Source organism: Thamnophis elegans, chromosome 4 (assembly GCF_009769535.1).
Source record: "Thamnophis elegans isolate rThaEle1 chromosome 4, rThaEle1.pri, whole genome shotgun sequence".
In the NCBI taxonomy this organism is placed as follows: domain Eukaryota; kingdom Metazoa; phylum Chordata; class Lepidosauria; order Squamata; family Colubridae; genus Thamnophis; species Thamnophis elegans.
The window spans coordinates 85,632,523-85,694,951 of NC_045544.1; the positions used below are offsets into that span (position 1 = coordinate 85,632,523).

General features: G+C 36.9%; 1 protein-coding gene and 1 long non-coding RNA gene across 11 annotated transcripts; one reads left to right on the top strand and one right to left on the bottom strand.

Annotated features, from left to right (window-relative positions):
• The first annotated feature begins 6,021 nt into the window (after positions 1 to 6,021).
• Positions 6,022 to 56,478, top strand: TMEM63A (transmembrane protein 63A). 6 transcript variants are annotated; one of them, XM_032217050.1, is made up of 23 exons: positions 6,027 to 6,688; positions 9,194 to 9,385; positions 9,971 to 10,044; positions 12,828 to 12,885; positions 15,232 to 15,269; positions 16,553 to 16,695; positions 21,344 to 21,395; positions 22,858 to 22,966; positions 25,622 to 25,692; positions 25,906 to 25,986; positions 27,541 to 27,664; positions 28,816 to 28,949; positions 29,648 to 29,785; positions 30,961 to 31,114; positions 31,806 to 31,912; positions 41,556 to 41,642; positions 42,878 to 42,937; positions 44,142 to 44,304; positions 45,589 to 45,694; positions 48,415 to 48,582; positions 53,075 to 53,190; positions 53,388 to 53,450; positions 55,503 to 56,478. In XM_032217050.1, the coding sequence occupies exons 1-23, from the start codon at positions 6,608 to 6,610 to the stop codon at positions 55,656 to 55,658; spliced, it is 2,475 nt and encodes an 824-aa protein (XP_032072941.1). In that variant the 5' UTR covers positions 6,027 to 6,607; the 3' UTR covers positions 55,659 to 56,478. The 6 variants fall into 6 exon arrangements, 5 of the variants coding, with proteins under 5 accessions (XP_032072941.1, XP_032072945.1, XP_032072943.1 ...); XM_032217052.1 differs by having other exon boundaries at positions 6,621 to 6,688; positions 9,191 to 9,385; XM_032217053.1 differs by lacking the exon at positions 6,027 to 6,688 and adding an exon at positions 6,699 to 7,417 and having other exon boundaries at positions 9,191 to 9,385.
• Positions 17,483 to 48,561, bottom strand: LOC116508429. Of its 5 annotated transcripts, none has more exons than XR_004255337.1 (5): positions 45,121 to 45,593; positions 44,805 to 44,890; positions 44,463 to 44,572; positions 40,235 to 40,413; positions 17,483 to 18,933 (listed from the first exon to the last, which is right to left on the bottom strand). It is a non-coding gene; the product is annotated as an uncharacterized LOC116508429 (long non-coding RNA). The 5 variants fall into 5 exon arrangements; XR_004255334.1 differs by lacking the exon at positions 44,805 to 44,890 and adding an exon at positions 48,474 to 48,561 and having other exon boundaries at positions 17,487 to 18,933; positions 45,121 to 45,314; XR_004255333.1 differs by lacking the exon at positions 44,805 to 44,890 and having other exon boundaries at positions 17,485 to 18,933.
• Positions 56,479 to 62,429: the final 5,951 nt, after the last annotated feature.

A 62,429-nucleotide genomic window follows, 5' to 3' on the forward strand; every position in this document is an offset into this window, starting at 1 on the left:
CACTCATAGCTGGGGTTCAGCTGAAGTCTATTGTTTCCCATCCAGGCCTTCACAGCCTCCAAGCACAGCAAAAATCTTATGTATTATTAAGATTAAGCCATATTTAACTTCAAACAGAAAAAAAATCCTTTGATTTCATCACCTCATTCTATAGCGTGTACAGATTGGCTGTGCTTTGGAACAATATAACTCTGTCAAGATCTCTATGAATGCTAGAACTCCTGGATGCCAATGAAAGGTTGGAAATATAGTTCAATTCCTTAAAAATCAAACTAGTTTGTTTTTTACTTCCTTTGAATATTGTTTGGCTCATGTCAGGAGCAGTTTGGTCTAGTGGTTAAGGGACCAGGGTAGAAAGCAGGAAACCAGGAGTTCTGGTCCACTTTAGCCATGAAAAATTAGTTGGGTAACCTTGGGCCAGTAATTCTCTCTCAGCCCAATTCATCTCACAAGGTTATTCTCATGAGGAAAATAGGAGGAGGAAGATTTGTTGGATACATTTGCTGCCTTGAGCTATTTGTAAAAATAATGAAGATGGGACATAAATAAATGTACACATACATATCAAAACTTGAATTTTATGACTCAGAACTTGTACTGCACAATTAAACTACATAAGAATATAGGAGGGCAAATATACAAACTACAATGTGGAATTTGAACACATTATTAAAACAATACTATGAGACAATATTAAAAGAGTTAAAATAATTAACATTAAAGCAATGAAGGCGCTTGAGTAAATCCCCTCCTAAACTGTAGCAAAGAACAGTTTCAGCTCCAATGGTGCTTTTCTTCATAACATGCAAAATTAATGGCAGATATCAATTAATTTGAAGTGAGATTCACAAAAGGTGTCCACCAGTGATCTAATTATGTGGAGTGGCGTACATGAGAGCTGTCAGTCTTGCAAGTAGGAAGAAACAGCAGTAGGAACCACAATAACTGAAATATTTGTATCTCTTTCATAGATCTGCCTCTTATCTCTCTATAACAGCAGGCTCTATCTCCACAACAGGAACTGAAATGCGATTATGCATTTATGCTAATGTATTTTAGAATTTCTAGCTCAATCATAGGCCTAATGACCCACTGAAATATTTAAAAAGTGAATAACACAACAAAATAAAACACACATCAGGAAAAGACAAAATAGTTTTACTTAAATACCAGTACATTAGAAACATAACAAACAAAGGAGGTTTGTTAAGCTCTTAATGATCTGCACTCCAATCTTTAATGGAAGCCAAGAAGTTTGTACCAATCTGACTTTCTTGGTTTCTCACTGCATTTTGCAGCTTAAGTTTGCACAATTAATTATGCAGTGTTCTGAAAACAACAGCTTTTCCCTATAATTCCAACTCTGTTGACATTTAATTCCCCACCCAATTTTTCTTAATTTAACCATGGGACAGTAGGGGCAGCTATACTTTAAAGCTCCTGCAAATAGAACAGAAGGTTCTACAAGGTGTTATATGAATGCATTAATAAAGACCTTCAAAGGAAAGTGCTACAAGCTGCATGCAAATAAAAGACAAGCAATTTGCAATCTCTAGAAGGTGTCTTCTCAGTCAGCCTTGAGAAAAAATTCAGTCAGAAGAAGTATGGTAGAAAATGTTCCCTGCTAAAGATCTGTGAAGTATTATTGCAGCTTAGCTTCCCTTTGAAGTCTGCAAATTAGAGAAGGGGTAATATTTGTAGTGATCTGGGTGAAAATCAATGGCAGAAGAATATCTACAACAAAAATAACAGTAGTATTTATACTATATCATGTACAATTAGCAGTAATATCTGTTTATATATCAAAAAATAAACTTATTGAGTCGCTGAAAGCAAATAAAACCAATGGATTCAATGAACTACCGGTAATTATAAACTCCTACCCTATGACATGAAGACACATACGTATATCAGGAGGCCATGTTGCCAACAACACAACCTATATAGCCGCCAGCTATCACAATGCAAATACTAAGCTGTATCCTTTGCATAGCAATGTAACGATGACCAGTTATTATCTTGACACCATTGAGGTTGGTTACAAGGATCAATGTACTTACTCCCCATATCAAGAACACTGTTATCAGATTTTCCTGTTTCTTAATGGCTACACTAGCCACTTACATACTGATGGGGAGGGGGGAGGGGGAGAGGAGAAAGGAGGAAAATCTACATGAAACATGTGCTATTTGACGCGCTCTACATGGGGCTGCCCCTGAAGAGTGTTCGAAGACTGCAGTTGGTCCAGAATGCAGCCGCGCGAGCGATAATGGGTGTACCCAGATACACCCATGTTACACCTATCCTCCGCGAGCTGCACTGGCTCCCCATTGGTCTCCGGACCCGCTTCAAGGTGCTAGTCGTTACTTTTAAAGCCCTACATGGTACTGGACCTGTCTACCTGAGAGACCGCCTCCTGCCATTTACCTCCCAACGACCAATAAGATCACACAGGTTGGGCCTCCTCCGGGTGCCGTCGACCGGACAATGCCGGCTGGCGGCCCCCCGAGGGAGGGCCTTTTCTGTAGCTGCGCCGGCCTTATGGAACGAGCTACCCGCGGAGATCCGGACCCTTACCACTCTCCTGGCCTTCCATAAAGCGACCAAGACCTGGCTGTTCCGGCAGGCCTGGGGCTGTTGAGTAACAATCCAGCCCCACGTGATTGAATGGTGATTTTATTTTAAATAATTGTACTTTGAATATGCTATGTCTTTGCTTTGTTGTGAGCCGCCCAGAGTCCCTAGGGAGTGGGCTGCATACAAATTTTATTAAAGTTACAAGGTTACAAAGATATAATGAATGCAATGTTAAGATAATGCTAGAACTTTAAAAAAACAATAATAGGAAAGATAATCAATTTATCTTATCATTCTTAATCACACTCATAAAATGGCTAAAAGGGCACTTTTCTCTATAATATGGGACACATGGCCATCTTATTTAGATTGGAGGCAGATTCTGGATGCAGGAACATCTATTCAATTAAAAAAACATTAAGTATGCATCTTTGAGGGTCATTGCCTATAGATTCCACGTTTTAAAAAAATACATACAAAAACACTGCACTCTGCAATGGAACTCAGTGCAATATGCCAACATTTATGTCAATAAAACTTGGCTACAAAGCAAATACTCAGAATAGTGAGTATTTGTTTAAACTATTTAAATAAAAAGGTTTTATACCATAAAAATAGTTACTGTTATTAATTTATTGGAAAATGTAGTTCAAGAATCTGAATATGTATTAAGGCATAAATTGCGGATTGCAAAATATTTTTCTTCCCTTCCTTCTGGCTAAAGTCTGAACACAGATTACTCAACGCAACCAATCTATTTAACCAAGTTATGATTAAAGATATGAAGCAATTGTAAGAATTAAGGGCTTGGAAACACCACACAAAAAGGAAAACAAGAACGAAGGAGTCATTTGAAAGACGTGGAGAAAGTAATAGCAAAAAAAGGGAATTGTTCTATACTTTATCAATATAATTCATGTATTAACTTTTGAAAAAGTATAAGCATATTGAACATACAGATGAATAAAACTTCCTTATTTATTTCAAATCTTCCTCTCCCTTCTTTTTGCACATGAAAATCTAGAACTAGATGAGTTCCTATTAGGTGATCTGGGCAGCATAGATAATTAATATCTATCTTACTTTAGAATATAGAAGGAATTCTGTAGATAAATGACAGTTTAAAAAAGTTTAACATTTTTGAAAAGAAAAATTAAAAAATTAAAACAGACCCTGTAAAAAATTGTACAGATTATTTAATTCTAAAAGGCATAACATGTGAAATAATTTCCAGAGGAGAAACAGTTAAAAGGCAGGCAGTGTTAGGAAAGTGAATTAATCGTAATAACTAGAATTTTTAACAAAGAGGCATTTAACAGATAATCTAATCTTTATTTCACTTTCACCACTGGAAGAAAATCTGTAATGGAAATAATACAACCACCAATAGATGTTATGGGACAACACCTCATACCACCTGCTGTCTAAAATCTAAGGATATATGTGTTTCTCAGGGGAAGATTATCCATAAAGGAAAATCCTGCTGGGAGGTATAATAAGAAGCTGAGTTTACTCTGAAGTAGGAGTGTACTGTGGCTCACTAATTGAAGTCATGTGGATACAATCACACATGTAAATGTAAGTAATTGTGTACAGCCCTTGGGTGTTAAGATTACTCAAGTGATAAATGGATTATCCAAAATATAATGAAAGATTTGAATAATTTATCTGTATAATTAGATTTTGCCTTTAGGTTTCCATTTATCACTAGGACTGAAAAATAAATGTTTGGTACCTACTGAACCATCTATATGGCACCACCAAACTGACTTTGGCCAATTCTAAAAAGGTAAACATGGCCAGATCTAGTTATACTTGGATGGCAGACATAGATACTTGAGCTATTCTATGCATGTAGTGTATACTGAGGAATTGAAGCAATGGGAATATATCAAACCATTTACAAATTATGCTTACAGGACTGCAGGGACATGAAGTCACCAAGAATTGATTCAGATTTGAGGGATATTTTATCTTTTCACTATAGATACTGAATTTGCCAATAGTATAACAAGTCATTCAGTTCAATGTATAAGGTCAGAAATGGAGCATTACAGATGTACTGGTAGAATTCTTTCATATAAAAGTGCTTTATGCACATTAGTGAGAAAAATCCAAAACCAACTCTAACCAAACTTTACTTCACCTTAATAGATAGTAAATTAATGCAACATTACAATAGCCAGGTAGATCTCTAAGTTCTCTTAGAATAACCATGCTGAGCTTATATTTCTATGTGCTGCCAAGCTTTGAGCTAATACATTAGCATATTCAGTGTTCACTATGGTTTTTGAAGCTACAGTGGTGCTTAAAAATGTATAAACCCTTCTGAATTTTCAATATTTCTGCATAAACATGACCTAAAATGTGATCTATTTTCCACACAAGTGATAGAGAAGCCCTTTAAAGAAATGAAAGGAGTATACTTGTTCATTAAAGAAAATGTGGGGGAAAACAAATTAGTTAGCATTACAATCAGAACATATCAGCTGACCCACAATCCTAGTTCCCCCCCCACTGTAACATTCTGCAAATAAATTAGACAGGTAATAGTCAGGTAAAAAGGTTATTACCATATGTTGCCTGTTAGCAATACCTTTTAAAAACTCTAATGTAAAAAGATAGACCAGTTTTTGTAGACCCTTGGTATTGTGGTAAATACCAGTATTGTTAATATCTATAGGAAGAGAGCAGCAAATTAGATGGTGTCTCTAGATATCATTAGTTTCTGCACTTGTGATTTATAGCATCACTTTGCCATCCTGGTTTAAAACAGGCTTTATGTTGCCACGGAAATGGCTGTGTAATACAATAAATCATTGTGTACAGCTCAAAATGAGTGGGCAAATGAGAAAAATTAAAAAGCTCTAATATGCAAATACAATACACAAAAAATACCTCTAGCTATTTTTAAAGGATGGCTCACTTGAGAAAAAACTAATACTCTATGTTAATCTCTTACCAAACTTGATAAATTGCCCATGTTATGAGAAAAATGCTTTTTGAAGGTAATTCTTGATGCATCAGGTGGTGTTTTTATAAAAATCTAGATCAGAGAAAATGATTAATCTTAGGTATGGGATAAATTTCTTTAAATATTTTATTTCTTAAAGTTGTATATTGCCATCTCACGGAGTCTTTATCCCTCTAATATCTCTAATCTATTTGTGCTGTCTCTGGTCATTTACAACTTTTAGGAAAAACACAATTACATTATTGTAACATCACAGCCTTTTATTTTAAGCCTTACCACAAGGAGAGATTGTGGGAAGGAACCTCTCCAGTCTTTGCTTAACAGTGTTTCTCAACCCAAGGTTGTTTTTCAAAAGTCAACTGGCTTTTCTTGTTTTTCTTTGAAGACTTTTAGCTTCTCCTCCAAGAAGCTGAAGAAAGTCCTCTTCCAACAGCACCTTTGGGACAACCATGACCTGGATGACAGAGAAGCTCAATAGGCTTTCTCAACTTTAATCTTTTAAGCCCTATAGACTTCAATTCCTCTCCCCTTTGACTGGGGACTTCTGGGGAGTTGATGTCCACAGGTTTTTAAAGTAGCCAAAGTTTAGAGTCCCTAGCGAAACAATTTACAAATCCAACCAAGGATAGCCAAATAGGTAAACTGGGAATTTAGAGAAACTCGTGTCCTTTGCCCTAGTAAATCGCCATCTGTCCACTGCCTGCCCCTCATCGCTACAGATAGTACCCCGCTGATCTGTGCTGTATTAAAAGAAGCTGTCTTAAACTGGGCTTCTCACGCCGCAACAGAACTCGAGTCGACCAAAGTTTTGCCATCCTCTTGGTCGGCTCTGAATATTTTAGCATTCAAAGAAAGTTAACGCCTCCTCCTCTGAAGACTGCATTCACATTGAAGAGCGTTAACTTTATGGATTAATCTCCCAAATACGTCTGGAGGAGGAGAAGAGAATATTTCCCACGTGGCAAGCAGGCTGCACAGCTGTGGAAAATCCGTCCGACCCACCTAATCTTAAAAGGCAGTTCCATCTACTAGGTTTCCCCTCCGGAGCGGGGGCGCATGCGCGGCTTTCCGAGTCGCCTCCTGTTTTCTTCAAGAGCGAAGCGGCTGCGATGTTCCCTATTGGTTTTCCGTAGAACGGTAGGTAGTGGGGTTGTGTTGCTGGTGGCCAAAGTAGGCATGGGGGGAGGGTGGGGCGGCGAGAAATACTCTCGTTAAGGCTCTGGTTGGCCGCACTGGCCAACCGTGGGAAGCGGGAAAGCCAAGAGTACCCAGCAATTAGGAGTACGGGAGGAAAAGCGGGAGCTGAGCGTCTTTGAAAAAACAGAGAGAGAACGGCAGCAGCTGTTATCTTGGCTGCCGCATCTCTCCGCCGACCAGCTGCCTCGAGAGAAGGGAGCCGACGGAAGGAGCGACTGGCTTGCGACTGGGTCTTCGAGACCTCCCCGCCTCCTTAAGCGACTCCCGTAGTCTTCCCAACCTTCCACCTGTTGTCGTTATTTTGTTCCGAGGGGATTTGTCGTGTATCATTTTGCTTCGCCCTCCTGACTGTCATCTTGCCCTGGTCCAAGGGTTAAAAGCTTAATTTATAGTGTGCTCCCCGATCGGGGCAGCAAAATCCGGATGACTATTAGATGGCAGCAAAAAAGAAAATCCTGCCTCTTCTCTGTCGCCTTAATTGTCTGCCGGATTTTTGCACCCTAGTTCTGATAGGTCCCTGCAGCTTCTTCTGCTGCTCCCTGTTCTCCAAGTTCAGTTTTGACAGTTGCTTGAAGTTCAGAAAGGAGAATTATTGATGCAGAAGATCACATTGCTTGAACTTCTGTTTAGTAAAAAATGATATTGAGGAAAGAGGAAGTGCAAAGCAAGGTTAGGCCTCTATTACTTTTATATATAACATTCTATTCAATATTCAGATATTTTATGCCGTGATCTTGAGGGGTTTTTTAAGCTGTCCAAATGAGGACAGGCATTTTGAAAACTTTAGTAAGTTATCTATAAATACATATATATTCTAAGACTGAAAATATTTCAGTTTCAATTATTGGTGGGAAGTGAAAATGATTCCATTATGCCATCTGCAGGAATTTTTGAAATTGTTTTTGAGAAACAATTTGAAAGTTCAGAAAGGAGAAGTATTAAGCTATGTTTTTTATCTCTTATGCAATTGTGATTACTAAATTATTTTGCTTTATGGATTCTGATTTCCTGATGGAGCAGTTGGAATCTTATATTTCTATGGCAGGGAAGAAATGCATTTTCTAATCAAATCACTATCATATCACATCTATTTGCCTATAATTTATTTTGGGCGAATAGCCTTGTTCTAGCCTGATTTCTTCCACTCTTTCAGAATTCACTGCATAAATATCTGGAAAAATAAATGACTGAATCAGAGATAAATAAATTGTAATTGCAACTGTAAAATTGAGTTAAAGGAATGATAGTTTGTACCTCTTAGAAATATTTATTAATTTATTTAACTGGGTTTATAGACCAGTCTAATTATAATGTACATCTGCAACGGTATACATCCCAGTTGGTCTAAAAATACACATTAAAAAATATCTGTATATCTCTATCTTCAACAGCAAACAATAAAACAAAAAAATGGGTGAGAGGACATTGACAAATCTTAAATGGATTGACAGAAGCTATTGGGAATAAGTCCTCCAGATATTCTGGTCCTGAGCCATAAAGGAACTTAAATGTGACAAACAGGACCTTCCATTGTATCAAAGAGCAAATAGGAAATCAGTATAGCATTTGTAATAATGTATTCTATAAGCAGACCAAAGCATACCTTTCAGATCCCGGCATTCTGGACCAGATGTACATTCTGACTCTCTGCAAGAGTAGTCCCACATAGATTATATTGTAGTAATCCAGTCAGATGATGTTAAAGACATAAATGACTGGAAGTAAACACTTCTGTTCCAAGAGGGGTCATAACTGGCATACAAAATGGACCTGCGTAAAGGCTCCCCTGGGTACAGCTGCCCCTGCTTATCAAGCATAATTTTGAAAATTTTAAGTGAATGAATCTTTCTGGAAGTGGTCTTTTATAGCTTTAAAGACAGTTAATACTTGTAGATGGTTGGAAATGAGCATTCTTCCATGCTTGAACAGCTATGAAAACATAAATAGACAAAAAGTATTATGTTAAGATTTTTAGTCCTTCACTTAAATAGATTAGGTCATCACCTAGATGTCAAAAAGTACACTGGATTAAAGCTGTAGGGTTAATGGTATAACCAAAATATAGAGACCCACTTACCTAGTCTGAATGTTATATATCTTTGAAAATATTAAAAGTAAAATAAGAGATTCTGTACCTGTGCCTTCTTCCAGTCATAATTCTTATTAACCCTTATGCAGAAATATTATTAAAATGTTGACATGCTAAAGGATGTTTATTTGAATCTGCTAAATGTTTTTTTTTTTTGAAATACTTAATGAAAACTGGTATTTGTAAGTATTGCTTAAAGTTGAATAGTTTTTGTTTAAAGTTTTTCCCCTCTGAACTATATAATATAAGATTTGCTTATATTGAGATGAGTGGCAAATAAATTTAATCAAATAAAACAAAAATAAATAATCTGTAAAAGTGTATTTTTCCTGCTATACAATTTCTTTTTCAAGTAGGACAACATGATTCCATTCCTGACTTTTGATGCTGGTCATTCACATCTGGTTCACTTGTTAAGTAGAAGAAATAATACTGAGTCTCCAAATGAGACCTACTGTTACAGTTCTGCAAAAGGAAGTACTGTACTTCAAGGAGTAACCTTTGGTGGGGTTCCTACTGTCCTGCTGCTTGATGTAATCTGCTTTTTGGTAGGCTTGATTCATTTTTTTATAGCTAGCTAATATTTTTTCTTTCACATTGTTGACTCATGGCAATTTGAAGAGTGAATAAATAGTTTGTTTCATTTTGCTGAAATATATATAGCTTTGAAAAGAAGGGCTTCAGTATTCCCTTCTTCCTGCTCCACTAGGGAGAACTGTGCTGGAAAATAAGGCTTGCCATGCTGATAGCAATTCTACTTCATTGTCTTGAATTTGAAAAAATTTGTACTGTCTGCCAAGCTAAAGGTAGCATTTGTTTGTTTGAGTGTTTTCCTAATGCAATTTAATATTATTCATTACATTTTTATAATATAATAATATAATCTACGCAACTATAATATTATGTAAAAAGAGCATTCTTTTAATTATTGCATCTTCATTACCAAATATTAGATTACTTTGTGTTGGTGTTCTACTTGATTTTGAAGCTTTTATATTGTCTTATATATTATATTTTCTAAGCTTATATATTATATTTTATATTGTCTAAAGTAAAAGCAAAAATGAAGTGGAAGAAACATATAATTAAACATGAATATTGAACCTTTAATTGATCCCCTTTTTATTTTCTAGATGTTGCTGGCGATATTTTCCTTTATTAGAAGAAGATTTTGGGATTATGGTCGCATTGCATTAGTATCAGAAAGGTAAATATAAGAAGTTGGTGCTCTGTATCCTAGTGTCATGATGGCGAACCTTCAGGTATTATATTACCGTATTTTCACGACCATAAGGCGCACTGAAAATCCTAAAATTTGATCAAAAACCGGCAGTGCGGCTTATAACCCGGTGCGCTTTATATATGGAAAAAGTATGAAAATTTACCGTTTATATGAACCTTGAGTATTGAAGGGATCTCAAAACAATTTCTGTTTCACATTGCGCAGCAACAAACTTGAAGCTCGCAATCGAATGACCGCGAGCAGGCACGCACACGTCCCTCGGGTCTGTCCCTCCCGATTTTACGCTATATGACCTTTACCCCCTTTTCCCGCCGTAAGGACAAGCAAGATGGTAGTGTTTCAGTTGAATTCCACCCTTCACCTTCCTAAAAGGTTTCACATTCCCCTTCCATTCGGGAAATTCTTATCTCATTGCTTCCGAGTACGCGCGAATACGGCGTTATTGAGGGGGGTGTTAACAGGGAGACGCTGTAAATCCTGTAAATCCAAAGTGACTTCGAAATGGCTCCACAAAGGAGACTTGCTTACGAGGCAGATTTTAAATTGAAAGCAATCAACCATGCAAAAGAACATGGAAATAGATCTGCAGCTAGAGAATTCAACATTAATGAGTCCATGGTGCACAAGTGGAGAAAGCAAGAAGATGACCTACGTCTTGCAAAGAAGACGAAGAAAAGTTTCCGCGGCAATAAAGCAAGGTGGCCGCAACTAGAAGACAGACTTGACCGATGGATTTCGAAACAAAGAGCAGGTGGCAGAAGCATCTCAACTGTCGCCATTCGGTTAAAAGCCAAAGCGATGGCAAATGAAATGGATATCAATGACTTTAAAGGAGGGCCTTCTTGGTGCTTCTGTTTCATGAAACGACGGTGTCTCAGCAGTTGCCGGCGGATTACGAGGAAAAGTTGGCCAACTTCCGGAGTTACTGCAAAAGCAAGATCTCTGAAAAAAATATACAGGCCGACCACATCATCAACATGGACGAAGTCCCCCTCACCTTTGATATTCCGGTGAACCAAACTGTAGAGAGAACTGGAACATCAACGGTATCAATTCGCACCACAGGAAACGAAAAGGTATCGTTTACTGTAGTTCTTGGTGTTTTGTCAAATGGGCAGAAATTACCCCCAATGGTAGTTTTTAAAAGAAAAACGTTGCCTAAAGAAACATTTCCAGCTGGAATAATTGTTGAAGTGAATCCTAAAGGCTGGATGGATGAGGAGATAATGAAGAATTGGCTATCAGAAGTTTACATTCGGAGACCGGATGGATTTTTTCGTGCGTCGCCGGCATTGTTGGTGTACGACTCCATGCGTGCCCACAAAACAGAAAATGTGAAAGCCCTGGTGAAAAAGACCAACTCGGAGCTTGCTGTAATACCGGGTGGTCTGACCAAAGAAGTGCAACCACTGGACATAAGTGTCAATCGTTCCTTCAAGGCGAAACTGCGAATCACGTGGGAAAACTGGATGATGGAAGGAGAGCACTCCTTCACGAAGACCGGGAGGCAACGCCGGGCCAGTTATGCCACTGTGTGCCAGTGGATAGTGGATGCTGGCATAAAGTATCCGCCAGAACTGTCATCCGAGGGTTCGCGAAGGCCGACTTCATTCCTGGACTGACCAGCGACGGCATCGAGAGTATCATAACTGATAACTCTGACGATGAAGATACGGGCCATACGGATTCGGGTTTGCTGGATGCCGCCATCGCCCAATTGATGATCTCCGATACGGAGGACGAAGAGTTCGAAGGTTTCATGGAAGATGAATAGAGCCAACTATAAAATAAAGCTGTTTAAAAGTTAAAAAGTTTAAAAAGTTTAAAAAGTTTAATAAAAGTGACTGATTGTTCTCTGTATTTTTTTAGTGTTTAATGTATTTAATTTAATGTATTTAAATTAATAAAGAATGTATTTAAGTAACATTGTAGACTTCAAAAGTAATTTTCAAAACAATAGAAAAGAGCCGTGCAACCGTCACTAGGATCCTTACTGAAAACCCACGCCCTGCTTTTATTTAGTTCTTTGCAATTTAAATGCAGTCGGATTATATTAATGCTTATCATCTTGTTCGAAAAGCTTCCCAAGGACTCAACAGACTCTGCATTTCGCTCCTTTCTTTTCGCTGGAGTAAGGGCAGAATACGGGCAAAAGCCTCAGAGGCTACCGAGCATGCTCAGCAGAAGACATTTCCGTCCGGGGCAACGGCGCAGAGACCATGGATTGCTCGAGATGTAACCGAGGGCGCCTCCTTTGCGAAGAGAGGCAAGATTAGGGCCCTTAATGGGAGAAGGATTAATAGTTTCTCGGGTTCAAGCTGTGGATTCTAACTTTCACAAAGGGAACTAAAGCTGAGCAGGTAATTGCTTTATTAAAGCCGATTCAGTTCGCGGGAGATATTTGGTGCGCTTCTTTGAAAATCTCCCTCCCAATTCTGCCCAATGCCTCCCTGACCTTACTGGACGAACGGTGCAGGGGGGGTGTATCATGTAGTGCGGAGTCCGAGGAGTGGCAGATGTTGCAATTTCGTTAGTAATTTGTTTGTTTGCGAAAGTTGCGCGCGGATGAATGTTGCAAAAAAAATGTGCGCCTTATAATCCGGTGCGCTTTATATATGAAAAAAGTTTGAAAAATTAACGTTAACTGATACTGCACCTTATAATTCGGTGCGCCTTATGGTCGTGAAAATACGGTAGTATAAAATTCTAACACTGAAGTCTGTTGTTTTGTTTTCGACTGAATCTAGGTATTATGAAGTAATTGAGTCCACTTCTGTTATTGAAGAACCTCAACAACCTGAAGAGGTCAGTTGTCTATTGGATTAAACATATGACATTTTGCTATTCATAAAATATTGCCACTTAATATTTTAAGAAATATTTTAAAATGTAATATTTTATGGCTCCCATTTTATTCCAATACTTTCCGAACTAATTTGTGGAAATACGGAAATTTTCTTTAAACGTTAATATTTTGCACTTAAAGAATCAGTGTTCTAAAGAAATGTCACTGTGCAGTTATGTTAACACTTTTAAACTAGGTAAATGTAGACCTCATTATTTGAGGAATGGAATCCTCAGACTGTCCTGTTTGTTTTTATTGTATATCTTTGAGTGTTTGTTTATCTCCAAGACAACTGTATACTCATTCCCAGAGTAACCTATTACTTTTCTGGAATCAAATCTTCTAAACTGGAGGCAATATTAAATGTTCCACAATGGTCTGTCCCCACAGTAGACTATTGTGTCTGCAATAGCACAAATTACTTCCAGCCTACAGGATTCACTTCTGAAAAATTGCCAGTATTTCTCTCCTTGAAATGGTTAGATCATTGGTATCGAAAGAAGATTTAATGTGATCCACAAAAGGAATTGCACGTTCAGGAAGTGGAGAGATCCACATATTTTAAATCATAAAATGGTTGAAATATTAAGTAAAATGAATACCATTTTATGATTTTCCTCTAAAATAATATAAACATTGTAAGTATATTTATCCAATAATGATTGTGACTGTTTCACATCATAATTGTTGCATTTGCAATTAATCTCTCCCTCAGATCCTGTTGACTCTGAGGAATATGTATTAAAATATGGAATAAACAGCACTCTCTTTGCAGTTAGAGAAATGGGAGACACCATTATAGACTATATCAAGCCAATTATTTTATTAGATTTACTGTGTAATTACTGGGGCAATCCCATCTTTTTGGTGTTTTCCATTTCACTAAAGATTTTAAATTCAGGAAGTGTCAAACTTCCATTTGACAACTCTTAAATATTGGACAGGTAAGAATGATCCAAGAATATTACTTCGCTTATTCCTAAATGGTCATAAAAGACAATTTACAGGGATCTTTGGTACCACCAATTCATAAAGTTTGTTTTTTTAAAATTTCCTGATGCCAGTTTGGGTCACTTCAATTCCCTTGTTTGAGAAGTGCAGAATTTAAATTGCCTCAAACGGGTGTGAAACCTGCGTCGTCATGTTGTCACATGACGTATTGTGACTTTTCCCCCTTCGCTAAAATGGGGGTGAGCGTGATCAGGCGATGCATCTAGCCTACGGGCCATGAGTTTGACACCTCTGGCCTAGAGCATACTACAATTGTAGCTGGAAAGAGCAAGTGAGAGTCACATTTTGCAACAGGATTACTGCTAATAATTATTTTTATTTTATTTGTAAAATTTATCGGCCACCCATCTTACCATCGAGTAATTCTTGGCAACTTACAATATTAAAAAGATAAAACTGAGCCCTAACTAAAAGATGGGGAGGGAGGGAGTAGGATGAGAAGGGAGTGAAGTGGGATCTATTATTAATATATCAATCTCTGCCAATGTGAAACCCCTCCATTGGAGCCTCAAGTCAACTGGCAGAGCCAGATCTTTAAGTTTTTGTGGAAGGCCAGGAGGGTTGGAGCCAACCTCACTCTGGGGGCCAAGATGTTCCAAAATGCAGTAGCAGAGAAGGATTTTCTGGACCCCAACAGAATACCCCAGCTGATGGAGAATGCAGCATGCCTCCTCTTCTGGCATCGAGGGGGAAGGCAGGGCAATCCCAGTGGGGTGAGGCGATCCCTCAAGTAGCCTGGACGGATGCCAGGAAGGTTTTAAAGGTGATTACCATCACCTTGAATTATATCAGAAACAAACCAGTAGCCAATGCAAGTCACACTCTGCACCAGCTGTATCTTCTGAATGCTCTTCAATGATAGCCCCATGTAGACCGTTTGCAATAGTCCAACTGTGAGATGACTAGGGCTTGAATGATTGAGCACAGGGATTTGGTGCAGCAAAGGCTGTCCTAGCTGTGATCGCAAGTCCAGGAGAACCCACAAATTTCAAACTGGATCTATCTGGGGTAGTGCCACCCCATCCAGAACTAAAGATGACAAAGTCTCAGACCTTGAGGCTCCATATGCTCAGAGCCATTTGGTCTGTTTTTCTCCCATCCAGTCCTGCACAGTCTCCAGGCACTGTGAGAAGGCAGCAACAGCATATCTTGGGGTAGAAATATAGAGTTGGATATTGTCAGCATACTGCAGATACCTCAGCCCATTGTGATGAATGATCTCACCCCGAGGCTTTGTGTTGTATCTAAGACTGGTTTATTTTCAAAATAACAATTTTGTAAATATTTATTTCTAGGGATTTTGTTCTTGGATGTTTTCTGCATTTCTCATGCAGTAAGTATGCACAAAAGTTGTGATCTGAATATTTTGTTTAATATTTTAAAGAAAATAAAAAAATATTTGTATTTTTCTCAATTTCATTGCCCTGTTTGCTGACCATTTTATGCATTAGTTTTATGCATTCAGTAAATAAGAACCGTAATTATTAAATAAACCATATTGCTCTTCATACTATCAACTCATAGTTTTGATGTTAATTTTAAATTATTGTATTTTAGACTTAGGTTTTTCCTAATATGAATCTGCTATGATTCCTCTCAGATTAAAACATTATAATAATTTTTCGAGGAATGAATAATTAAAGATCTAGTAATATACATACACTTGAATACTTGATTAGTATAAAACCTATGTGCGACATTGGATTTTGTAACAAGAAGTGCTGTTTTATGGTTAAGTACTTTGGTTAATTTTGTTCTATAGAAATGCAATAACTGACCTGAATCAGCTTCAAATTTCATTGAAAATTCTATGATCAGTATTGCTACATTTTTCATTAAGGAAAAACAACTATTAAAATGCTATATTTTAAATTTTGATTGACATTTCTGTTTTATAGCATTCAATCAGTTCTCTGAATTTACAGGATTAAGCCTAATTGTTCTATTAGGTAGTTCAGTTTTAAATTGGAATTTTATTTTACTTCAGTATGTAAGACTACTTTAACCTAGAACAGCATTTTAAGAAGACTTTCATTTACTATGGAACAATGGTTGACAAGTTTAATTTTTTTAAAAAGCAGGAGCAGAATGGCTCAAATTTTTTATAAAGATGCACTTTTACTTGCATCTGAATTATTAATTTATATGTTATGTAGTAGCATTACTACTCTCTAAAATGATTTATATTTACAGTGACAACCCTGCAATTTTAAATAAGGATCACTGAGAAATAAAAACCAAAATATTTAAAACTCTTGGTACATAGGAGAAAAGTCTATTAAAATAAAATAGTATTTAGAGAATAATAGGAGGAGGCAGAATCTATTGCATTCACAGGACAAACCATTCCATAAAACGAATACAGCTGTTAAGAATACTTGTCAAACATACTTCTAAGTAGCTGGAATACAGAAGGCATGTAAAATAGAAGATTGTTAAAATAACATCAGAAGCAATAATTTGAACAGTATTTACTGATCATTTTTATGTTTCCATTATTTTTATAGTATTTTATTAGCTATCACAAGCACTTTTGATTTGTTCATATGTAGTAATTTCCTTATGGTTACACAACTTTCAAATTTGGTGATAGACTTCTCTTTATTTATGGTGCAGTGATGATGAGATTTACGATCAAAGTGGGCATGATGCCATTACTTATCTCTCCTTTCAACGCCATCTCATCGGTCTCTTGATCGTGGTCAGCATGTTGTCTTTGTGTATTATACTTCCTGCAAACCTATCAGGTGACTTGCTTGGTAAGAAACTTTTTTATGATTTGAATTGCATATGTGCAAAACAGAGCAATCTGATTTAACTGTAGCATTTGAAGTGTTCTGTACTACCTGAATTGCCTTGAAGATTAGCGCTATGATTCATATAAGACTACTGAAATAGCTAATGAGAATTACCATATTTTTCACTCCATAAGATGCACTTTCTCCCCCCCAAACTTGGGTGGAAATGTCTGTGTAGCTTTGGTGAATAGCAGCTGGCTGAAGCTGCTGAACTCTGCCTCTTCTGTCTTTGTCATTGCCTGCTTCTTTTGTCTCTTTTCTGCAGTTCAGGAATCACTAGGCAGAGATGGCACATGAGAGGAAACCTATCTATAATCCTCTCAGGCTCTGCCTGAAAGCTTTTTGTCTTGTTTTCCTCCTCTAAACCTATGTATGTCTTATGATCAGGTGCATCTTATGGAGCGAAAAATATGGTATATCTTTTATAATCAAAATACCCTATTCTGTAATTTAATTTACTAGATTTTCATCTCCTGAAATAATATACAGTTATTTAAGTATAAAGCATACTTATAGTATATTCTTTATTGAATGATACATTTGTTTTGGTAATGACATGTTAGTTTTCTTTCAAGTTGTGCTTAGAGGCATGTACTTGGACATGTACATTGACATTCAGTAACTGGAATGTTCTCCTGTATTTCAGAAGTTAGTTGCTTGAAATGCTCAATTCACCATCATTACAACCTAGGCTGTAGGCTGATTATTGATAATTGAAAATAAGTGAATTCTGTCAATTTGTCCATTCCAAATACAGAAACTGTAGCAGACTTTTTATTTTAAGACAATATTAAAATGGAAAAACTTTGAATTTAGAACAGCCCATCTTTAGCTTTTTTCAGTATATAGACAGGTCTGGGATTAAAGGATTATATTTTCCTGAAAAATATTATTCTTGCCTTTTTCTAATAGTTCAGGAAACTGAAACTGCCAAAGTTAAAATATATGTTTCTTTTTTTCTGCAACGCATAACGATTGTCAAGGTTGTAACAAATCAGTAAGTATAACAAGATAGTTTGTTATTAACAATAGAATGTTTTAGATCAGGTTTTGTGAAATTGTTTGTGAAATTGTCCCCCCCCCCCCAGTATTTCTGCATAAAGTTGCTTAGATAGCATCATAGGAATTGAGATATTTGCAGAATGTTATATTGTAATATGTCTAGGTGGATTGTCGATGTAATTCTTAATGGAGAGAGACTTTATCCACAATTTCTGCTCTTCAAAGAAAGCTATAAAACTATTAGAGACCTCGTGTTCCATTTATTCTTGATCCTTTGGGAACAGAGTGGCAGAATAAAGAGAGAAAAAAATGTTTCTCTTTCACAACGTTGTTTCCAAGTTTCAAAAAGTATTATATAGCTGTTGCAAAATTATTCAGTTGCAGAATAATTTTCACAATTGTTCAATTGCCATATAATTTTGCCAAAGTAAGAAGCACAACACTAAGAAAGAGATCCATATTTATTGCAATGATAATTAGATACCTACTTTACAAGAAAGACAGACCCTGAACAAAAGAAAAGCAAAGTTTTTTTTTAAATTGAAGTTGAGGGCCACAAAGCAGGGTTTCTGGCCAGTTTGGAGAAGCTGGACAGGTCTTTGTCTCTGTAATTGGAGTGAGTTCTCTTGGTAGGTAAAGTGGACCTTTCAAATGGACAGCAGAGATGCGGAAGTTCGTTGTAAGGAAATGGAATATTGAGGTCATCAGCTGATCAGAATATAAAGGCTGGGATTTCTCTAGGTTGCAGCTTCTTATTTGCTGTTGAGCCATGCTGTGAGCTGATAGACAGGCTTCGACTCTTTGGTCTAGATGGGGCTGCGCAGGAGCTTTTTCTGGGACAGAGAGAGTCAGTTTGAATCTGATAGGATTAGGCAAAAAAGACATCCTGGGTTTGACCTTGGTCATATCCAAAAGAAGAGGGGAGATGGGATGAGAAGGAGGATAGTCACCATTTAATGTGCTGGGTTTATCTTTTCCACTACACAGATATGATTCTTTCCAGTATAGGGAGGAGACAGCTGGTATAAATTCAGTTATTTGTACTTTTTCCAAGGAAAGAACACAGAAATGTAGGGCTAATGACATCTATAAATCTTAAGGGGAAAAATGGGTACCAAGAAACTCCCTTCTATTTAATTCAGTGTTCTCTTCAACATGACGTTCCATGATAGTGCTGCTGTTAGAAGAATCCTGAAACTTTAAAATGCACATATTAATTGCCAGAAGGACAATTTAGATCAGTGGTTCTCAACCTGTGGGTCGGGATCCCTTTGGAGGTCGAACAACCCTTTCACAGGGGTTGCCTAAGACCATCGGAAAACACATATTTTTGAAAAAATATAGAAAACATAAAATAATTTTATAGTTGGGTCACCACAGCATGAGGAACTGTATTAAAGGGTTGCAGCATTAGGAAGGTTGAGACCCACTGATTTAGATGGAGTTGATCCCCTATATTATAATTTAGTTCCATTTTGTTTTCTAGATTTTTACTCATTGTAGAACATTGGGTTGGTTACTGTATTTGTCACTAGCACTTTTCTACTGTATAATATCAATACTTACAATTAACCAGTTTCCTTTCCCATTGCGAAGCACTTTTTTTGCCCCTTTGAGTCAGCAAAAACTATACTGGCATGATATTTCCTGTCTGCATTGTTATCTCTATTCTGTCTAGATTATCTCTATATAAAGTTACTAAATTCATCTCTCTACAAAATAATGGGTGTCAAAGTTTAGCATGTTTTCAATAACTTATGGCTGCCCTTTCACAGGACAGAAATAAGGAGAAAATGCTATTTTAATGCTGATATTGCTAAGGATTACATGACTGGGTCTTGATCTTGAGCTGAAGATGAGATGAAAGTTAATGTAACAGTCATGTATTAGAAAAAGTAGGTAAAAATGGAAAACCAAAGAAAAAATAAACATGCAGAAGAACTAGTATTGCTGAAGGAAAGTCAGCATGGATGCTGCAAAGGTTATCCTGCTTTATCAATTTTCTATTTTTTTCTTTTACAATGTCAACAGGCACCTGAATGGAGATCATCCTGTTAACATAGTATACTGCATTTGAATTTTGTAAAAGCTGTTAACAAAATCTTGTCAGAAGGTTGACTAACCTAGTGATCATAGGCTAATAGGGCCTGCCCTTTTATTGATTGCTTACTTGTTAGGGACCAGAAAGAGAAGCATACACAGTTTTATCTCTGGAGGTTAGTAACAAGTAGAGTACTTCAATTATTTGTTTAAGGACCCAGGCTTAATTCTGATCATAAATAGGCATAAACAATGAGCTATCCGAGTGAGTGAATGATACCAGGCTACTCAGAGTATTTGAAAGAAAAAAATGATTTTGAAGATCTTGTGAAATATCACTTTAATTGGAGTGGATGAGCAGCCAAATAGCAAATTTGCAAGTTCATTTTCATTGTATAAAATTGAGGCATAATGGAACAAAAAACCCTAAACTTTGTATATACATTGATGGGGCAGAGCTTCATGGAACTACAGTTAGTCCTCGCTTTACAATCACAATTAAGCCCAAAATGTTTGTTTCTAAGTATGAGTGAAATTAGTTTTGCTCCGTTTTATGACCTTTCTTGCCAGAGTTATTAAGTGGATCACTGCAGTTGTTAAATTAGTAACAGTTATTAAGTAAATCTGACCTCCCCATTGACTTTACTTATCAGAAGGTCACCGAATGTGATCCCATGACCCTGGGATACTACAACTGTCATAAATATGAACCAGATGTCAAGCATCAAATTTTTCATCATGTGACCATTGGGATGCTGCAATGGCCATAAGTGTGAAAACTGCTCAAGTCACTTTTCAGTGCTGTTGCAACTTTGGTCAATAAATGAATGGTTGTAAGTTGAGGACCACCTGTAATCAGTATCTAAATCTGGTAGTCACAGTGAGTAGTTCAATGAAGATATTGACAAGGGTTAGGGTTAATTATGAAAGGCAAATTCCATTGTAGGAATCATTACAAAAGGAATTGAAGATAGAACTGCTAATATTATAGTTCCATTACAGAAATGTAATGAGCAATTGTGTCTGGAACATGATCTATATTTCTCATCACTTTTTTAAAACAATGCTATTATAGAGCTGGAACAAAATGTAGAAAAGGCCAACCAGTATGCCTGAGAGTTTGAATCACTTCCTTACAGATAGGCTAGAATGTCTGAATACACTTTGCAAAAAAGGTGTCAGGTGAGCATAAAATCGAGATTTGTTTTTGTCTCTCTTTAAAAACACTAGGACTAGGAATCATCTGATGAAGTTAATTGGAAATAGATTTAGAACAAGCTCAGAGAAGACAAGTCTATCATGGAGTATTAGTCTCTGTATTGGAGCAAGGGGACTAGGGCAAAATAAGGGCCTGTATCCATTTTCTCCTTTTAGATAGATCCTGTTAACCTCTGTATTAGACTAAGATGACTCTTGATTTGATTCAGTGAAGCTATTTTATGTTATGTTTATCTTAACAAGCAGCTGTAATAGGATAACCAAGCTGCTGTATTTGTATAATACTTACCATAATTATTTGCAAATAAATGAATAAAACATACTTAAAATATTATTTTCTGCCTTTTAGATAAAGATCCATATAGCTTTGGAAGAACAACTATAGCAAACTTACGAGTAGGGTAAGTAATCATGAGATGTATATATAGAATACTTTCCTTGAACATTCTTTACTTTTCAGTTTGGACAATATTTTTTAATCATTTGGTAGAAGAGAATAAGATGTGCTAGATGTGCACTGAAAACAAAAATGTAATAACTACACAGTTATCAGTGAATTATCTTTGAATCTTAGAATGTATTGTCATGAAATGTGAAAAATGTACCATTTTTCGGAGTATAAGACGCACCGGAGTAAAAGACGCATCAAGGTTTTGAAGAGACAAAATTTTTAAAAAAGTTTTTGCACTCTGCAAATCTCCCCAAAACAGGCCTGTTTTTGTTTTTTTTTAAAGGCACGAATAGCCTTTAGGAGGCTTGTAGAGTGCTCCTGGAGGCTGCGGGGTGCAAAATTGAGCAAAAAACAGTCTTTTTTGCTTATTTGTGCCCTCTCCAGCCCCCAGGAGCTCTCTGAATGCCTCCTAAAAGCTATGCATGGCCATTTTGGTGAAGGGGGCAGGGTTTTGGCTGGCAAAAAATGCTGTATTTAGTATACAGGACGCACTCAGATTTTCAGCCTCTTTTTTTGAAGGAAAAAGGTGTGTCTTATACTCTGAAAAATATGGTAATTCCCAAAGCCTAAGAGTAAAATGGAGACATATTTTCATTCCCTCCCAATAGCTGTTTCTATATGCTATCTGTATATGAAGAGTTTAACTAAGTGGGCTACCAGTGGAAAAATACTATTTGAATCTGAGCTGTACACTTTTTGAGTAAACTAAGGAATCACATATATACAAGTAGTCCTTGACTTCTGATCATTCATTTGGTTACTGTTCAAAATTAAAAACATTCTGGGAAAAAATGGACTTATAACTCATGGCTAAAAATTACTGTCGTTAAAGCACCTACACAATCACATGATTAAAATTTGGGTGCTTGGCAGCCTGCCCACACTTAGGACCATAGGGGCACTGCAAATCAGCCCCCCTCTGCTCCACCAACCAGACCCACCAGTGTGGCATAAAGCTGTCTTCTCCAAAGGCCTTGACTTCAGCCATAGTTCTTCCATCAAAAGTGCAGTTGTGCAGGGCAGAAAATTGAGCATAAAGGAGGGGCATAGATGGGTCAGAGGAGTTGCAGTGCTCTTGCATTGCTAAACTGAATGGGCAGCTGAGGCTTCCCAAGTTGTAACAACTTTGCACTATGCCGCCATATGTCTGAATTTTGATCATAAAGCCGGTACAACAGCCATAACCTAGGCCAGGTAGTGAGTCTATTTTTTTCAACAGTGACATAATTTCAGTCAAGGACTACTTGTAGGGGCACTTGCTGAATGTGTCTCAGAGGTGAACAAGCAACTCTGAAAACGTCAGGCAGAAGCATCCTATAAGTAGAAAGCCAGGCAAATAAGTGAGGCCATGATAAATGTAATCAATGCAAATATTTTGCTCCAATTATTTCATTTATAATTCTACTTCACAGGAATAATCTTCTCTGGCTACATACAATTTTTGCTGTGATTTACTTGATTTTGACAGCTATCTTTATGAAACATCATGTGGGTTGCATTAGATACAAAAAAGAAAGCATAGTAAGTTTCTATGAATTAAAAAATATTTTGTGAAATATTTGTGAAGATTGTGAAAATTGCTTCTTGGCAGATTGTATTTATGCACCTGTTTCTTCACTTAGGGTGTGATGGGAGGAGGGGGTCTTCAACATGGGACAAACTTAATTGCCCATTCCATTCCATGATTCAGCTTTGTAGATTCTCTCAGTGGTGTTAATAGGTCTATTCAAATTGTGAATAATGTTTCTTGCTCTCACTTTGATTTTTTCCCATTATCAAGTCACCTAGAGTTTCTCTGAGACAGCAAGTGTTTCATAAAAATGTTGCTTATAAAACAAAATGTAATTGAAAGTTTGCAAAACTGTATGTATGTGTGGAGGACAAAGAGATCACAATTCCCATCACCATCCCCTTTTTTATTTAATCTGTGCTTCTGACAGGGGATTAATTTTAACGTTATGACATAAATTGCTACCAATTAAAAAAACATAAACATGACCATAATAAAAGTGAGTTTAGAATGAGAACATTGGATTTTATTTGCATATATATGTTAGTATGGGATTTTAGAGTATTTATGTTTTTGTATTGAATTATGTAAAGAAAAGTGAAAACAAGAGGTTCAAGCTGATTACAAAATCTGAATTTTTAAATTTTTCATATTCCAAATTATTTGCTGTGATTGCATATTTATACATAATAGATAGATAGATAGATAGATAGATAGATAGATAGATAGATAGATAGATAGAATTACATTTTAAATAATAGTAACCTTTCACAATAGGATGAATTTACCTGAATTTGAGATATTAGATGTGTGTATTATGTTTTAAATGTTTTATTTCTTATCAAAAGGTAATGAAATTTTCATCCCAAATTGACACTTCCAAGAGAATGAAGCATGCTGACCCTAATATGAATGAGTTTAGAGGGTTTTTTTTTAATGCAAAACCATCCTTTCTCATTCGGGTATTGCCAAAAGTGCATACCTCCTTATGTTTTTAATGTGCAATTACTACAAGAATGGTGCATAAATAACTTATTTCTCAGAGAGATTACTGATCTAGAAGTTTACAAATTTTTTTAAGAACAGAGGCAGAGATAAGGATATGAAATAAAAAACATCATTTTCAGTTTATCTCAGTTGGCACTGAAGTCAATAAGCAGTATGCAGGAGTAGGGGGTTGCATTATGGAGCTAACAGTAATGGGAAATGAAAATTATCAACAAAAACATATTTTTAGTATAATCTAGTAATGGGGTTTGTAGCCACCTGTAGTTTGGTTAGTCTGTGGATATCTGGATTCTACCAAAATATTTTGAGCTGCTGCTTTTTCTGGAGGGAGAACTGACAAAAAGCAATTACAGGGCACAATCCAGTGAAGGAGTATTTAGACTTCTCTTACCTAAAGCATCACGATAAGAGAATCCTACCAAAACTATTTACTGTGATTAGCATGTGGACTTTTTAGACACCAAATTAAATTGCTACTGCTTTTTCCCCCTCTATAGAGCCAATTTACTCTAGTAATTAAGGTACTATGCTAGAAATTGGGGGACTCTTGAGTTCTAATCCCATTTTAGGCATGAACCCCAGCTGGGTGACTTTGAGCTAATCACTCTCTTCCAGCCCAACCCACCTCACAGAGTTGTTGTGGGGAAAATAGGAGAGGGAAGAATTATTAGATATGTTTGCTACCTTGAGATATTTATACAAATAATAAAGGTGGAATATAAATAAATAAAAGTTGAAAATGCTTTTACATAACAAGACTGAGCAACCCCACCCCCACCAGGGCACCATATTTGCCATCACCACCACCATCATCATCAATGGTGGGATTCAAATAATTTAACAACCAGTTCTCTGCCCTAATGATTTCTTCCAACAACCAGTTCACCAAACTGCTCAGAAAGTTAACAACTGGTTCTCCCGAAGTGGTGAATGCCACCACTGATCATCATTATCTAACTTCTTGGCATCACATAGGATATATTAAATATATTAGATAATAGGATAACAGGATAACATTATTATGCACAAAGGAAAATATTTGTAATTTTTTTGTTTAACTTGAAATTTAAAGGACAGAAATAATTATATAAAGGTTTAATCACTTGCTTCCAACCTTTAAATTGTCAAAAAGAAAGTGAAATAAATTGAGTTTTTGGTTTGTTTTTTGCTACTGAATATCAGTAATTATCTGTAATGTTATTTCTATGTGTTCTCCAGGAACTGTAAAAGCTGGTTCAGAGCTTTGGGGGGGAGGGGGGGAGGGGCTGAAGTAGTTCTGAAAATTTTTTTTTTTTTGCATTCATAGAAGCTTATTATCTATGTCCCTCCAAAGAACTTCAGGTAGGGTCAGATTCAAATCTGGTCTTCTTAGAAGAAATACTACTTTGACTTACTTACCTCTTGGCTCCACATTAGCCTACATAGATATAACATGCATGAAATCTGATAAATATCCCTGGTAACAATTTAAAAACTGAAGCTAAATTTAATGTAATTTAGAAATGTCTATAGATTAAAGAGAGACTTGAATTGAAGTCAGTCGTAGAATCATACAAAGAAAGTGTTAGGAGGGACTTTGGAGATGATCTGGCACTTTAGTTTTCCTTTCAATCTTTCTCTATTATCAGTTCACTGAGAACATTATTTTTTACATGTAGGTAAAGCGCACATTGTTCATAACCGGCCTTCCCCAAAATGCCAGTGAAACAGCCATTGAAAATCATTTCCAGTAAGTTTTTTTTTAAAAGAAAAACTTAAATTTCTTTTTTTATAAAAATATTTTCAAATGTACATTTTCTTAGTTGCAATAGTTCAGTCACACATATTGAGAAATGAGTATTGTAATTCATTCCTATTTTTTTCTATTTTCCTTTCTTTTGAAATTTTACTTATCTTCCTGTAATTAATCTGTGGTAACTCAGCTATTTTTTTCTGTTTGCAGAGAGGCATATCCAACTTGCATTGTGCAGGAGGTACAATTGTGTTACGATGTAGCCAAACTCACATACCTGTCCGATGAAAGGTATCTGTATTATGGAGAAAGCATCTTATTTTAAGTATAAAATGTGCTAACTTCAATAGGCTTTCTGTGCCATTGTCATAAATATTGGTTGTGTGTCACCAGACAACCCACAAGACCCGTGCTGTAAAATGTATTAAATATGTGCAAATGCTCAATAGAGAACACATTGGAAGGATGTCATAGTAACGCTCACAGTAGAGTGATTTCATTTGTTAAATGTCTGATTCTCTCAGTGAAATAATTCATACATTTTCTGTTCAGTCAATTTGACTCTTGTTCTGAGAAGTTCGAAGGAAGTGCATTTATTGGGGAAGCTACAGTGTGTGTTCTGAACAGTGTGCCTCCAGAAGTTGTGAATGCCCCAACACTGGAAGACTTTAAGAAGATGTTGGATAGCCATTTGTCTGAAACGGTATAGGGTTTCCTGCCTAGTCAGGGGGTTGGACTAGAAAACCTCCAAGGTCCCTCCCAACTCTGCTATTATATTGTATTGTACTGAATTTATTTAGATACAGGATGGCCTGATCAGTTAAGGAGTTTGGTGAATAAAACTGGTTAATTTCTTTCTCATCTTATCGTATTTATTTAAAGGATTTATATTCTCTGACTAAGGTGCAATACAATATATTTCAAAAGTAACAAAAATAAGCAAATTATTTGAGAAAGTCAACATTTGCAGACTTCATCTCAAGTTTATGATGTTGCCTACAGCTTTGTTTGCAGGTCTCTGAGGAAATGACATAGCACTAAGCGGATGCCCTTCTCAGATATATCAAAAGGCAGAATCCTCATCCATGCTGCTAGGGCTGATTTAAATATGGCTCTAGGTGGCTAATGCAGTGGAAATGGAGATGAAAGAAGGGTGTTTACAATTTTCAATTGTATCAAATGCCATTGTTGTTCCTGGAATTTGGACACTTGGAAGGCAATCACTTTGGCCCAAAAATGGCTGATGGAACAATTAGACGTTTCATTGAGATGCTGTTATTAACAGTATATCTGAGATAATAATGAGGTCCATAATTTTCTTCTCCATTTTTTGGTCCATTAAATCCAGTGCTATTTTAAACAAGAATCTAAGGTTGTATTTTAATTTATTATTTGATTATTTTAAGCCCTGAACTTTGAAGAGAGTTGCTTTCATTGGTGTCCTGTAAAATACCCTGTTTAAGACCCCAAATGCTTAAGCACACTTTATAATATTAAAGATGATCTATTCTTAATAATTCAATAAAAGTGTACATCTTTTCAAAAACTATTACTATAAGGACTTTGAAGGTTTTTCTTACCTAATTAGGTTCCTCTAGTTAACAGAATTAACTGCAAAACTTAAAAGTGAATTTTATATAAATAATATCTACATGATTAAGCCTGCATAATTAAGTAGAAATATTTGGAATACCTATGATATGTGTTAGCCGCTTAAGTATATTGCCTATCATGTGAATATTATTTGTGAAAATGAGTACATATTTTAGATATACATATTTTAGATACACACTTCATTTTAATAAATTCCTTGCCATATCACATTTATGTATGTGTTTATACCAGAAAAAAGGCAGAGAAGAATTTGGCTTATTACACCCAAGCTTTCGAGCATACTGGTAAAAGGTATCGCATCCATACAAAGCCATGTGGTCAGTTCTTTTGCTGTAACATCAGAGGATGTGAAAGGGTAAGAAGCTATTGTGTTTCTTAGTTAAAATGTTAAATCATTGCAATGTTTAAAATTAAGTAAGATTTGCCATGCTTGCATTTTAGGAAAAGACGAATAAGAATTTAAAACATAACTGCTTTCTTAAGTTCGTTCGTCCCAGCAATTGAATCACATGCAGAGTCAAATGACTTATATTCCCTAATACTTGTCATGCTTTTTTTTTCTAAATACACATAGAATAGAATTCTTTATTGGCCAAGTGTGATTGGACATACAAGGAATTTATCTTTGGTGCATATGCTCTCAGTGTACATAAAGAAAACTAAAATAGAATACATTCATCAAGATTCATAAGATACAACACTTACTGATAGTCATCAGTTACTAATAAGCAATCAAATTATACTAGGAAACAAATAAAAACAATATAAATTTTAAAGATACAAGCAACATCATTATAGTCATAAGTGGAAAGAGATAGGTACTAGGAAGGAAGGGAAGAATAATAATAATACAGTAGGTAATATGACAGTGTTATGGGAATTAGTGGTTTAGCAGAGTGATGGCATTGGGGAAAAACTGTTCTTGTGTCTAGTTGTCCTGGTGTACAATGTCCTATAGTGTCATATTGATAGAAGTTGAAACAATTTGTGTCCAGGATGTGAGGGGTCTGTAGTTATTTTCACAGCCCTCTTTTTGACTCGTGCAATATACAGGTCGTCTATGAAAGACGGGTTGGTTGCAATTGTGGGTTTTGTTTGCAGTTCTAATTATCCATTGAAGTCTGTGTTTGTCTTATTTTGTTGCAGAGCCAAACCAGATAGTTATAGAGATGACAGACTCAATAATTCCTCTGTAGAACAGAATCAGCAGCTCTTTGGGCAGTCTGAGTTGGCGCAGAAAGAACATTCTTTGTTGTGCTTTTTTAATGACATTTTTGATGTTAGGTGTCTATTTTAAGTCTTAAGATATGATAGAACCTAGAAACTTGAAGGTAGATGGTAACTTTTTAAAAGAAGTTTGATTTGTTATTACTGAAATAACTGCATGTGAAACTACTAGACACCTAAGGAAGAAAAATAAAAAGAAACAAATGGAACAGTGGAATAGGATTATATATATATATATACTTGAATATTAAAATGTAACAGCACTCTGCTTTTCAACAGGAAGATGCTATAGATTACTATACTGGAGTTTCCCAAAAATGTATGGAAGAATACTTGAAAGAAGAGAAGCTAATTAACGATAAGCCATTGGGAATGGCTTTTGTAACATTCCAGAGAATAACCATGGCCTCTCAGTAAGTGTGTATTTTAAATTTTATTATTACTATTATTTTAAATGAAATGAAACGTCAGTCTATCCCTAAGGTTACTTCCAACTCAAAGCAGCTCTATTAAATCCTCTTTGAAGGCAATGCATAAAAATCCTGGTGATGGTCCCAGTGACCAATTCAGATTGGATCCCCCAACACAGAAATCCTATTAAAAGGCATCTGTGTACGTATTCTACTGATTAGTAAAATTGACCTCTTGATTCGGCTACATTGCTTTGAATAGATCAATCATACATCTTTCAGATAGTAATATTGTAAACATTTTCTTATCATATGCTTTATTTGTGTGTCTTTGACTTACAACAAACTTGAGAAAAGTGCTTTATGACCCAAAAAGCACTTCTGGCTGTCATAAAATGTAGCACTGTCCCCCCACCCCCCGGTCTTACGACCACATTTTGCGTGCTTGACAGCTGGTTAACATTTATAATTGGTTGCAGCATCCCATAGTCACATCATCAAATTTATAATATTTTTTGCTGGTTTTCAGCAAAAAACACCCATTTGGGGGAATGGATTTAGACTTTTGACTGTATGATTCACTTAATGTCCGCTGTAAAAACAGTCATAAAATTGAGGAGAACCTTTTATGTGCAGTCTATAAAAATAATGATTCTATGTTGAGTCAACTATAAAAGCTAAAATGCTTAATTTTACTGCAGCATTCTCAAAGATTACTATGCCTGTAAATGTCAAGGCTTTAAGTGCAAAGGAGACCCTCAACCATCAGCTTATAGCAAAGAACTTCAGATTTCCAAATGGAATATTAAATATGCTACATATCCTCAAGATGTTTGTTGGTAATGTATCTTATTTTCCCTTCTTATTTCATGTGTAAAAGAAATGAAATTTGATACCATTGTTTTTTCTAGAAGATGAATAAAATTTATCTTAGCTATTGTCTGTATTATTGTCAGATTATTTAATTATGAGGCCAGAAATTGATAGAACATCTTGAAAATACAATCTCAGAACAATTACATTGATGTCCAGACTAAAAATATAAACTAATCCAATGCATTGATTTATAAACGGTCTAAGGTACAATGTTGCTTAAAATATTGAAAATTCAAAAGGTTCACAAACTTTTAAACACCACTGTATTTTACAGGACTTCTATGTTCTGCTTGAACAATACACATGCCTTACAGTCAAGACTGAGCATTCAAATCCTTATTTTAAACTATTGTGAAAGAAATCTAGCCAATTTGTATTCATGAATCTAGATCAGTGATGACTAATCTTTTTGTTGCATGCGCACACCCATAATGCAATGCACATGCCCCCCTGTGCCCCCATGCATGCATGCATGACCTCCATGTGCACCCCTCCTTGAACATGCGTGCGCAGGGGACCCCATGTATGTGCGCATCCCTGCGCATGTCCTGTGCATGCATGCATGACTCCCCACACTTCCCCCACCCTGTACATGCGTGCATGACCCCTCCCACATTTCCCCCCGAAAGACCTGAAAACGAGCTGGCTGGCGGGCTGACACGGGGCAACGACTTGCGTGCCCGCAGATAGCTCACGTGCCTATAGAGGGCTCTGCATGCCATCTGTGGCACGTATGCCATAGTTTGCCATCATAAATCTAGATGATTTTAAAAATTTCTGTCTCATTTTAAACAAGCTGTATTCCAGAGATAGAGAAATTTTTTATCAGAGTTCTTTCACTTCTTGGTAAAAGTTACTACAGTGGGTACCCTGCTGGATTCTTCAGTAAAGGCAAACAAATGCTACATGATGAAGAAACAATTGGGAGGTTGGGGTAGATGATTAGGTTGCACTCAGGGAGGCAGCAGGCTAGGAAAAGGCATAAGCAATCTCTTGTCCATTTAATCTCCACTTCAGGCTTACCTATAACTTTCTCATTTTTACATATTTTTATTTTGAACAAAACTTATCATATTCTTAATACTGGTTTGGAAAATAAGCACTGTTACTGCTTCTCTTCTCTATTTTTGCTTGACAGGAATAATCTCTCAGTTCAAGGACGGAATTGGTGGAGTAGATGGCTTTTTATCAATTTACTCCTTTTTGCTGGTCTCTTTTTCTTGACAACCCCTTCCATCATTATTTCAACAATGGACAAGTTCTACGTAACCAAACCGATTCAATATCTTAATGTGAGTAATGCACTATATCTGATTTTAATCATCTGTGCTTCTTTATATTGTCATAAAAGATTTATCTTTGAGGTTAAACTTGACTATCATTCTAATTAATAAAAGCAAAGAAAATATAGATAATGTGAACTACAACCACATTTAATAAATACTGACACATATTTCTCAAATATAGGCGAGCAACTTTCATCCTTTAAGTCCTATAGTTGTGTTCCCTGATACACTTTGTGTGTTACTGCCAGAATTCATTCTTCTGTTGTGTTGAGATAGGAAACACAAAATTATGTCCTCAGTAAGGATAATTGAACATCAATTAAAATTCTGCCATCCCACAAAGGAAATATTCCCAGCAACATTCACTTTGCATTATGCCATTCTTAGCCCTTAGACACGTCAAAAATTAGTCATGTCAGTTTCTTGCCACTAAAAGTTGTTCAACTTTTTTTAAAGGGTGTTGTTTGGAAATGGTAATTACCAAGTTTTGGGGTTTCTTTAAATGTAATCTTTGTTTTTGGATTAAGCTGCTAAGAGATTTTGATCTCTTTCTAAATCCTATCTGCTATTATTATTATTTTCATAAGACCAATTTTATTTCAGTGGTGGTTAAGCTGATGTAATAAATATATTTGGCTTGGTCGCATTTGTGATAAATCTGCAGAACTAGTTATATTTCTCTTTGTTCTTTCCTCAGAATCCTGTTATTAGTCAGTTCTTCCCAACACTCCTTTTGTGGTCCTTTACAGCTTTGCTACCAACCATCGTCTATTATTCAACAGTGTTTGAATCACACTGGACAAAGTAAGAAGACTCTTTGTTTTGGCTCATGAAATTACATGGAAGATTTAAAAGATAGGAAAGGCAAGGGATAATATTCAGAATTTGTAGTAATGTCTACTTTCCTCACATTCTTTTTCTGCACAACTCTGATTTTAGCTTCATATAAACTACAAAATAATATTTATATTATTATTCTCTGTTCACAATAATGTAAAGTCACAGCTGCCATTTCTTTAGCTTGAGTTGGCCTTCATATGTATTGAGTTCTTCCCCAAAACCTAGGATATTGTAATTTATCAGCATAGTATATGTCAGATCCAAGCAATTGTGATTTTTTGCAATTGATGAAATTATTTGTTTATTTATGGTCCAAGCCCAAATTTTGGGTGCTTAGTAACCAGTCCACATTTACAGCCATTTGCAGCATCCTGCAGTCATGACTTATGATTTATCGTGATTTACAATGTTTTTGGACTTCCTGGGCGGGACTTACTGATGGAAGCAGCTAACTATAGCTGCTCCCGAGTTACCAGTCGCGTTATCTGTTTAGATGATCATCTATCAGACATCTGACAGACACCTTACTCTTCGGGCAAGAAGGGAAGGAGAGAAGTTTTGTCGAGCAAATGCCTTTCTGATCTTTGCAGCTTCTGTGTCTACGAAGAAAAGGGGGGCCAACTGAAGGCAGAACTGTTCCGTGCTAGAAATCTCAAGCTGCTTTGCAGCACAAAGTAAGGGTCCCTCCCACTCAGAACAAAGATTGAATTACTTGATTTCAAAACGAGCAGAACTCGTATGCGAGAGCATTAATTGTTTATTTAAATCCTAGCTTCTTTTTTACAAGATCCTCTTCTGTTATTTTATCTATTTAAAGAGGCACTTAAAATGGCGACGAGCCAGTTGAATTGCTGAGTAACAATGTTTATCTAGTTTTACGGAGTTTCAAAACTTCAAAGGAAGGGAGTGACTTATTATTTTGCCTCATAGCCGGCCAACAGATCTTTACTAATTAGTTTCACTTTTAAAAGACTCTTTGCTAATATAGAGACATTCCAAACGGTGATGAATATGCTGAACTGTTTCGTTACAATGCTTATTTTTTGAAACCTTCTGAAAAGTCCTACGAAGTTTTTTTTTTTTTTTTTTTTAACCCTCAAAATAAAGGGGTGATTTAGTACCTCTTTCCACAACTGTATAGCGGGCCAGTAGAGTCTTCCTAATTGCTTGAAGATAAAACTTGGAATGGCCTCAAAACCAAATCCTAATTTGAAACCCCCTCCTTCAGCCCCCAGAAGCACATCGCCAATACTTGGTACAAAGTCACAGCCACCGCCCTCTATGCCCCCTACTGGAAAGTTACTAACGACAGAACTCTTCCTGAGAGAACTGAGTGAAGCTCATAACATGCTGACAATTAAAGTGGAAAACAAACTGAAAAATTTTAAAGAGGAGATAAAAGGGGAGATAAAAGAGGAGATAAAAGAACTTAAGGAGGACTTGTATGATAAAATTGATGCCAGGGTTGCTAAAATTAAAGATGATATACTGGGGCTTGTAACTGTACTGACAGAACATGTTTCAGGAGTTGAAGATAGTTTAGAGGATCTTAATCAAGCTAATACTAATTTGACATCGAAAACAGAGGTGGTGCAACAAAAAGTCGAAAATGCTGAAAAAGAAATTATTATGATACAGTACAGACAAATGGGGGTTGCGTGAAGAAAAACAGGAAAACCTGAAACAGATTCTTTCAGAAGCTTTTGATAATCTGGTGGGAAGACAGGGTCTTGACTGGCAAATCGATAAAGTTTATCGTGTTAACTCTTGGGTGGCAAAGCAGAAGCAGCTTCCTCGAGACATTGTTATATAGTTCACTACAAGAGAGCTCAGAAACACGATATTACAAGAGTCTTATAAAACTAAGCTCCAGATTGGGGGTCAAGATCTGACTCTTTTGAAAGAGATACCACCTCAAATGCTAAGAGCCAGGAGAGATTATGCCTTTTTAGTTGAAGAACTTAGAAATTGTCAGATACAGTACAGATGGGACGTGCCATTTGGCCTCATACTTACACTGGACAGGCAAAGATATCATCTCAACTCCGTATGGAAAGCCCGAGATTTCTACCATAATATTTTGAAGGTTGGACATCCTGCACCTTCTGGACTCAGAGAAAGATCACAAGAAAGACAAGACAGACAGCAAATCACACAACTACCAGATAAGATGGATCATCTCTCTCTTCTAGAAGCGCAAGGTGTTATGGAACAGAGACCTAGCCGTATGATTACTAGACGAATGGAGCAACAAGTTAAAATGCAACAACAGCAACAACTGCCGGCTATCGATCAAGGAGCCACAGCAACAGAAGCAATGGGAGGAGCTAGGCCAAAGGTTAAACAGGCCATGCAGGAGACTCTAAAAAAGCTTCAGCTAACCAAAGATGACAACTAAGATTTTAACATGGAATGTCAACGGATTGAATTCTCCACAGAAGAGAAAGAAAATATTTCACTATCTTAAACAGTTCAAGAATGATATAATTTGTTTACAAGAAACTCATATTAAATCAACCAATCAAAAATATCTGAGTAACCCAAGATTCGGTCAACATTTTGTAGCTTCTGCTATGGAAAAGAAAAATGGTATAATTGTATACTTAAGAAAAGATATGAAAGCTGAATTAATTGAAGCAGATCCCTATGGAAGGTACATTGCATTAGATCTAATCCTAGAAGGGAAAAAGACATTGGGTTTTTTTTAGATTTTAGATTTAAAGTTTATTTATATGCCGCCCTTTTCCCTGGGGGGACTCAGGGCGGCTTACAACTTAAAAAGGGGGGGGGGAGACAAACTTTTAACATATAAGACAAATACATAATTAAAACACAACATTCATACTATTCGGGCGGGTTGTAGTCTTAACCCCAGGCCTGACGGGATAGCCAGGTTCTGAGGGCTGTGCGGAAGGTCTGGAGGGTGGTGAGGGTGCAAATTTCCACGGGGAGATCGTTCCACAGGGTTGGAGCTACCACCGAGAAGGCTCTCCTCCGCGTAGTTGCCAGTTGACATTGACCGGCAGATGGGACTCGGAGGAGGCCTAACCGGTGAGATCTAATAGGTCATGTGGAGGTAATTGGCAGTAGGCGGTCTCTCAAGTATCCAGATCCACTACCATGGAGGGCTTTATGGGTGGCAAGTAGCACCTTGAAGCGCACCCGGAGATCAACAGGTAGCCAGTGCAGCTCGCGGAGGATAGGTGTTATGTGGGTGAAACGAGGTGCACCCACAATCGCTTGCGCGGCCGCATTCTGGACTAGCTGAAGTCGCCGAATACTCTTCAAGCGCAGCCCCATGTAGAGCACATTGCAGTATTCCAGCCTAGAGGTCACAAGGGCACAAGTGACTGTTGTGAGAGCCTCCCGGTTCAGGTAGGGGTGCAACTGGTGGACCAGGCGAACCTGGGCAAATGCCCCCCTGGTCACAGCTGACAAGTGATGTTCGAAAGTCAGCTGTGGGTCCAGGAGGACTCCCAAGTTGCGGACCCTGTCTGAGGGGCGTAGTGTTTGACCCCCCAGCCTGAGAGATGGAATACTAGCCAAATTGGTGGGAGGGAAACACAACAGCCACTCGGTCTTATCTGGGTTGAGCACGAGTTTGTTAGCCCTCATCCAGTCACTAACAGCTTCAAGTCCCTGGTTCATCACTTCCACCGCTTCATTGAGTTGGCACGGGGCAGACAGATGCAAGTGGGTATCGTCCGCATACTGGTGGTATTTTATCCCGTGCCGCCGAATGATCTCGCCCAGTGGTTTCATGTAGATGTTGAAAAGTAGGGGGGACAGGACCGAACCCTGCGGCACCCCATATGTTAGGGGCCTAGGGGTCGATCTCTGCCCTCCAACTAACACCGACTGCGACCTGTCCGAGAGGTAAGAGGAGAACCACCGCAAAACAGTGCCTCCCACCCCCACCTCTCGCAGTCGTCGCAGAAGGATACCATGGTCGATGGTATCGAAAGCCGCTGAGAGGTCAAGGAGAACCAGGATGGAGGCGTAGCCTCCGTCCCTGGCTCTCCAGAGGTCATTGGTCAATGCAACCAAAGCGGTTTCTGTGCTGTAGCCAGGCCTGAAGCCAGACTGGAATGGATCAAGATAGCTAGCTTCCTCCAAGGACCGCTGGAGCTGAAAGGCCACCACCTTCTCAACAACCTTCCCCACAAAGGGGAGGTTGGAGAGTGGACGATAATTGTTAAGAACGGCTGGATCCAAAGATGGTTTCTTCAGGAGGGGTCTCACCACCGCCGCTTTAAGTGCGGGGGGAAAGACCCCCTCCCGAAGGGAGGCAGTAACAACCGCCTGGATCCAGCCCCGTGTCACCTCCCTGCTGTTAGCAACCAGCCAGGAGGGGCACGGGTCCAGTACACATGTGGAGGCACTCACAGCTCTCATGGCCTTGTCCATGTCCCCAGGGGTAACATCCTGAAACTCAACCCAGGGGTGGTCTACCAGATTATCCCCTTGTGCCTCAGCTGGATCTGCAGAATCGGAGTCCAACTCCGACCGAAACCGAGCAACTTTGTCCGCTAAGAACTGGACGTAGTCCTCAGCCCTACCCTGCAGGGGATCCTCCGTAACCCTCCTATTTAGGAGGGAACGGGTTATCCTAAACAGGGCGGCTGGGCGCGACTCAGCGGAGGCGATCAAGGTGGCAATATAAGCTCTTTTTGCTGTCCTAATTGCCCTGATGTATTCCTTGATGCACGATGTTAGAAGTGCTCGGCTCGATTCGGATTTGTTGGACCTCCATAGGTGCTCTAGGCGTCTCTTCCGGCGCTTCCTCTCCCGGAGTTCCTCGGTAAACCAAGGAGGCCTCCTGGATCCACTGCCTCGGAGCGGCCGTAGTGGCGCAATCCGGTCAAGAGACTCCGACGCTGCCGAGTTCCAGGCAGCAACCAGGGTCTCCACCGGACTGTGGGCGAGAGTATCAGGAATAACCCCAAGCTCCGTCTGGAACCTCAAGGGGTCCATAAGTCGCCTGGGGCGGAACCACCTGGTCGGTTCCTCCTCCCTACAGTGGAGGTTTGGTCTCCGAAAGTCAAGCCTCAGTAGGCAGTGGTCTGACCACGACAGGGGTATGATCTCACTACCCCTCAGACCAAGATCACAAGTCCACTGCTCCGAGAGGAATAGGAGTCGAGCGTGTGACCCGCTGAGTGGGTTGGGCCCCGAATTACCTTGGTCAAGCCCATGGCTGTCATGGAAGCCATGAACTCCTGCGCTCCATCAGAGTGTTCACCGAGCGAAGGCAAATTGAAATCCCCCAGAACCATAAGCCTGGGGAACTGAACTGTCAGCTCGGCTACCGACTCGAGGAGCGAGGGGAGGGCTGCTGCAACGCTGTTGGGAGGCAGGTACGTTAACATTTTGGGGAATTTATGCTCCTAATCAACAGCAAGATGGTTTTTATAGAAATCTTCACGCTAAATTAGTACAGTGGGATTATAGGTCTTGTATATTAGTGGGTGACTGGAATGGTGTTATAGATACCAAGAGAGATAAGAAGATTTCTCGCCCAAACACTAAGATACGAGCAAAACTACCTAAATCCTTTTTTGACATGATGGATGACTTTGAACTGAGAGATATCTGGCGAGAAAGAAATGCAGAGGAATATGATTTTACCTTTTTTTCTGATAGGCATCAATCCTTTTCTAGGATTGATTTCATATTAACCACTAATGATTTGCTTTCTAGGGTGAAGAAGACAAAGGTTGTGGCTAGGGTCCTTTCGGATCATAACCCAGTTTGGATGGAATTGGGAGGGGTGGTACAGGCAAGAAGGTCTTGGAGATTGAATGAAAACTTATTTAGATATGAAAAGTATATCAATGATTGTAAAAAATTGCTAACTGAATACTTTGTTTTTAACATGAATAAGGATACACCTATGGAATTTGTACGGGATGCAAGCAAAGTGTATATGAGAGGAGTATTGATAAATATAAATAAATCACATAGACATAAACAAGGGGTAAAATGAACAGAGTTGGAGGAGGAAATTAAGAGGAAAGAGCTGGAGTTAACAATGAATCCAGGCGATACAAAGGTCAAGGAAGCAATCACCATATTAAAATCCCAATTTGATATATTGATCTCTGACCAGGTAGCCACCAGTTTGTTATACGCAAAACACAATACTTTCTGTAATGCAAATAAACCTGGCAGGTGGTTAGCTTATCAGATTAGAAAAAAAAAGAAAATTCGAAATATATCTAAATTGACCTACAAAGGGAAGGAGGTATTTCAACAGGATGAGATTCAAAAGGCATTTCGGGAATTTTTTACAGAGTTGTATAAGGGGGATAAAATTAATGGTTTAGATATAGACAAATACTTAGATAAAGAAAAAATACCCTTAGTTAAAGAAGAACACAGGCAAAAATTGAATCAACCAATAACTTCAGGGGGGGAAATTTGCAGGTAATTAAACAATTAAAGCCAGGGAAGGCACCAGGCACAGATGGCTTGACAGCGGCTTACTATAAAAACTTATAGTTGGAAATGGTAGAACTTCTTAGAGAATGATTTAATAAGATTCAAATGGAAGGTAAGGTACCTCCTTCATGGAAGACAGCCTTTATATCTTTGATACCCAAAGAAGATCAAGATACTACTCAACCAAAAACTACAGACCTATTACATTACTTAATGTAGACTACAAAATTTTTACTAAAATACTAGCAAATAGGTTAATGCTGGTTATCCAACAATTGATACACGCTGATCAAACAGGTTTTATACAAGGGAGACAGATGAAAAGTAATGTTAGATTAATTATTAATGCATTAGAATACTTGGGAAAGAACAATCAAATCCATGCTGCGTTCATATTTCTGGATGCTGAGAAAGCCTTTAATAGAGTTAACTGGTAATTTTTGCTGAAGATATTGTAGAAAATGCAGATAGGAGTTTTTTACAAGCAATCAAAGCAATATATTAACAGCAAACAGCTCAAATTATAGTCATTGGAAGTTTAACAGAATCCTTTCAAATTGGAAAGGGTACAAGACAGGGCTGTCCTTTGTCCCCACTATTGTTTATTATAACTTTGGAAGTATTATTGAATAAAATACGGGGCTTGGAGGGCCTAAAAGGAATTAAGGTTAGGCAGCAAGAATACAGAGTGCAGGCTTTTACGGATGATTTGGTCATAATATTGGAACAACTGCAGGAATCCAGTATGAATACGATTAATGAATACGATTAATCAATATGGTCGAGTGTCTGGTTTTAAAATAAACTTAGGGAAAATGAAAATATTAGCCATAAATATGAATACTAAACAAAAGGAGGAATTAGGAGGAATGTTAGGATGTGAGGTAGTCAAAAAGGTTAAATATCTTGGAGTTAATATTTCAATCTCAAATGGGAAATTATACAAGTATAATTATGAACCACTCTGGCATAGTATACAGATAGAGATGAAAAAATGGGAGAAGTTACACTTATCTTTGCTGGGAAGAATCGCGGCAGTGAAAATGAATATCTTACCAAAATTTTTATTTCTTTTCCAAATGTTACCTATACTTAAAAAAGATGCGAATCTTTTAGAATGGCAGAAGGGTATCAATAAATTTGTATGGGCAGGAAAGAAGCCGAGAGTAAAGCTGAAAATAATGCAAGATATACTCGAGAAGGTAGGCTTGAAACTACCAAATTTAAAACTATATTATGATGCAGTGGTGTTGTCCGTAATTAGTGATTGGATCAATTTAACTAATGATAGGATACTGAAACTTGAGGGATATGATCTGGTATATGGTTGGCATGCTTACTTGTTATTTAACAAAAAACTGGACAAAAACTTTAAAAGTCATATCTTAAGAAATGCTTTACTGCGGGTTTGGAAAAAATATCAACATAAATTAAATGATAAGATACCTATGTGGGCAATTCCTAGGCATGCAATTGAAAATATAAATATAGCACAAAAACAGGATAGAATTACTTATAGACAGCTTCTTATTTTGGAAGGTGGGGCACTACAATTAAAATCCTTAGAGGTATTAAAAGAGGAGAAGGCAGTTCAAACATGGTTCCAGTATGGGCAATTACAGGCCAGGTGGAAAATAGATCAATGTTTTTGCTGGAAACCAGTTTTTACTTGTCCAGACCAGTCACGATTTTATTTGTCCAGTCTGGCCTCACAAGTAATTGTGGACTCCATTATGGTCATAACAACTCACCATTGCCTTGAGTTCCCCAGGTCAATTGACACATCCACGTTTTGAGGGACATGGAAAGTTTAACAGTTGGTGAATTGGGGAGGGCTAATCTTACCTTGTAGGGGATGATATTTTGCAGGATGGATGCCACAGCAGAAAAGACTCATGTTCTGGATTATACTAGATGCAACTCCTCAGAAGACAGAACCTGCCACATACTTCTTCTGCCGGATATGATGGGACTGGCAGATGTAATCAGGAACAAGTGGTCCCTCAGATAATCTGGCCCCATGCCTTGAAGGATTTGGTCAAAGAGCTAAAGTCAAAACCAGTACCTTGAATTGGATCTGAAAATAAACTGGGAATCACTGCAGCTCACAGAGCTGAAGTGTAACTTACGTTGTTCTAGGGCCACACATACCATATTTTTTGGAGTATAAGACACACCAGAGTATAAGATGCACCAAAATTTTGAAGAGGTAAATTTTAAAAAAAAAGGTTTTGCACTCTGTAGACCTCACAAACCCTCTGCACACGTCATTTTTTGTGGAAAAAATGGGGCATGCAGAGTGTTTCAGAGGCCTGCAAAGTGCTCCTAGGAGCTGGGAAGGGCAAAAACGAGCAAAAAATTGCCTATTTTTCACAAAACCGGGCCCGTTTGTTGCCAAAAAATGGCATGCATAGCCTTTAGGAGGCTTGTAGAGTGCTCCCGGGGGGGGGGGGGACGACTAGCAAAAATGGTCCATTTTTCACTTATTTTTGCCCTCCCCAGCCCCCAGGAGCACTTTGCAAGTCTCCCAAAACACTCTGCACCTCCATTTTTGTGAAGGAGGTGTGGTTTTGGGAGGCCAAAAATGCTGTATTCAGTGTATAAGACGCACCCAAATTTTCACCCTCTTTTTTGGGAGAAAGTGCGTCTTATACGCTGAAAAATACGGTGTCTGCCGCTATATTATGTACAGGCTAAAGCTTTCAGGTACTTCTCAAAGGCAGCCCCATGTAGAGTGCACTATAGAATTCAAACGGGAGATGACCAGGGCATGAGTGACTGTAAATGGAGCCTTCCTATCCAGAAGATGTGCTGTGTTTTAAATTTTGTGACTTGGTCTTGGATCATAAATAAACAAATTATTTTTATATTTAACATACTGGGGTTTTCATTGAAAACAGTCAACTAAATGATTGAACAAATAATATTTATTGATAGCTTATTGGATCCAGTTCAGTATTTGACTTATGAAAGGATTATTTTTAGATAGAGCTGACAGAAACTAGTGTAAAAACAGTCAGAGTAACAAATAACACCAACTCCAGAGTAATCCAAAATCAACTTATTTCCAAATTTTAATTTTAAGCATTTCCATTTGTAACTACCATATCAAACCCAATAATGTTTGACAATGTGCAACAACTAATCATTTCTTCTTTTTTAATAGGTCTAATGAAAACAGAATAATGATGCACAAGATTTACTCATTTTTGATCTTCATGGTACTAATATTACCTTCACTTGGTTTGACTAGGTAAAGGCTACTGTAAAATTCTAGCTTTCTGAGTATGACATGGTTTCTATTCTTTTAAATTTATTTTTTTTGCAGCCTTTAAATATCTGAAACAATCTTTGCCATGCCAAAAAAATATTTTTTTTCTTCCTCTTTTTTTTCATATTTCCTCTTATGTACAAAATTTACATAAACCATATAAAAATAATCAGCAACTTTCTATATTTAAGTGTTTGAGAGGTAGAATACTTTTCACTTGCTTATCACATTTCAGTCTATATCTGTTGTTTATATATCTATGTCTTTTTGCTGGCTGAAATTCAGAATTGCCCAAGGGACTTGCCTTTTTCATCTATAGTGTTCCCACACCTTAGAAATCTTCCCTGGGCAGAATATAGTGAGTGGACAATTTATTCATAAACTTTTAGGCTCTATTGACGGAACTATAGCAACATAACCATCTTACATTTCATCTAATAGCACCCCCTTTCCGGGGATACAGATACAGGGGCAGGGGAATTATTTCTAAACACCCATGGCATTTTAAAGGTCACTGTTAGTCCTGTTCCAGTGAGCCTTCAGCCCTAATTGATTTTTTTGCCATGTCCATCTTGGGGAGGGGAGTGGTGTTATTTTTACTTTTTACACCATTTGAATAATTCCACCAACAGTAGAATTTCATTGGATTTTATTCAAAAACCTTTCTTATTTTGTTTCATTTTAAAATCAAACACATAATTGATTTTAATTGGCTAAAAAGTAAAAAAAAAACACGATACAGGAGTTCTCAGTTGTAAAGTTCAATAATTGTTACATGATTGCACTGCTTAGTTACAGCAATTCCGGCAGTCCCAATTGCCATTGTTAAATGAATCCCTGTGAGTGGTTAAGTGAGGATGTCATGTGCTCATCACTTGCAACTTCCTGCTGGTTTCTCCAATAACTTTACTTGTCGAAAACCAACAAAGAAGATTGCAAATGGTGACCACAGAATATTGTAATGGCTGAAATTCTAAGGACTGGTAAGTACCACTCATTCAATGCTGTCAAAAGTTTGAATAGCAGCTGAACGAATGATTGTTAAAGTTGGTCCATTTGTAGCTTGGGTTTTTTAAAATAACTTTTATGCTTTCATAATATGTGTGATGATAGACACTGAAGTTATTTGAAACTATTAAATTTGTTGTACTTAAATTTTTCTCTTCTATTTGATGTTGTAGTAAATTGGAGAAATTAACACCAAATATTTCTTTCAGTCTGGATTTCTTCTTTCGCTGGGTATTTGATAAAGCATCTGAATCTAAAGTTAGATTAGAGTAAGTATCTAAAAAGAAGCTTTCATCCTTTTGCTAACTGACCCAGGATATGCAAATGGGTTACTATTTCATTTATGAATCATAAATTGATACTATGCAGTGGGAAGAACTGAATATAAAGATTCTTATGTGATGATTTGTTTGTCTTGGGAAATGATTTTGAATAACTAGTAAACATTGCTCTTTGTGTCTTCAGGAGCGCTGCTCCCCAAAAGTGTGACCTAAAGTTATTCCATTAAAAAGGAAGGCATTGTGAAGCCAAAGAGCTGTATAAGTTCTGTGTGGCTTTTATGCAACTTCAGAAGGAATGTTGATGGGGGAAGTTTAATATTGCTTTCTAAAAATTAAAATGCCTCTTAAACTTATCCTAAAACCCTGGAAAAACTGGAACTATCCACACTGAGAGGCTGTCTCTTCTACTTAGAACCAGTGCTCCAGTCACTGCAGCCTTTCTGTTTTAGTGCAGCCATTGGCCCCAAGTACATCACGTGCAGTGATCTATCAGAGATATTCAAAGCTCAAGCCACTGATATCTTGTCAAGGATTTAAATCTGAGAAAAATCACGGTATGACTTTGGGCTGGTCATTCTGTGTCAACCCAGTCTATCTCAGCTGTGGGGGGGAAATTGGAGGAAGGGCTGCTGTGTGGATGGGACATCAATGTAATCAAACAATAGATTTTATTTACTATGATGTTCACCATTGACTGATATTTTCTAGAATATATTTCATATGCCATGAGAGCTACTGACTCCTCAGAATGAGTCGGGGCAACCTTTTTGAGGAGGCATGAGTGGTAAAGAGAAAATTACTTAGATTAAGCCTTACAAAAGCAAAACATGTACCTTAAGCCTCTGCAAATCTCATCTCATTCATAGCAGAAAAGCATTGAAAAAATACTTTGTTTTTGCTAAGTTTAACTCAGAACTTCCTTTGTCAGAGGAATTTGCAGTATTTTTAAAGTTCATCACTTTTTTGTATTTCAAAATTCTTCTAGTTGTCTTAAAATAAATGAGTATATGGCAAATCATTGTTGGATTGATTTCATATTTTGTGAGTGGACATTGAAGACAATACTGATCCCTGTTTTCACTGCTTCCATTCAAGACAGATGTGCAGGAGAGAAAGAAAATGCTCACTGTTCACCATGGTTTCCAGATAGGTGAAAAGGAGATAAGATTGCATGCCTATTTTTTCATTGCAGATGTGTCTTTTTGCCTGATCAGGGAGCTTTCTTTGTAAACTATGTAATTGCCTCAGCTTTTATTGGCAATGGAACACAATTGGTGCGTTTCCCAGGCCTTATGATGTACACCATTCGCATGATGATGGCCAAATCTTCTGCTGAGAGGAGAAATGTTCAGCAGGTATCAAATCTTTCTATGATATAACACATTTTATATTTAATTCTTCCATTGGAGTGTTTTACATCTCTGCTCATTTGGGTTTGCTGCCCTTCATTCTGAGACTCTTTGACCTCTTAGTAGTGCATGAAACATCACTACTTATCAAAAAAGCTTCTTACCTTTACTGGGTAGAAGATATCGTTTATTGAATTTGTTCTTTCCATTTAAACCAGAAGACAGAACTTTGCATATAGTTATGGCAGGATGCATCAGCTCCTAGTTATGTCACCTAAAGATAGAAAAATGAATAACAGCAACAGTAACCTATTCAGAGAAAAAACATATAATGATATATTCTCCCCTGCCTTCCATACCATAAGCAATAGTTAGCAGAAGGACAGCTGGATGCCAATCATCCACTATAGAAAGAAAATTGTCTGATAAATACTAACATTTCACTTTCCTACAGTGGTGGAGGGTACCCTTCACAGCAAGCAAACCAGAGTGGTCTCCATATTTACCATGGGAGAGGAACATGCTGAATATGACATGCAGCTAGAGAAAAGGAACTATCCTTTCAGGCGTCTTCTCACAGAAATATCTTCCGCTAAAGCAAAAATGCATTATACAGAACAATTAAGAAATATACAGACAATGTGGCCCTCCTGAATATTATCCCCAAGGACATTGCTGTCTTGACAGAATAGTCACATTAGCTACCCACTAGAAGAATGAGCAATGGCCATATTTGGAATAGTAGCCAATTGAGATTCATATGTCAAAGATATGCAACTTCTAATCTATCTGGAAATAGGGAGTATGTCTGACCCTACTCACCGTTCTGTTGTCAAATTTTGCAATGAATGATTCCAGATGCTATGTGCCATTCTGTTTTGACAATGAGCTTCTCAGCTGTTACCTCCAGAATGTTTAATTGGTTATTCAAGAGCATCTTCAGTGTAAGAGTTGGGTGTAGCCACTATCAAAGAGAGATCTTCACCACCATTGGGGCTTTCCTGAGCAATGATGGCCTAATAGGTTTAGAAAATGAGGGAGTCAGCCTTTGCCCATGAAATGGTATCTGTGCAAGCAATGTTTACTCACTGAAGTCTGGGAATGTTGCAGTGTGTACGAAATATTCCCATTTAAGAATCTGAAATTTTTATCACAAGACTAGATTGTGCACATAATTATATAAGTAAGGGGTTGATTGTATCTGGTGTTTATATACATTTGCCAAAATCAGTTTCCTTAGAAATTTATGTGAATTATTTTCATGCTTAATGTATTTTGATTTCCTTGTAGGAACAAGCTTATGAATTTGAATTTGGAGCAATGTATGCTGGGATGTTATGCGTATTCACGGTCATCATGGCATATAGTATTACATGTCCTATTATTGTCCCATTTGGTAAGTTGATAAATGAGCTGGGATTGTATTTTGGGGCAGACTGAAGTGCCAGATACTTGGCTTGGGAATAACATTGAAATGAATGCCTTTGTTACCGTATTTTTTGGAGTATAAGACGCACCAAGATTTTGAAGAGGCACATTTTAAAAAAATGTTTTTGCACTCTGCAGACCTCCCCAAAATAGCCCGTTTTTCATGAAAACAGGCCCGTTTTTTTTCAAAAAAAAGGCATGTATAGCCTTAGGAGGCTTATAGAGTGCTCCGGGGGGCCGGGGGGGGGGCTGTGAAATTGAGCAAAAAATGCCCCTTTTTCACTCATTTCTGCCCTCCCCAGCTCACAGGAGCACTCTGAAAGCCCCCTAAAGGCTATGGACAGCCATTTTTGTGAAGGGGCGGAGTTTCAAGAGGCAAGAAAATGCTGTATTCAGTGTATAAGACGCACTCAGATTTTCAGCCTCTTTTTTGAGGGGAAAAAGGTTATATTCCAAAAAATATGATAATACTTTTATCGTTTTGTTTTAGATGAAGTGAATATTTCATTGCAAAGATGCTTAAAAAGGCTGTTTAGTCTAAGTTTGGTAGGAAGCCTTGAAAAAAAGAAAAAGAGATTTAGGGCATCAACTCTATATAAGAAAAATGGAATGACTCACCTGTTTACCAATATCCATGAATCTGAAGCCATATATATCTAGTAGTTCCATTTGTAGAAAAAGAGAGTGTCATTTATCATTTTACATTACACATTTATGTTTTAAGTGATCTGAAAGAAGTTGGGGGTTTTAAATATTCAACAATAGCAATTGGGGGTGCAGTAGTTAGAATTCAGTATTGCAGGCAATCTCTGCCCACAGCCTGGAGTTCGAGCTCGACAGGGCTTGAGGTTGAGTAAGCCTTCCATCCTTCCAGGGCCTGTAAAATGTGGACCCCAATTGTTGGGGACAATTTGCTGACATTGTAAACCACCCAGTTTACAGTGGAGTGATATATAGGTATATGTGCTATTGCTGTTGATATTGTTATATATCTAATTTGTCTGAACTGGTGTAGAGTTTCCTGCCTGAGGAGAGGGTTGGACTAGAAGACCTCCAAGGTCCCTTCCAACTCTGTTATTCTGCTCTGCTCTGCTCTGCTCTGCTCTGCTCTGCTCTGCTCTACTCTATTGGGTTATCCTACTGATGTTTTCTCCTTCATGCATGCCTCCATCTTCTGTAAAATCTGGACATATAAAAGTGCGAGGTAGAAATCTACCGAAGTAATATTGGGCACATACTTAAAAAGCAATTCAGTTTTTAAATAAAGAATCTAGATTGTGCATTTTAAATTTCTGAAAAAATATATGAAAGAGCATTACAGCATATTATAGTGATGGTGAGTCTATGAGATATGTGTCAAAGGTGACACACCACAATTTTTTGAGTGACATGCCAGTGTTCATCAACATTCAATAACAGCTATTCTCGAAATCATGTCCCGTTCTTGTGTGATTTTTGAAGGCTCTAGTAACTGATTTGCAGAGACTGCAGAGACCATGTGAGAATTGCATACCCACAAGAAGTCATGTAACCTCTACAGCTTTGGAAAATAGTGTGAGAACAGGGTGTGCTTTTGCACAATTTTCAGAGGCTGCAGAAGCCACCCAAAAATGAGCTGTGCTCTTACATGGCTTCTGGAAGCCACGCAAGGAGACTGTGCTTTGCCACAGCTTCTGAAGCCTCCAAAAATTGCTTGAGAATTGGATGTGCTTTTGTGGAGTTTGGGAAAGCTACAGAGGCCACAGAAGAATATTCTTTGAAGGTGCTTCAAGAATGAAAACCTTGTGTGAGCCTAAGCTGCCTTGTGTAGATCACAGTGGCTTGTCAACAGAGAACACCGCCTGAATCCAAGTGGTACACAGCAGATTCTAAGAATCACACACATAATTGGACAGTATTTTTTTTAAATAAATTAATATGTAAAGAATTGTTTCTCTTTTGTTCAAGGATGGGGAAGTGACACGCTAGCAAAGTCAACTTAGCCATTTTCTGAATTTTTCACATACTGAGCCCAAAAGGTTCACCATCACTGGCCTATTACAAGCTAAAGAAATAGCATGAAAGAAAAGAAATTGAAGATATCTAGTAGATTTTAGATCATATTTGTAATGTAATTACAGATTCCTCTTATGGTTACTGCTTATAATTAGAAAATAATTCCAGAAACCATGCTTTATTTGTTTTTCCTGCCTTGCCCCCTCCCAAAGAATATAGGCTTTAGGAGGCAAAATGCTAATAATAAAAAAGTTGATTTTACCTTTTTATACTTTCTAGTGTATTATATCTAGCACTCATATTTTATTCCCATACTCAGAACATCTCAACAACATGCCATAGATAATGGGAACTTATGTTTAAAAGCTGTCTGTAATGCTTGTGTGAATAATAAGGAAAGATATCCAGAGTGTCAGTTTTTTGCATTAGTTGTTAAATTGCATTTTAACATTGTGCAGTATTTATGTGCAATATATTGAATTTTAAATAATAATACGTGTTAAGAAAACAAAATGTTATGACCAAACAAAATGTTATAACCATTCATTATACCATTTGTGTTCATTTTTGAGAGTTATTTTATCACTAGGAGTGGAGGATGAGTTGAAGGAGTTTTTTGGATGTTGATATAAATTTTTGCAAACTTTTTTATAGCCCTTCTTAGTAATACTGTCATATTTTTCTTATTTTCAGGGTTAATTTATCTATTGCTGAAACATACCGTTGATCGCTATAACCTCTATTATGCATACCTTCCCACCAAACTGGAGAAGCAGATTCATATTGCAGCTGTGACTCAGGCATTAGCAGCTCCCATCCTCTGCCTATTCTGGCTGTTTTTCTTCTCATTTTTAAGATTAGGTAAATATCTCTGCTTCTCTGAAAAAAGAATGCAGACATTGCAGGAGATAAATATGTTACATTTTGTATCATGGGTGTTCTGTTAATCCACTGATATACATTTGGATAAGAGTCAAGGAGAACAATATCGTAAAATGTAAAGATACAGAGGTAACTAAAGGGGTGGTTGGTTGTTGCTTGGTCCTTGGAGTCAATGCAGGAGCAAGCCTGTGTAGTTTTTCTGGCAACATTTTTCAGAAATGGCTTACCAATACCTTCTGCATAAGATGGAGTGCAAGATAGAGATGGATGAGCAGCTCTGAGTGTATGCTCTCCATTTTTATTCTTTTATTTTAGTAGTTTTATTCTCCATTTCTAATTTTTTAAATTGTATTGCCTGAGAGGTCACTTATCTGCTGCTCCAGTCACAACTTAATAATTTTTAATCTGGGACTTAAGAATGGGGAAAAGGAAGAAGAAGAGACACTATATCCACTTCAACACAGATTTCAACCAAGCCTCTGAAGCAACAGGAAATGAATGAATATACAATAAATAAGCAGATAACTTCAGTAAGTAACTTTGACTCTACTGTCTCATCAGATGGATGTAACACACATAACTCCTTGGAGTGGGATCTACAGGTGGAAATAGAAAACCAACAGCTATATAACTTTTGTCTTCCCTGATAGAGGATGCCTCCCCTCCCCTGACTCCAGCTGTCTATTCGGCAGCTACCTTGCTTATGCAGGGATGGGGATGATCTGAACTTTAAAAGGGACAATAGAACAGACTTCGTATCTAGACAATGTCTGCTTACAGCACACAGTGACTTCAATCTTTGAATATTTAACTTCAATTAAAAATAAAGTTAACTAAAGGAGTTCTTTGCAAAGTAAGCTGAAAGCCACTATAACTGCAGAAGCCATAAAGAAATACGTTGCTCATACTGATAAACATTGTGAGACTACCAGGGAGTTTAGAGCTGTCCTCATCCCTGACTCTATTGGCAGAAAAAGTAACAACTGTGGCGGGCTCAACTCTCCAGCAGAAAAAGGGCAGAGTTGAGACAAGTGTCTCATCTAGAAAGTCTACTGAAAGCTCACTGGAAGGAAAGCTGATTGATTCATTTGGTGCATTGCCAGATATAGAACAAGCAGACATCATACACAGACTGGACAAATTAAGAGAAACATGTGGACAATATGCTCTACAGCTAAGCCATTCATTGATCTGGCCTTATCATTGACTCATGATTATGGCAATACATTCAATCAACAAATTTCTAATACTCTCACAATATCAAAAAATCCATTTACACAGTCACTGAAGAATCCGTGGTGTCCAATCCAGCTCCTGGTAATCTGCAGCCTGGCAAAATGTTGCTACAACTGGAGTTTCCTAAGCACAAAGATCCTGAAGGAACAGTCCACCTCATCCTTCTCTGAACCTAGACATGCTTTTAACATTTGCTACAATGTGGTTCTCCAACTGCATCCCTTAGAAAATGGCTGTAAATCATTATGTGGGCTAAATGGGGATGTTGAAGATTGTTCTGATAAAGATGAAGAATCAATGTCCCAGCACTTGGCAACTTCCCAGAGACAGAGGTTTGGTTCCAGGTCTTATGTCATCCCTGGAGCTATCTTCTAATGATATTGCCTTCTCTGATACCCAGAACATATTTTCCTCCTCAATAGTTGATCCCAACAACAAACAGCATGACGCAACCTGTGTTCTTACCATTCCTCAGAATTTGCCTTAATAAGGGCAAATACAGGGAACTCAGATTGATATTTGGAGGCTCTTAAACCCCTAACCATTCTCTCATGGAATATTGCAGGCTGGAATGCTAAATCCAAAGACTCTGCTTTATAAATTACATTGCTGAATTCAATATGCTCCTTCACATCCAAGAAACTACCTTGAAAACAACTTGCATATAAATGGGTACAAATCCTTATTCCCAGCAGTTCTTGAGCAGGTATACAGCAAATTGTGTAATGTTTTGAGTATATAAATATCAACTATGCCACGTTCAGACATTACATAATTATGTCCAATGGACCGCTTACAATGTCTGTGCTGCTAGAATTCAATAATGCCCTATTATTATTGGTTAATGTTTCTTCCATCTCAAAACAGGTCTTAATTTAACAGTTTATGGACCAAATTTGAAGTGTATGTATCTGTACATATATATATATATATATATATATATATATACATGTATATAGTATGTGTACTCTCCCAGCCTATATAATAGTTTCTGATGACTTAAATTCAAGGGTGGGGAAGAATGATATAGCACTTTTTACTCCATTTCATCAACATCTCCCATAACCTACCATAACTCCCCCTTTAATAATTCTGCAATCCAAAGATTTAAAAGAGGGCTGTAAGGACTGCTTATTTCTGTTTCTTAGCCGAGGGAACCTGTGTTGTCTGAAGGCATTTCCATGGTTATGTGGCCAGCATGACTATACATCGGCGCATGGAACACTGTTACTTTCCCACCGAAGTGGTACCTATTTATCTATTCACATTTGCATGCTTCCAAACTGCTAGGTGGGCAGGAGCTGGGGCAAGTAATGGGAGCACACCCCGTCACACTGTGCTCAGGTCTTTCCAGCTGACAAGCTCAGTTTCTTTAACTGTTGAACCATTGTACCCCATTTGTATTTATGCTGTTATTCTTCAACACCCGGCTGAAAAATATATATCCAAACCAAGTTCATCACTGTATGCTGTATTCATTGATTTTAAGTCTGCATTTGATTTCCAGAGAAAAACTTTAAGCTTTCTCTATGTAGTAAGCGTCTGCATACTACCATTGATAGATACCTGTTATTGTTTATTTACAATCTTTATAAGAATTCCAGAATCAAAGTCCGATGCAGTATGCAAGGCTACTACACTGATGAGATTCCAGGCTATAGAGTAGTAAGGCAGAGATGCATTTTAGCTCCACTGCTGTTTAATCTCTATATAAACTACTTGTGGCCCAATTAATCAATTAGAATATCACACACACTCACACCAAATTAGCTAATAGACATAGTGCATCTTTGTTGTATGCAGATGATACAGTTTTTTTTTATCTCAAACACAAATTGGACTTATAGGAGCCCTGAATGCTTTGGCAAGCTATTACTCCAGAGAAACTTTTGAAATCAATTACTGTATAGTAAAACTAAGATCTTTGCAAAAAGACCTAAATTGCATGCCTGAAAGATAAATGGCCAGAACATCAAGCAAGTTAAACCCTTTAAATATTTGGGTATGGTTTTCCATAGCTTTACTGAATACAGTGTACATCAAAACTATGTTATTCAAAATGCTCAAAAAACAGAGGCAGCAATTGAATCATTTCAGTTCTCCAAAGAAGCACAGTATACTCGAGCAGCACTGAAGCTATATTTAGCTCTGGCTCATGCACAACTACTCTTTGGTGCTTAGCTGGGACCTTACTCTATTTTTACTTCCCTGGAAAGTGTATAGTCCAAATTCCTAAAACCTATATTTCAGGTAGCTCACTATGTCCAAAATGTTGTACTAAAGAGGGTGGCAGAATTATCTAAACTTGAAACAGGTGCGTGGACTTATATTATAGCACATTGGTTCAAATTACTCTTTCCCCCTACAGTTTTGAATTCTTTCCTTTTAGAGGACAATTACGAATCAGTATGGTTCAGGACCATCTCCCCAAAACGTCAATGTCTTGGCTTCTCCAAGGAAGTGCTCTTAATGATAGGGTACAAGTGCGCACTTTAAACGTTTTAAAGACCTGCAATCCCAACAAGACTATTCATTTTTTGAGCAAACTCCTCTTTTCAAAACATTGAGATATTTACATTATATAACTGTCCCCAAACTCCAAAGAGCACTAACTTTAGCATGCTGCAATGTACTTCCCACAGCACTTTTAAAGTGCCAATATAAAAATTCCACATGAGCTGAGACTGTGCCCCAATGGACAAGGGGTTCAAAATTACAGCACATGTCCTATTATACTGTACCTTCTGTAAGGACTCATGGAGCCATCTCATAACATCTCAGCTGATAAATACTTGATACCAATCATTTTTATGTACAATTGCTGTTATCGAATCAGTCCGTTGTACTTTCTTTGAATGTAGCCAGATTTTGTCTGCAAAATTAGGCAGACTTTGACTGCCCACTGCTCACTAACAATCCACCACTAATTGTACTATGTTGTCTTTTTTTAATGCTTCTTGTTTATAATGCTGTTCTGTGACTGTAATAAACAAATATTATTATATACTTCATAGTGAGCTTTTATGTCTTCAACAGTTGAAACTAAAGGCAAATACACAGCTATTTGCATTATTGAGTTTCAAGTCTGATGTATTTATCTGTTAATCCATTCAAATAATAGCTACTAGCATTTACTGTCTTCACTCCCTTATGTCATTGCTACAATTGTACCACTGCCTAGTCTATCATGCTGTTAAGTTTAAGTTGACAGATTTATTTTCTCTCTCTCCCCTAGGATTTACTGCACCTACAACATTACTTACGTTCTTAGTTGTATGCATAACAATTGTTGTTTGCGTAACATATACCTGTTTTAGCTTGTTCTGGTATCTGACCCCCATGCAATACAAGGTAAATGAATCAAAACATTTAATTTTAAAATAGCTGTATTTTAGATATTAACATAAAACACATAAAATGATCATTAAATAAAAGTACTTTCTATATGTTGATAAATATAATAGTTATTTGTAGAATTTTGAATATTTATATTGTGCATATATTTTGAAAATTATTTCAATTTAACTTTCTTTCATTGTTACTTATAGGAAGCAAAATATCTGTCCAGGGATAAAGAAAATAAAACTGATTTTTCAGCTCCAACATCTTCTGTAAGTATCAGATAGATATTATTACATAGGAAAATAAATATTCTAAGAAAGGGCTTGTGTCTATTAGCAAGTTCTGAAATTATAAAATATTTGCATTAATGATTTCACTATTGAGAAATACTGAAATATTGTGGTTTTAATTCTGACCTGTTGAGAAAACATTTCTTTGCAGATAAAATGTTGTGGGCAACTGAAACAGATTACGACAACTGTTTACTACATAATAATATATGTGATGCTCAATTTTGGTAATGTTTTACTTGGCAGTCATACCCATTCTTGATTTATGTAATATTAGAAGGTTATATAGCAGAACAATTAGCTAGGTAGATGCTATTGAATCAGATATAACCATTGCATAGTGACTATGCAATGATAAACACTTGCTATATGTGGTGATAATTCTTAAAAGGAATGCCTTTGATCACTTCATAATCATCCATCTTATCTGTTGTCTGTCTCTCGGTTTCCCTCAATGTATAGAGTCTTTTTCTAATCTACCATCTGCTTTCATCAAGAACGTTAGTTTCTGCTTGCTGGTCCCTTCCCTGAGACAGAAGACAGTCTTTATTTGCTACTTTCTGAAGTTCATGGGATTTTTACTAGCTGATTATGGATTTGTAATTTAAAAGTGTCTTTTCTGTAGCCATGCATTAGCACTTGAAATAATTACTTTTAAATTTTTATTTTTATTATTGCCATTATATGGTACTTTTTATGATAGTCCTGCTTTATTTAATAAATAAATCTCAATACATTTTTCTTCTCTCCATTCTTCATTTAATATTAACTATGTGATCTCATGTCCATCTATATTTTCTGCAATGGTTCTATTTATTTGGCATTTTTCTCCATCTACAACTGCATCTATGAGTGCAAAATCAGAAGACTTTGCCTTCATGAAGAATTAATAAGGCAATCATTTGACTATTCTCTTGCAATCCTACCTCTTCTATCTTCAGAACATAGTTAAATATAACTGATTCCCCCTACCCAATCACTAGGTCACATATTTCTTCTTGACTTTTTCATATTTCTCGACATAGATCTGTTGTTATTTTAAAAGGCTTCTCTTGCAGCCAAAAACAGCTCAGTGAATATTTAATCTTCACCTGCTGCTTTCCTATTTCACAACTGGCCTTCTGCTTGTTGCATCTCAGTTTCTATTTTGGCTGGTTCTTCAATATACTTTCTCTCTGCAAATGCTTTGTCATCCGTAATTTTTTTCTTAAAGATTTAATTATAGCCACGAGAACCAGTTTGATGATTTGGTTAAAGCATCAAAGTAGAAACTAGGAGATCATGAGTTATTCAGGGCACAAGTGCATATGTAAACATGGGCTGGTAGTAATCCTTGAAAAACATGTAGTTAAGTATACAGTTGGTTAGAATCTATTAACATGTATATTTAACTGCATCCTGAGCTTCCGGTTTCCGGCACATGAATGCACACCAGCCAGCTGGTCTTCATGTGTGCATGCGCGCCAGAAACTGGTGACCCATGTGCATGTGCAAGCCAGAAACTGGAAGGTCAGCTTCTCAGTGTGCGCGTGCGCACCGGGGAACTGCTCTTCCAATTTCTGGCATTCCTCCACACGTGCGCGTTCCTGTTTTGGCACTCGGTGTTGAAAAGTTTCACCAACACAGTTCTAGGTGGAATAACTTTCTTCCATTTTGCAGAATCTCATCTGCCCTCATACATGTTATGATTTTAGATTCACTTTCCCCTTTTCAACTCTTCCAGTGAGCATGAACCTGTCATGCTTCTCCCCGTATCACTGAAGCTATGAATTTTCCCACCATATCAAGTTGGTAACTTGATGAGATGGACAAGAATAGGAACACGATTTAAATATGTTTGACTTCAGATTTATAAGACATAAATATACATTTAGCCTGTAGAATTGGAGTAATAAAATTTATGTGTTTATTTTATTCCTATAGAAAATGCTTGGAAGTAAAGTATGGAGTGAGTTAAGATTAAAATCTTAGGTAATTTAGAATTATAGTTGCCTTGTTATTTAATTATGTGAAAACCTCTTACCATTCCAGATCTATGTTCCTCGCGTTCTGCACCGTATTTCTACCGAAAAGAGTATTTTAGCTTCTACAGGTCAGAGATCCTATGGAGCTATATCAGGAATAGGAACAATTGGGGAAGAAGATGTCATCTGTGTCTCTTATCCTGAGGAATCAGGTGTCAAATAGATGTGAAAAATCTTTGTATCACGAACTAACACAAGATGGCACACTTAGTCCTGTTTCAGAAGAGCAGATTTCACAAATGGATCTCTGTGTTTCAGTGCAATCTCTTTAAGAAGTATGACCTCTTCATGTAGAGGACCAGAATATATGAAGCTACAGTCAGGGATTTTCACAAAGATATGTTGCGAGTAGGTAATTTTTTTTCCGGTAATGACTTATGTTGTGCTTTGCACACTGAATAAGAATGCTTGGAAAACAAATTTGAGCATATTTATTTATTTGCCTTTATAGAAATATTTATGGGCAAGTGCCAGAGCACAGGTTGCTAAACACTTGAGGGTTTATGTCTGAAGAAACATCTGTTTTTATTAAATGTAGAAAAAATCAGATAAATATAAGCTGGGGAGTATTCTGATTTTCTTCTAGTAATTCCATAGTTTATCAATCACAAGTATTTTCTGCCTTGTAAAAGGATTTTTCTACCAAAGTAGAGAAAATATGTGTCAAAACCTAAAGGATTTGGGGATGACAGACTATAGGTGCCTGAGAACTGTTATTTATGGGACTATTTAAATCAATTTTCTAGTCACAGTTTTAAGGGCCTCACACAAAAGGGGCTAACATGTCAAACAATAAAGGATGTAAACATTTTATTATTTTTAATCTCTAAGGTTTATTTTTTTTAAGAATCTTTAAATCTGCTAAAGTATCACAAATATGTTACACTGTTTTTGAATTATGAGATAGATAAAAATTTTGAAAGAAGCAATATTAGATTTAAATATAATTAATCACTTTCAATAAAACACTGGATTCAAACGCACATTTACCTTGATTCTTATTGAATTTTGAAACTACCTGTTGTAAAATATTGCCAAAATGTACACTGTTTTTTTTAAAGTTTTTTATTTTTCCCTTTCAAATTCATTCATTGAAATACATTCTTATAATCACTATTTAACATTTGTCTATTCATCATTAGTCTCTATACTCATTTTTGCACACACACACACATCTATATAAATTAAAATATAATGGTTGTTTGTTCAAAATTGCTAATCTCCAAAAGTTCTTCACCGATTGCTTTGAAATTTTGACACAACGTTGCATTCCAATACGCTAATGTTTTTATATATGTATATAGATGTCATACCTGTGACAGGTAAAAACATGATTGCTTGTAAAAAAAATGCTTTTTTGAAAACCAGCACCATCTGGTGGACGTAAAAGAAATACACACTATACTAAAAAAGCAACACACACTATACTAAATATTTAATGATTCCATTTCAATGTTTTTGATTGCATTGTTATATTGAATTTTCATATATTTCAATTTATTTTCATTTTCATTTAATTATTTATTATTAATTAAGCTAACAATTCTTAATAAACAGCAAAAAGGTGATTAGAACTTTGATTCTGGAAATGGACCAAAGCTCCAGATGGATTTGAAATCATATTTTGGAATGAATTATAATTCATGTAGGAAAAAATGTTTTTGTTTTGAATTCTCTTTAAAAAAATGATAGAATAAGACTTTAAAGATTGGATGCTAGAGGGAACCAAGAGGAACTAAAAGATTACAATTAAAGGAGAAAAATACGAATACAGAATATTTTAACACTGAATTATTAAAGAGTATTTTGAATTATAGATCCAGAAATCCTTTTTAAAAATGTTTATTCTAGTCAGTTTTACCTAACAAGAATGACACTGGACTGAAAGTGATTTAAAAATGATAGGCTATAACAGTGGATCTCAACCTTCCTAATGCTGCGACCCTTTAATACAGTTCCTCATGTGGTGACCCCCAACCATAAAATTTTCTTTTCCATATTTTTTTTTTAATGTGTTTTGCGATGGTCTTAGGCAACCCCTGAGAAAGGGTCATTCGACCCCCAAAGGGGTCGCGATCCACAGGTTGAGAACCACTGGTCTATAAGAATGATGTGGAAAAGAATGCCACATTGGACATACAAAGCAAACTAACGGATGCTTTAAAGGCATATACAAATAATCAAGAGAATGGCCTGGATAATTTTCTTATATTGGATTTATAACAGAGGCTTGTTAAAACTTTGAAGAATTTATAAGAATGAATAAAAAAAATGCAAAGAAATCAAATTTTAGGCCATCATTTGAAGGGGCTAAATATCAAAAGTAAAAGGAAGGAATATAAAATTGCTTTATTTTATAGAGGTTAAAATAGAAAATGTTATCTTTAATAACTCTGAATGGACTTTTGCTGATTAAAATTTAAACAACTCAGCTTTTAGTTTTTGTTTATTCAAGAGAGATGGGATATGGGAAGAAGGGATCATTTGTTCTCTTTTAAGAGAAGATAATTTATTAAAATTACTTCTTCCTTGTGATGAAGGAGGAATTTCTTGATATATTTTTCTTTATTGTTTTTTCTTTATTTCTCTCCTGCACTATTTTTCTTTTATTTATTTTAAGTTTGTATTAGTCTATATATTGGCAATTGTAATTTCTAATACAATTGGTTTTTTTTTAAAGGAAATCAGCTGGCTTCTAAAACTAAACCTTTAAATGGTCCCCTATTTCATGTTAATTGTAGATGCTTTCATATATCTACATAATCATAATAAAATCTATCTTTCTCAAGGAATACAGATATGTGCCAAATGTAATATAACCTAATACATTTCAACAAATATAAACTGCAATTTATCACTGATAATTTCTATTCCAAATGTTGGAAGTGTTGTAAAGGTAAATCTTTAAAAAATTATGTTATAAATAAATTGGATCGCAAGCCATTTTTTAAAAAAGAAGTACACAATTGGCTAGAAGGCATTTTTCATATTTTGTAACAGCTGCCCCACAATTGCTTTGAATAGTTTGGACCAACTGCAAAGAAGTAAAGCTGAGACAGCAAATAACCCAAAAGGCAACTGCCCTGAAAACTGTCTTCTAATTTTGATACATCAAAAGTATCCATCTTTGTGTAATTATTCTACTTATTTCAGACATGTCAAGTAGCTGCTGCAGAGGACAATCTCAGATCAGTCGGTGTTGGATGCAAAGTTCTCCAGGGGCAAATGCAGCTCTCCCAGTTTCTTTCACACAGGCCTAGCAATAGAGCTGGGCCTCATTTCCGTCCAGCTTGTAAAGGGATCTCTTTGGAATCATCTGAATGTAGACCAGCTGTCTTTCAACTGCCTATGTAGAGGCATATTGAATCCTTATGATGGAATGATGATGTGAACGGTGTATGCAAGGGTGGGTGAATGTCTATAAATGATTCAATTGGACTTGGGTTTCTTTTTTTCACTTGATGGCAAGGATTGCTATGGCTCCTTTAAGTCCCTTTTATTTGCAAGTAATCAGAAATATCTTCAGGGAGGGGATTTAAAAAAAAATCAAGATGGCAGCCACAACTATGTAGCCAAAGCCACAGCCTTTTTTTATTACACATCACGTTAAAAAGAGATGAGACTTTGATTGCATAGTGTCTGGCCTATTGCCTAATTTTTTACTCCCCTATGGATATCTCTGCAAATGATTCTGGAAAGTGCTATTTTTAGAGTGAGGCTAGGATTTCTAAAGAATATAGTATGCATACAGCTGTTTTTCTAACAATTTTTGATACAAATTACAATTTCTTCTTTCAGAAAAATTATGTCTTCTAATTCACCAATATATAGAGGAGTACAGAATCATATCCTCCTGTTTAATAATTTTTATATTGAAGGACCAATTTATTTGAATACAAAACAGATAAAGTGTTTCCCTTCTCTATGGTACTAAATCCACATGAAACCATTTCCGCTCATCTGTCCCATTAAATAGTTCTAATTCTGGCCCGGAGGAAAATGAATTTCTGCTGTAACTGGAATTGGGAATTTCCAGAGATGTGTGGTTACAATTGCCACTATTTCTCACTATTGGATGTGGTGATCCTAAATATTAGAAGATACGGTTGAACAAATAACCTATTATAAATTCCTTCTCCCTACTCTAAAAGATCAGGTGCATAGCTTGAGGATTTATTATTGGTAGAAAAAAAATTATTGTAGTGGTAAAAAGAAGTTCCTATCTTTAGGTCATGGCACTCCAAGTGGTTTTACCTTAAGAAGGGTAATCCCAACACAGTTGAAGGACATCAGATTGGGATGGCTGGATTAGTTCTTCCCTGCTTAGTGTCATAAATGCTTAGGATGGTCTTTGCTAACCTTTCTCTCTTTCAACTCCCATAGATTCCTAGCCAATTAGAGCAGTTGTAACTCAGTGCACTCTGGAGGGCACTAAGAAGTCTGCCTTAAAGCCTTAAGGGCAAAGGTTTAACTTTTTTTGATTCAGATATAGTAATAGCATTGAGTCAAGGTTAGTTGTCTTTCCCTTGACAGGTATTTCATCCCAACAACTACACAAAGGAAGATAATACAACACCTTCTGTGTTGAAGAATAGCTTCAACTGTTTATGACAGAATTTACCCACAATAGCCAATTATCACCAGCCAAAAACTTAGTGAAATGGAGAACAAAATGTGGGAGAAACCATCTTGAATGAATTTGTCAATTCTCTAAGGGGCAAGCAGACAACTTTCATGCAGACAAAGGCTACAAGAATGGAGCAATTAGAAATGATCTATTATGTCACAGAGATGTTTTCCCCCCTGATTTTCTCCTACACTTAAAAAAACAATTTATGTTAAATTATGGTAGCTTAAAACACATATTTTATATTGTTTGACAGGAATTGTAGTCTGATGTTTAGAATTTCTAAATGAAGGGCACTGAGAGATCAAAAGAATTCAAGAACTTAACAGCAACTACATAATTAAAAATGAAACATCATTACAGATGCCTTACGATAGATATAAAATGGGGCAGCTCTTTAACTACATGATCACAGCCACCATCAACTTCTTATATTTATTTCTTGCTTTTGGAAAAACATACACATCTTTAGATACCTAAACAGAAGAAATAAGAATGGCAACCATTTTTTTTAAAAATAGCTCAACTCTTTCTTGCGGCAAATCTTATTTATGAGATAGTGACCCTGAGCAGACATTCTCCAACATATATTCACAATACTCTTGGCAGCTGAGGCAGCATTTAAATGGGAAGTCAATATTCTAAAATAGGGCCTCTTGCTGGCCTCTTTTAGAGACAGAAGCCCTTTAAACCACAATAGAATATTAAGGAGAGCCTGGCAGCCAGACGTAAACATGTCTTCATAATAAATCACCTGATCCTGCAATGATCACATGTCGACTGAACTAATTAAATATGAAAACGTTAGGAGACCCATTCCATGATGAATAGAAAAGGCGTGATCTTTTTATGAGAAGTTTTCCCCCCATGTTTTAATTTTGGATACTGTGAAGCATGTCCTTGAAAGAACCAGAGCAGAATTTACAGAAAATGTGACTCAATTAAACATACCGTAGCTCCACATGCCCCAAATTGCATTCTCTTTTTGACACCTTGGCCTCACACATAAAAGGGGGAATCTGCCACTTCTTCCTCCCTATGGGCCTTGCTTAAGGCAAAACTCATAACAGAGTGGAATTACAAACAGCCTTGGGTTTGATTAGCTCTTGAAAAGAACAAAGATGATTTTGTCACTCATCTAGTGCTTTAGCCTCTTGTATTTTAAACTCTTAAACTTCTGACTATGCTGAGAATGGACCAGATATTTCAATCAATAGGATTTATTTATCATATTTAATGCCTCATGAATTTCAATGAGTCTATATACTGTACTACCTTGTGATAGTCAACAGAGACATGCCATCTTTTAATTATTACAGTACCATCTATCTCTCTGGTGTATTGTGTTCTTTGTCTCATTGTTTAGGTCCTCCTCCTCCTCCTCCTCCTCCTCCTCCTCCTCCTCCTCCTCCTCCTCTTTCCGAGAAAAGCATTCCATGAATGTGCATTGGATTTCCCTCTCACCTCTAAGGACGTTGTTGCTGAAGGCATAAGCTGAAAAGAAAGCCTCCCACACTTCATTGGAAAGCAAGTCTGGCAACCATCATTCAATAAGCCTCCTTTCCACTTATTTTGTCTGTAACATGACAGATCTGTCTAGTAGGAAACATTAATTTTATTTATGTGGTGGCTCTGCCACATAGCCTTATCACATGTTGACGTATGTTTCAGGAAGGTGACCTCATGCCTGAAACAGGAGATCACATATAGTAGATGGAACCAAAGGAGGGCAAATTAAGGTTGTGGGAAAGTCAAGAACAGAAAACAAGACATTAATAGAAAAAGAAATGTCAGAATCTATTGCTTATTAATTTGTCATATCAGCTATTATGATAGAATGGTTGGAAGACTAGGAGAAATGACACATACAGGATGCTGTTGGATATTAAACATGTTCATTAATTCATTTAACTCAGTATTATCACCATTGGTGGCAAAGACTCAAGTATTTTTCCCAACCCTAACTACAAACGTTTAGGACTGGAATAAAGTAATGAAATTACTTTACCTTCACCAGAATAATACACATCCCTTAAAAAATACTACTAAGAACTTACAAGGTTTTATAACAGAGCGATAGTGGGGTGGAACTTCAATCACAGATGCCATCTTAATGTTTTTAACCTCCCCACCCAACTTTCCTGAAAGCGTTACCATTTTTAAAATGCCTACTGTCTTCTACAGTTTATTCTCCTTTATTTTTAGGAATTGCATTTATTGCCATGTGCATGTATTCATTGTTCCTTTAAGAACAAGCCAAAAACGCCAGATTTTGAGTTGTTCCCCCCCAGTACACAGGAATAAGAT

What these genes read in the sequence shown, in the direction of transcription:
- TMEM63A (XM_032217050.1), top strand. Translation starts at nt 6,608, where the DNA reads ATGCGCGGCTTTCCGAGTCGCCTCCTGTTTTCTTCAAGAGCGAAGCGG. An exon ending in TTTTCTGCATTTCTCATGCA is followed by an intron (nt 15,270 to 16,552) that starts GTAAGTATGCAC and finishes TTTATGGTGCAG; the next exon opens with TGATGATGAGATTTACGATC. An exon ending in GAATCTAAAGTTAGATTAGA is followed by an intron (nt 42,938 to 44,141) that starts GTAAGTATCTAA and finishes TTTTCATTGCAG; the next exon opens with ATGTGTCTTTTTGCCTGATC.